This window comes from Nicotiana sylvestris, chromosome 11 (genome assembly GCF_000393655.2).
Source record: "Nicotiana sylvestris chromosome 11, ASM39365v2, whole genome shotgun sequence".
NCBI lineage: Eukaryota > Viridiplantae > Streptophyta > Magnoliopsida > Solanales > Solanaceae > Nicotiana > Nicotiana sylvestris.
The window spans coordinates 157,172,450-157,244,538 of NC_091067.1; the positions used below are offsets into that span (position 1 = coordinate 157,172,450).

The 72,089-nt window shown below is 36.7% G+C and overlaps 3 protein-coding genes and 1 long non-coding RNA gene across 5 annotated transcripts; 1 reads left to right on the forward strand and 3 right to left on the reverse strand.

Moving 5' to 3' along the window:
- Positions 1 to 9,348: 9,348 nt before the first annotated feature.
- LOC138881897 (uncharacterized) lies at positions 9,349 to 10,506 on the reverse strand. Its single transcript, XM_070162197.1, has one exon. It carries the CDS (start codon positions 10,504 to 10,506, stop codon positions 9,349 to 9,351), a length of 1,158 nt encoding a protein of 385 aa, XP_070018298.1.
- An 11,592-nt stretch (positions 10,507 to 22,098) lies between these two features.
- Positions 22,099 to 25,327, forward strand: LOC104226661 (scopoletin 8-hydroxylase). The gene is made up of 3 exons (XM_009778692.2): positions 22,099 to 22,616; positions 23,884 to 24,226; positions 24,938 to 25,327. Exons 1-3 carry the CDS (start codon positions 22,099 to 22,101, stop codon positions 25,187 to 25,189), a joined length of 1,113 nt encoding a protein of 370 aa, XP_009776994.1. The 3' UTR covers positions 25,190 to 25,327.
- A 662-nt stretch (positions 25,328 to 25,989) lies between these two features.
- Positions 25,990 to 38,815, reverse strand: LOC104226660 (uncharacterized). Of its 2 annotated transcripts, XM_009778690.2 has the most exons (18): positions 38,592 to 38,815; positions 38,413 to 38,509; positions 38,259 to 38,312; positions 37,746 to 37,801; positions 37,581 to 37,614; positions 35,996 to 36,068; positions 34,754 to 34,845; positions 33,987 to 34,061; positions 32,535 to 32,626; positions 31,198 to 31,327; positions 30,991 to 31,080; positions 30,595 to 30,660; positions 30,210 to 30,301; positions 29,205 to 29,270; positions 29,043 to 29,109; positions 27,967 to 28,055; positions 27,523 to 27,649; positions 25,990 to 26,669 (listed from the first exon to the last, which is right to left on the reverse strand). In XM_009778690.2, the coding sequence occupies exons 1-18, from the start codon at positions 38,648 to 38,650 to the stop codon at positions 26,571 to 26,573; spliced, it is 1,458 nt and encodes a 485-aa protein (XP_009776992.2). In that variant the 5' UTR covers positions 38,651 to 38,815; the 3' UTR covers positions 25,990 to 26,570. The 2 variants fall into 2 exon arrangements, with proteins under 2 accessions (XP_009776992.2, XP_009776993.2); XM_009778691.2 differs by lacking the exon at positions 38,259 to 38,312.
- A 30,496-nt stretch (positions 38,816 to 69,311) lies between these two features.
- Positions 69,312 to 71,900, reverse strand: LOC138882331 (uncharacterized). The gene is made up of 4 exons (XR_011403888.1): positions 71,755 to 71,900; positions 71,281 to 71,344; positions 70,455 to 70,515; positions 69,312 to 69,875 (listed from the first exon to the last, which is right to left on the reverse strand). It is a non-coding gene; the product is annotated as an uncharacterized lncRNA (long non-coding RNA).
- Positions 71,901 to 72,089: the final 189 nt, after the last annotated feature.

Genomic DNA, 72,089 nt, shown 5'->3' on the forward strand with positions numbered 1-72,089 from the left:
AATCCATAAAATCCCGTTTATGTCAGTTGTCTAAATTACATGTGATTTTGATACTGGGATTGTTTTCGCTTCTTATTATAATCCATCAATATATTCCACGATAACCTTTGATTGTGGCTTTTTAAATATGTTCTTGATGCAATAGACACATGCAGGTGATATTTGAAATGAATTTGGAGTGTGCCCATTTTCATTATTAAATGCTTTTTACTATGAGTCTTTCTGGAATATCACTGATACTAGTACTACATTTTCTTCTTTTGTAGTATTATTTTTTCTACAAGAAAAATGACATTTTATACTTGTGCATTTGTTGTTTAAGCTCTTGAATCCTTCAAATGTTCAAACAGAAATAGGAGGATTTAAATTTGATGAATTTTATTTTTAATACTTTTAGCACTTAAAAGACATTGTATTTGATTGGAATTATAGTAATTTTTCACATGTAAAAACTTACATATCGCGTATCCGAAATACTAAATTCAATTAAACATATAAAACGGGTCTTCCTTTGAGTTTATATGGTATTTTGATAGTTTAATTGCGTAGTAAATATTGGTTAATTAAACTCTTTAATTATATATAAGATGTCACTGTCAAGACTTAATTATCATATATAGTTCTTGGCGGTGAAGATCTTATATTTTATTAGTATTATTCATTTATTTATTCCATTAGTAAAATGATGCTCCTACTTGATGGGACTTCTAGGAAATTCTACATATCATGGGCCCTCGTTGTCTTAATTTTCGATTAAATCTTCTTATTATTAATCTCTTTTGTTTTGTAAATAAGCACACATGGCCAACAAAAGTAATAAGTTTTTTCTTGGCATGTGAAAAGTTGTCTACGGAAATTGATATGGAAAATGAGGCATGGGGTCATATCTTCTTCTTGTTGGTATTATAATAACATAATTTGGCATCATATGTTTGTTTGTTAGGGGAAATCTTTTACATTAACCTCATTAAACCAATTCTTAATTAAGAAGGTGGTGGCTTTGGTTCAAAGATAAAGTGATTATTTACGCGTTACAGTTAATTAATTAAAACTAATGGAATGACAATGTGGAGATGATTAATCATCTTTTATAACGATTATAGAAAGACTAGACAATGTCATCATAATATGAAGATTTTGAATGGAGTGATCGCCCAACTATACCTCCTAAAAGACAAAGCGGTCACTGCAAATATAATCCGGTTTTATTATCAACTCAACCAATTTCTAGATGCAAGATTTTTTTGATCAATAAAGATTGGGTTTTTGTTTAACTACTTCAAATACTATTAAAAACAACAATAAGCTAAAGCAAAGATAATTCAATGGTAAAAAGGTCTAGGGCAGTGATTTCCTCAATTGCTAGTTTAGGTCTTAACTCTTTCGCTATAATCTCGCCGTAATACTCTATGAGGATTAAGAGTTATGGGTTATTGTAATTATCTCTCGATCAACTACAATAATTTACTAGAGCATTCTCTCGAACTACTCTAGCTGACAATATGTGTGCAACTCTAAATTATCCCACCAAAGTTTTGTTATCTCTAAACCCACTTTTAAGTTCAAGTAATGAATCTCTTCAATTACCCAAAAGTGGTGTTGTTCAACAGCTGTCTAACCTAATATTCTTTCTCAAGCAATATAAGGTAATTAGACACGATTAATCAAGGGCTCATTCAATTAATCACCATACAAAACGTAGTTGAACAATCATATAATAATTCCGGCTCGATTATAACAAATTGAGTCAAAACTTCAACCAACAATTGGTTCTATTAACCCTAGATAATTGTTTAGCTACTCATAACAAAATAAGAAAAAACTACTAGATTGTTCATAATGTAAAATTGCAAGAATTAAAAGGAGATAGAAAAAAAACTCTAATGTTTGGTTGATCTTCTCACACTTGTTCTTCCTCCAAAAGTAGTCTAAAACAAGCTTAAAAACAATCTTGAGCGAGTTTCTAAAGCTTATAAGGGTTTTACAAAAATTTCTTCGAAATTACACTTTGGTCCCCAAACTTCCAGCAGCGTGAACAGTGCACCGCGGTCGCGGCAGACCGCAGTCGACCGCGGTGAGAGCTGACCTTTCTGCCTCACTTTTTTAATCTGTCGCGGTTCCACCTCGGTCACGGTGGACTTCTTGCCCAGGCCATTTTCTACTTCTTCGTGCTCGGGTACTTCTCGAGTGGGCGTTTTCTTCACATTATCTCCTCCAAAATACTCCATGTTGCTTCCTCACATATAATATTCCCTGCGAAACAAAAGAACACTATTTAGAGCATTTTGTTGGCAATTTACCTATAAAACAACAACAAAGCATGGTCATATTAAGGTGTAAATATTAACTATATAGCTTACTATCAACACCCCACACTTAAATCATTGCTAGTCCTCGAGCAATCCACCACACTCCATCAAAATTCCTTCCCTAAGCTTTTCCCTTAACGACTCACACCATGAATATTTTACAAAAGTTGCACCTAGTAGTGAACAACTTTTACCTCAAGAGTCAAACCTTTCGTGTCATGCAACATTCGCACTTACTCAAACCACTATATACAAGAGTCAAGACTTACCTTTCCTTTGTGAATCACATGCTCTCACATCACACAAGAGAGCAGTTCCACATATAATGATAATTAGAACAATTAGGAACTAAGATAGACAAAATTCATTCACTCTCAAAAAGAATATTCACATGCCACAAAGATGCACCATAGGCTTGCCCGTAGTGTAATACTCTACTAAGTGAGCCCACTCAATCTAAGATCAATAGGACTTACTTGGTTGTAATGTAGGCTAAGGGACGGGTAGGATATATTTAGATATAATGACTAACTTCCCTAAGCACTTTTAATACAAGTACATTAAACTTAAAGATCATAGTTGTACCAACCAAACACTCCACCACATTTATTTAAAACCTCCTCATCCATTAGGTGCAATTTGTACAAGCTACCACTTATCAACCACTATAATTATTTATAACTTCTTTCTTTTTTTCGTGGTACTTCTTCTTTTATGCTTCAAAATTCAGCACATTTTCTCTATATCAATGGTTCCACTCAAAAAATATATCACCACCCCACACTTTTGCTTTTGCATATTTTTAATACCATTCAAGTGCTTATTGGGAGGTAAAAGAGTTCAAACAGCAGACTATTCAAATAATTAGGTAAGGTTCGCAATGTGGTTGCCAAAGAAACAGGCTTATAAGCTCAACGGGGTTAACTAAGATGTATTGCATTCAGGTGGGTTTACTTTATATGTTTGGCTCAATAAAGAAATGCCTATATCACTTCTAAAACTGAATGAAACTGCAATTTCACTTTGCAAACACACAGGGCAAGTTCTAGGCATCAAATGTGAATCATGGAATACAGTAAAAACTCACACACACATGGCACATGACTCACTCCGGATTGGTTTATCAAGACATTCTCTTTTGAGTGTTCAAGTTAGATGCAAACATACAATTTTAAGGCACTTTAATAGGATTCAACCAATGAAGCTAAGTGTTACACTCTAGTGTTTATTGTGTTCAAGTGTATCAACGCTAAGGGTTTTTTTTTTCAAATTTAGCTTGTAGCCCATTAGTCCTAGTCTAAAAACAACAAAGAACAAAAATAAACAAAACCTACCTATAGTCGGTTCAAGCTAAACCCTTGGAAAAGAACCGTGGCCCAAAGAAAAATCAAGGGAGAGTTACTACACTACCTAAAAAAATAAATAAGTCTTTTTGGTCTTTTCTCTAGACTAACTTCCCTCAAGAAAATTGTCTAAAGGATCCGTCATCAGGAAAAGTCTCCATATTCCAAAAAAAAATATTTTTTTACTTTTTTTTTTCTCGACTTAGTCCCTCAAGAACCCCGCCGAAAGAGATCTGTCGTCGGGACAAGTCACTTACTATTTTAACTTTCCTAATGAACTATTACTCTAACATCAAAACAATCAAAGCAAGACAAAACAAACAAAATCAAATAGTCAATTGTTACAATTACAAACATACAATGAAGTATCCCCCACCCCATACTTAAAATGAAGACATGTCCCCATGGCTTAAAAATTTAAAGAACAGTAAGGTTGAGGAACTTCCCTGAAGCTTACTCCTGATCGGAGACGGTGTCTAGGTTCACATTGCAAGCACGTCCCAGAGCTCTCAACCATCCCAAGAATTTCTTCTCCGACTTTACCTGCCTCTCAGCCACCGCATCAACACGGGCACCCAAATCAGTGACTGAGGTATGCAACCCAGCCATCTCCTATTCCAAAGCTGTCATACGGGTGCTTCGGCGTGGCTGTGATGGGCCTGCCACATCAACTCTTGGAGGAGGAGGAACCTCAGCTATCTCATCATCATCATCATCATCATCATCATCATCATCTGAATCATCATCTGAGTCATCAATATTCACCATCGGCTCTCGTCCAATTTTAATTTTTTTCGCCCGGAACGGGGATTTCAGTGGCAATCGCCCATCAACCCGAGGGTCTTCAGGGACTCTAGCAATACGGCACAACCGGGTGATCAGCGAAGGGAAGTAGTGTCCCTTGATTAGCTCAAGTGATCTAATGAACATCTCTTCATGGATGAGCCGGGCCACATCAAAATTTCTGTGGGACATGAAACAGTGGTTTGCGGACGCCCGTGGTAGATTGACATCTGTCGTGTTGCTGGATGGCAACAATCGACTGTTGACAATGGTGAGCCAACACTTAGCCTCCCAATTCAGACAATGGGAGTTAAGTGTAATTTTGGGCGTGATCCATAGGCGTTCACATTCCGGCACACAGATAGTATCAAGAAGAATTCCCCACAAGACCCATGTATCGCTGAAAGTACGATAAGGATCAACTTCTCCCCTGAACATTGGCAGCCTGTATACCCTGCGGATGGTGTCGAGGATGCATTTACCGGGGTATTGCACACCGTCACAACCCCATTCTCATGTTCTGGTAAGTTTGCATAGAACTCCCTTACTAGCTGAACATTAGCCTCCTCCGGTACTTCAAAGAAGATGTCCAACTGACACCACCTTAGCTCATTAAAAATATTAGGGCATTCCACCTCCAAAGTCGTTCGATCAATGTGCACCTCATGTTGCAACTTATTAGATGCTTTCTGGTTGTACCTATCCTCCGCTGATTTGGATACAAATCGAGTGCTATTGAACTGAGGTGCACTGGCTTGGCTCCTAGCTCGTGAGGAGCCTCCCAGTCTACTAGCGGAGGGCCTGGTGTTTCGTCTCTTCCTGGAAGAACTCATTGTACCTTTCATACAACGAAACACCTATTAGTGAGTGCGTGAAGTGTGTGACTATGGGTGGTTACTCAGACTTCACCACAACCACATTAGCTCCTTATAACTCCATTGGGGTAATTCCCCAAACACCTTGTGGGCAAGACAAATTTCTTCATATACACTGCCCATGTGACTATAGCAAAACTTTTCCAAATCAAATATGCTACTACACCCACACACTTCACACTTTCTTTATTCAATCACCCACCAAAAACACCGTTCCATCACATTAAATAAATAGCCCTTTTACCCATCATGGTCAAAAACAAAATTTAAATAGAAAAACAAGAAGAAACTACAAAAATCTACCAACAATTACAACACCATATCAACATAAAACTACATAAGCTACAACACAATACAACACAAAACCAGAGAAAAGAGAGATGAGAGGTAAGTACATACCTTAGTTGAAGAATGGGTGAGAGGAACGGATGTGGGGGATGTTAGTATGAGTGAAGAAGAAGGAAAAGAAGAAGGGATTTGGGGGTTAGGGTTGTGAAGAGAGGGAGATGAAGAATTAGAATGGGGGGGGTGTCGGTTGTTTTGATATTTGGGAAAGGAGGGTTTTGTTAAAATAGGGGGTTATTAAATTAACAGAAGAGGAAAAGAATAAGAAAAACGGAAAAGAAAAAAAATTAAAAATACCTGGTACCCCCGCGGTCCACCGCGACCGCGGTGGGTTTAAAAATTTGAGGCAGAATGTTCACGCCTCACCGCAGTTTACCGCTGTCCACCGCGGTCGCGGTGGGATGTAAAATCTGAGGCAGAATGTTTGCCTTCCACCACGGTTTACCGCGGTCGCGGTGCTGGCAATTTTTTTTATGAAGTTACATGAACACACTAACAACAACACGCGTGGGTTGCCTCCCACGCAACACCTAATTTAACGTCACGACACGACGCAAGCATTTGATCATCACTCCTCATTCGCGTACTGGGGCTCTTCCAAAGTGATTACCACTCTATCCTCTTTTTCTTCAGCCATTCCAAGGTAATGTTTCAACCTTTGCCCATTTACTGTGAACTTATTTGTCCCATCTTCTGATTCAATCTCGACAACTTCACTTAAGAACATTTGCACCACTCTGAAGGGTCATGACCATCGGGACTTTAACTTACCCGGAAACAATCTCAATCTCAATTTGTATAACAACACTAGATCTCGGGTTTGAAGTTTCGATCCAAGACGTGCTTATCATGCATTAATTTCATCCTTTATTTGTATAATCTAGCACTCTCAAAAGCCTAGAACCTGAATTCCTCGAGCTCATGTAATCCAGTTACTCTGTTAGTACCTGCTGTCTCCATGTCTAAGTTCAACTGCCGCAATGCCTAAAGTGCTTTATGCTCTAGCTCAACTGGGAGATGGCATGCCTTTCCAAATACCAAGTTGTACGGTGACATACCAATTGGGGTTTTGAAGGCTGTGCGGTACGCCCACAATGCATCATCCAACTTCTTTGCCCAGTCAGTTCTTGTTGCATTCACTATTTTTGTGAGGACACTTTTAATCTCCCTGTTGGACACTTCAACTTGCCCGTTCAATTGTGGGTGGTACGGGGTGGTCACTTTATGATGAACTCCATATTTTTCCAACAGCCGTGTGAATGCTCTATTGTAGAAATGGGTTCCGCCATCACTGAGTATAGCTTTTGGGGTACCAAAACGTGTGAAAATGTTCTTTTTTAGAAAGCCTATTACCCCTTTAGCATCATTGGTCGGGAGAGCCACTACTTCGACCCACTTGGAGACGTAGTCAACTGCTACCAATATGTACTTGTTACCATACGAGCTGACAAATGGCCCCATGAAGTCAATCCCCCACATGTCAAAAATCTCCACCTCTTGAATTGTGGTCATTGGCATCTCGTGTCTACGAAATATGTTGCCAGTCTTTTGGCATTCATTGCAGTTTTTAACCCAAACATGGGCATCCTTAAACAGAGTAAGCCAGTACAAGCCCAACTCCAACACCTTAGATGTTGTCTGAATTCCTCCAAAGTGTCCAACATATGGTGAAGCATGGCAAGCCTGTAAAATAGAATATTGATCTTTCTCGGGGATACACCGCCGGATTATGTTATCTACACATATTTTAAACAATAGAGGTTCATCCCAATAATAATATCGACAATCATGAAAGAACTTTTTCTTTTGAATTGAGGAGAGTTCATAAGGTACAATACCACTTGCTAAATAATTAGCAATATCAGCATACCATGGTTCCTCCTCCATTGTCATTGCTAGTAACTGTTCATCCGGGAATGTCTCTGTTATATCCTCAACCTCTACCTTCTTTTCATCGCCTTCCAACCTTGAGAGATGGTCAGCTACTTGGTTCTTTGTCCCTTTTCTGTCATGTATCTACAGATCGAATTCTTGTAACAGAAGAACCCAGCGAATCAAGCATAGCTTTGACTCCTTCTTTTCAATCAGGTACCTAATTGTTGCATGGTCAGTGTAAACAATAACTTTCGAGCCAATCAAGTATGACCTGAATTTGTCGAATGTAAAAACAACAGCCAACATCTCCTTTTCAGTCGCGGTGTAATTGAGTTATGCACCGCTTAGCGTTCTGCTTGCATAGTAAATCGGGTGCATCAGCTTATCCTTTCGCTGCCCCAAGACTACTCCTATGGCATAGTCACTTGCGTCGCATATGAGCTCAAACGGTTTCTCCCAGTTGGGAGCAACAATGATGGGTGCAGTCACCAATCTCTTCTTCAACTCCTCAAATGCCAACCTGCAATCATTAGAAAATACAAAGGGGTGATCCTTTTCAAGGAGTTTGCATAATGGGCTAGCAATTTTGGATAAATCTTTTATGAATCGCTTGTAGAACCCGGCGTGCCCAAGGAAACTTCTTACTACCTTGACTGAAGTAGGCGGTGGTAGCTTTTCAATCACGTCAACCTTAGCATGGTCAACCTCAATTCCCTTACTAGACATTCGATGCCCTAGGACTATCCCTTCATGTACCATAAAATGGCACTTCTCCTAGTTTAGCACTAAATTTGTCTCCACACATCTTTTGAGCACTCTTCTTAAGTTGTGAAGACAGTCCTCGAATGAATCTCCCACCATGGAGAAATCATCCATAAAAACCTCCATAATATCCTCCGTCGTGTATGTGAAAATGGCTAACATGCACCGTTGAAATATTGTCGGTGCATTGCAAAGCCCAAAAGGCATTCTCCGAAAGGCGAAGATTCCATACGGACAAGTGAAGGATGTTTTCTCTCTATCTTCGGGGGCTATTGATATCTGATTGTACCCTGAATATCCATCTAAGAAACAGAAGTGCGATCGCCCGGCCAGCCTGTTCAACATTTGGTCAATGAATGGCAGGGGGAAGTGGTCCTTCCGGGTGGCTGTGTTCAATTTCCGGTAATCCATGCATACCCTCCATCTCGTGACTGTACGAGTTGAGATCAACTCATTGTTCTTATTTTGTACAACATTCATTCCCCTCTTTTTTGGCACACATTGGATAGGGCTAACCCAATTGCTATCAGAGATGGGGAAGATGATTCCCCCATCTAACCATTTGATCACTTCCTTCTTCACTTCCTCTTTCATGTTTGGGTTCAGCCTTCGTTGATATTCTCTAGAAGGTTTGTGCCCTTCTTCCAAGAGAATCTTGTGCATACATAAGGCTGGGCTGATACCCTTTATGTCTGCCATGGTCCAGCCAATGACAGTCTTACTTTCCTACAGTACCTGTAAGAGCAGTTCTACCTGCACATCTAGCAAACCGGATGATATAATGATAGGCAAAGTAGAATCAGGGCCTAAGAAAACGTACCTGAGGTGAGCTGGGAGTGGCTTCAGCTCCAGCTTGGGTGGTTTCTCTACTGATGGCTTTTATGGAGGTGTAGCTCTTTTTTCTAACTCAAGGGACTCGAAGTGAGTTTCCCTTTTCTATAATCCTTGGCCTTCAAGTGCCATGACCCACTCAGCTAACCCTTCACCATCCATTTTTTCTAAATTTTTCAGGCATGCCTCCAATGGATCTTTAGCAGTCAGGGTCACATCATCTTCTTACAGGATCATATCCACTGCCTCCACTAGGGAGCAATTAGCATATTCACTGGGTTTCACCATGGATTGCTGAACATTGAATATGACTTCTTCATCGTTCGGTCTCATTTTTAATTCTCCAGTCTCACAATCGATCAGTGCTCTCCCAATGGCCAAAAATGGCCTACCTAAAATGATAGGTATCTCCTCATCTACCTGACAGTCCAGAATAACAAAGTCTGCAGGGAACACGAACTTCCCCACTTGCACCAACACATCATCAAGAATCCTAGTTGGTCTTTTAACCGTGCGGTCAGCCAGCCACAGCAGCATCGAAGTCAGTCTAGCTCTACCAATGCCCAGTTTGGTATATACATCCAGAGGCATCAAATTTATGCTGGCTCCCAAATCACATAATGACTTTGCAAAGGCATAACTCCCAATCGTGCATGGAATAGTGAAGCTACCGGGGTCGGAGATCTTTTGGGCCATCGATCTTGTCACTACTACGCTGCAGGTCTGCGTCAGAGTCACTATGGATAAGTCCTGAAAATCAAACTTTCGTGACATGAGGTCCTTCATCATCTTCTCATAACCTGGCATCTCTCTCAAGGCATCCATCAAAGAAATATTCAACTGAATTTGACGCAGCATCTCCATGAATTTCTTGTATTGATCTTCCTTCTTTTGTTTTACCAGTCTTTGAGGGAATGGTGCCGGTATCACCCTTTGTGCACTGCTTGCTGGCTTCTCTCTGTTGGGGTTCAGTGGCATAAGAGGCACCACCTGTTCTGCAGCTTGTTCATTTACCTTAGTCTTACCCTTTTTATCTTGACCCTGTTCAACCACCACTTCAGTAAGGTCTGTTGGTTCATCTACCTCTAGTGGAATTAGAGTGGTTGGCATAGTCTCTTTGCTGGCTTGTGCAACTTCCTTCTCTTTGTCTAAATCTCTCCCATTCCGGAGACTTACTGCCATCAGCTGATTCGGGTTTTGCTCCTTGGGGTTAATATTTGTGTCTGCTGGCAATGTTCCCTGGGGACGGTTGTTTAAAGCCATAGACAGCTGCCCCAGCTGAGTTTCAATGTTCTTTATAGTTGAATCATAAACTGCCAACTTTTCCTGCATTTTACCATTTGTCCCAATGAGTTGTTGAAGCATACCCCTGATCTCCACCATGTTGTTGTCTTGCTGCTGAGGAGGTGGTTGATATGTTAATTGTTGCTGATTTTGCTGTGGATAGCCCAGTTGTCTCTAATATGGTACTGGCACCATTTGGCCTTGAGGTTGCATACCCCCAGGTTGTGGCATGTTTGGTCTGTATTGCTGATTTTGTGTCGGTCTCCACTGATGTACTCCTTGTCTCTGACCCTCAAAGTTGTTGACATAAATCATATCTTCTCTTGCCCTTTGATTTTCACCTTCTCCACTCCATGAACACACATAAGAGTCTTATGCGTTTTTGACTGTGTGACGCGAATTAATTATTCTATATGCAATTATGCGTTTTTGCATTATCCATTCCTCATCTATCCAATGACTTGTAACAGTTAGGTAATCACAATCATTACCACTTCTACCAATATCAGTAGTAATAGAAATCCGATTAGGTATATGAGTAAATAAATAACGCAAATATTGTTCATATTCATGTTTGAATTTATAAATATCACTCTTAACTGTTGCGCGAGGCCAACCTTTATAAGTAGGATTAAACACTCTTCTAATATAATGAACCCAATTAGGATTAGAAGCAAAAGTATAAGGTAAGCACATAACAGTAATCATCTTTGCTAATTCTTCACGATCTCTATTTGGATCGTAATATAAAATACCTCCAGTGACAGTGTTAATTCCTGGTTGAACTAGATTTGAACCTGTACTAGGGTTAATCGCAGAATCTACACTTGTCCCCTCTAGATGCGCTTTCATTTGAAAAAATCTAGCCTTATCTCTAGGGTGTGTTTTTATGTGCCTAGTCAAACTACCTGTGCCGCTACGGTCTCCTACATATTTATGCGACATTAATTTCCCACAAGTTTTACACTTAGCCTTATTTTTTTCTCTTACTTGAGTAAAAAAATTCCAAACTAATGATGTTTCTAAGCGTTTAGCAGGTTCTCTATTAAAAGTAGGAGTTTCTACAGGTGGGTCGACCGGTGCATCACTTGGGTTATTAAGAGGACTAGTAGGTGTATCATCTAAATCCGGTGCTTGAGTTTCATCATCATCCTCATTTTCCTCATTATTTTCTAAGATGGTTTCATTAGGATAAAGAGCATTCATAATTTCATCATCTAATCTATCACCTGGTGCAACATTATGATAAAATTCACTATCGGTAAATTGAAAACAAGGGTGATCACTATCAAGAATTACGGAAGGAGGAGGACGTCTAGGTTGGCGACTACTTTCAACTTGCTTATCTTTTCTAGGTCGGGGAGCCGGGGGAAGGGTAGTTGGTTGGCCACTACTTTCACCGGTTTTATCTTTTCCTTTACCAAACATTTTTTTCAAAGTAAATGCCATATTAATTATAATTATGCAAACTAAACCACACAAAAATATATTCTAAAAACGTAAGAGTTGAAACGAGTTTACCGGATTGCCGAACAACTTCTTGAAAATTGAAAATCGTTGAACACTTGAAAACTTCAATTCAACAACTTCACAATTTTTCACGAAATTTCAACAATAAATTAAGTAATTGTAGTAGAGAGATTGAGAGAGATTGAGAGATATTGAGAGATATTGATGAATTGGTGAATAAAAATGAAAGAATGAGGGGGTATTTATAGTTGAGAAATGGGGAAAAGTGTAATTATATAAAGTTTGGGGTTAAAATAAAGTTTGGGGACCAAATGGCCATTTTTTTAACTTAAAAACGGTCATATTTTCAGCCCAAACGGCTAGATTTTAAATATGGCCGTTGGAGATTTTTTTTTTTTTTTTTTTTGAAAAATAGCCGTTGGGCCCGCCAGGCCCGCCAGGACCGGCCCAGGCCCGCCTGCCGGTCCCGGGCTAAACGGTCCCGGGCTCGTGGGCTCACCCATGGAGACCAGCCCGTGACAGGCTCAGGAGGCCCACCAAGACCGGCCCACCCAGGACCGGCCCACCAGGCCCGTTAGGACCGCGGGCCCGGTCCGGTCCGGTTCAGGCCCGGCCCACCGAGCAGCATTACATAAGACTGATTAATACAAGGTGTACACGGTCCTCTATTTGTTGTGTCAACAATGTGCACCTATTTTGTACCCATCTCATCAATCTTCTTTATCAATATACTCATCTGAGTCATGAGTGTGGCCATGTTCTCTGCATGCAAATTATTTGGGTCAAGTGGAACTAAATGCACTATGGGTGCCAGTGTTGTACCTCTAGTCATCCACCCCGAATTCTATGACATCTTGTCAAGAAGGACTTTGCACTCGGTGAATGTCTTACACAAAAATGCACCTCTAGTTGAAGCATCCACATTTGCTTTTAGATTGTTAGCTAACCCCATGTAGAACCTATGGCCGAGCATCTGGTCTGGAATGCCATAGTGAGGACACTTCACTAGCATCCCTTTAAATCTTTTCCAAGTTTCCTGCAAGGTCTCAGTCGGCTGTTGCTTGTACTACAATATTTCATCAATCTGTCTTGCAGTCTTGTTGGGCGGGTAGAACTTATTCAGGAACTGCTTGACTAATTCCTCCCAGGTGACAATGGAATTTATAGGGAGCGAATTTAGCCAAGTCTGAGCTTCCCCTTCACAGAGAACGGGAACAGTAACAGTTTGATAGCTTCCGGGGTCACATTCGGCTGCCTTTGGGTCACATAAATCGACATAAATTTTTTTAAGTATTGCTGAAGGTCTTCAATATGTGCTCCGGAAAACAATCCTTTATTCTGCAGAAGATGCAGCATATTATTGGTTATCTGGAAGGTTTTCGCTTGAATTGCTGGCACAGCTATGGCAGTAGCCAGGTTGTCAGCTGTGGGTTGTGCCCAATCATAAAGTGCAGCTTCTGGCACAAGAGGTGCCACTACTCTGACGTTTGGGATAGCTGGCGGATACCCGACGTTTCCGTTGACGTTTTCTGCGTCACCCATGTCAAATTCGAACTGGTGTGGTTGTTGTGATTGTTGGATTCTCTTGTTGGCACGGTTCAATGCCCTGAATGTTTTCTCGGGGTCTGAGAGTCCTTCTAGCAATTCTCCAGTCCTCAAAGAATTTCTAGGCATACACCTGAATTCCACAAGAGTTCAAACGTGAGAATTTCAATGAAAAGATTGTTTAACACCTTCGAAAATTGATTTAAACTAATAATTCTAACACTACTTCTAAGTTGTAATAAATAACACTGCTAGTTCCCCTGTAACGGCGCCAAAATTTGATCACGCCCAACTATGTCTTCTAAAAGACAAAGTGATCGCTGCAAATATAATTCGATTTTAAGTCCGAAGTCGAATCCTCAGGGAACTAACCTATCTATTATACTCTTCGGCAATGTTATTATCAACTCAACAAATTTCTAGATGCAAGATTTTTTTGATCAATAAAGATTGGGTTTTTGTTTAACTACTTCAAATACTATTAAAAACAACAATAAGCTAAAGCAAAGATAATTCAATGGTAAAAAGATCTAGGGCAGTGATTTCCCCAATTGTTAGTTTAGGTCTTGACTCTTTCGCTATAATCTCGCTATAATACTCTATGAGGATTAAGAGTTATGGGTTATTGTAATTATCTCTCGATCAACTACAATAATTTACTAGAGCATTCTCTCGAACTACTCTAGCTGACAATATGTGTGCAACTCTAAATTATCCCACCAAAGTTTTGTTATCTCTAAACCTACTTTTAAGTTCAAGTAATGAATCTCTTTAATTACCCAAAAGTGATGTTGTTCAACAGCTGTCTAACATAATATTCTTTCTCCAGCAATATGAGGTAATTAGACATGATTAATCAAGGGCTCATTCAATTAATCACCATACAAAACGTAGTTGAACAATTATATAATAATTCCGGCTCGATTATAACAAATTGAGTCAAAACTTCAACCAACAATTGGTTCCATCAACCCTAGATAATTGTTTAGCTACTCATAACAAAATAAGAGAAAACTACTAGATTGTTCATAATGTAAAATTGCAAGAATTAAAAGGAGAGAGAAAAAAAACTCTAATGTTTGGTTGATCTTCTCACACTTGTTCTTCCTCCAAAAGTAGTCTAAAACAAGCTTAAAAACAATCTTGGGCGAGTTTCTAAAGCTTATATGAGTTTTACAAAAATTTCTTCGAAATTACACTTTGGTCCCCAAACTTCCAGCAGCGTGAACAGTGCACCGCGGTCGCGGCAGACCGTAGTCGACCGCGGTGAGAGCTGACCTTTCTGCCTCACTTTTTTAATCTGTCGCGGTTCCACCGCGGTCACGGTGGACTTCTTGCCCAGGCCATTTTCTACTTCTTCGTGCTCGGGTACTTCTCGAGTGGGCGTTTTCTTCACATTATCGCCTCCAAAACACTCCATGTTACTTCCTCACATAAAATATTCCCTGTGAAATAAAAGAACACTATTTAGAGCATTTTGTTGGCAATTTACCTATGAAACAACAACCAAACATTGTCATATTAAGGTGTAAATATCAACTATATAGCCTACTATCAGTAAGTCACCTAGTAATTTGCTTTGGTTGGCATGCTATTTGGTGAATTAAGAGGGTGTTTGGCTAAGCTTATAAGCTGGTCAAACTGGCTTATAAGCACTTTTTGGCTTATCTACGCGTTTGGTAAAATTAAAAGTGTTTATAAGTTAAGTGCTTATAAGCCAAAAGTCATAAGTTGGTCTCCCCCAACTTATCAAATTTCAGCTTATACGCACTTTAGGTTTGACCAAAATATTTACTATTCTATCCCTAAAATACTTCTTTTTAAAACAAAACTCTTCGTACACCCAGTTCTTCAGCTGCTTATTATTAATTTCAGCACTTTTATCCAAACACGTAACTGTTTATTTTTTAAATCAGTTTCAGTACTTAAAAGTGTTTTTCAGCACCTAATGCTTATCAGCTAATCTAAATCAGCTAAGCCAAACGGGCTCTAATTATAAATTTCTTTTTAAACTTAACTGAAAAAATTAAAAAATTAAAAAATATATATGGAGGTCCACAAAGATACCCTTATTACATTATTCCACTAGATAATTAACCAATTTACTCTAGTACATTATGGTTGTCATCAAATAGATTAGGATAAGATCTTGCTTATATATGTTAATTATGATGACTAACAGCTAATTAACAAGAAGAAAACGAGATTTGATCCTCAAATTAAAGCTAAATCACAAGCAAGATCTCCAAGTAAATGGTATGCATGTGACCATTTTTATTTAACTTTGGAGCCAAATATATTGGAATATTGAAATAAAAGAAATTGAGATATAGCATAGGATAGATTATCTTTATATATACTCAAAATTAAACCGGATTTATGTTTTTATTATCATATCATATCAAAAAGATGTTGTTATTTATTATTGTTGTTACAAAGATGGCCAATCATATAGCGATACGACAGAATAAATTTATAATCTTATTCATATCATAGGAATTTAGAGATGAACTCTAAGATTGGGGAATATTTCAGGTCAGAGAAGAATAATGACTCATTCTATTACGTTTGACATGTAGAGTGTTGACGACGGGTTCAATTGCACCCATAATTTTCCACGCGGAACAAAAATTTATATGTTAAAATTCGTTTAAATTATAAAATAGTAATTATAAACCCGTAATTTAAAAAATATAATGAGTTCAATGCTAAAATCTTAAAAATTAAACCCATAAAGTATAATCCTGAATCTCCTATGTTGACACGAGATATTGAATTGCATGCTAATCAAATGCAATGGATTTCTTTTGACTCAAACAAATACAAATCGAGAAGGTGATATCTAGCAAAATGGACAACTCAGAGGACCTTTAAGCAATATTCAATAACTTTCGGAATTCACCTTTAGAATTTAAAAAAAAGGGTCAAAAGTTAGAGATTAAAAAGTTCATAGATTATAATTAAAATACTTTTATGGCTCGGCAATTTCTTCCTTGAGATTTCATGTCAAGTTATATATGAATGGTGGATATGATTTTGTTTGGAGAGTGACATCATTGACGGCAAGTAGTTTTTTTCTTTTTATTTATTATTTATTTATTTTATTTTTCATTTGCAAAAAGGTGTTGATTTTACAGAAGTTTGAAAGCAATGATTATGTCATTACGGATTTGAATTATGATTATAAAAAGAGATTAAGACTTTGACACACAATTCCACCAAATTAAACTAATTTTCTTTTAGGGAGATTCAATATAATAAGTAATGATGTATTCTATTGGAATTCTTTACCCTAAAGCGTGTTCTACTACAGTAAAGATGGGATTCAATATTTAGTAGTTGTAATATTGAGGAGTGAAGTGATAAAAATTTATCTGAATCGGGTGTTTATACCGTAAAACTAATATATATTCTTACCTCATTAAACTACTTAACCGTTATAAATTAATTTAATTTGGTGTAAACATCAAGTGCAAGTAAATTTTTGCCGAGGTCAAACACCTACAATTGAACATTACTGACTACTTGAAGCCAAAACGGAGTTTTAAGAATTAAAAAAGAAAAATTAGACTATAAAGTTATACTAGCAAGTCATCTTGTAATTTTAGTGGACAAATAGTCTAAATAGTACATATTTTCTATATAAAAGATTCAAAAATACATACTTTAATTAATTAAAGTTTAATTGTACTTAATCATTTGATTTTTATCTTATATATACTGTTAATGATGGTTCAGAGCTCTTAGGAACGAATTCTTGGTATGAAAAAATCCTGATAGAAAGTGCTTCTCTTTTAATGGATCTTACGCAAGAATGTGTATCTGAATTTATCAGGACCTCAATATAATATGGATTTCAAGGAAAACAAAAGAAAATTCGTAAGATAATGGTCATCGTCTAGTAGAGAAGAAGGAAAACTCTGAGATTATGTATGATTTCAAGGAAAACAACCATCAAAGGATGTGATGAGATGGTTAAAACTTCTGTACTCTTACCCATAAGTTTGAAGTACGACTCATAGAATTCAATTACCCCTTGGTATACAATGTTTTACCCGTCTAAGTAGCCGATATGATGCAAATCCAAATTAACCGAGTCTAACGGATTTTAGATACAAAATACCATGAAAAAAAAGCCATGTTGATCATTGAACTCGTACGGAAAGCAAATGAAAGGACCAAAGGGCATAATAACCCTATTTCTGGTGGTGGTTGCTATGGCTATTTTTGCTGTCTAAATCCACCGAAAGGAAGTTTGAGTTCAGTAATTTTAACTAAAAAAATAAAAAAGAATTGACTTCATCTAGAATCTCTACTCTTTCATCAGTTCAAAATGATTATTAGATAATTTGAAATTTGAGATTTATTGACTCGATTAATTTAAATTTACATCAGGTAGACCACTAAAACGAATCCGCCATTTTGTGTTGTTTTAATCCACAAAAGGATGATTATCAACACATAACTACCCTTTCATCAATCTTTCTCTCTTACCCTCGTGTGATCTATAGGTCACGAATTCGAGCCGTGAAAGCAGTCAATGCTTGTGTTGGAATAGGCTGTCTATCATACCCTTGAGTGCAGAGGCGGATCCAAGATTTAAACCTTATGGATTCAACTTTAAGGTTTTTAGCATTGAACTCATTATATTTTTAAAGTTATGGGTTCATATCTATTAATTTTGTAATTTTAATACACTTTCACATATAAATTTTTACTCTGCATCGAAAGTTTTAGGTTCAATTGAACCCGCTATTAGAATTCTACGTACGCCCCTGCTTGGGTGCAACTCTTCTCGGATCCTGCGTGAACGGGGCTACCCTTTTAACTATCATATATTGATGGAGTACAATTTTTTTATATTATTAATATATCTTAACTTATTGTAACAGGCAACGTGTTATATTTTTTAGGTTACTGGTCTCAATTTTCATATATGATCATATATAATTATGTTTTAAAACATGTAAAAAATATTCTACTTTGTCTATATATAAGAAGTCAAGATTTATATCTACAAATGGAAATGAAAGCGTGAAAGAATGAACTTTAAGAGTTTGATTTGACCCAAGTATATTTAGGTTATTCCTTTGTTAACTTCTGTCTTTACTTTTTAATATCTTGAAGATCTAAGAAGAAGATCGTGTTTGAAATATCACATAAGGATTGATGTGATGCAATTGAGATTGATTGTTACCCTAAAAATAAGAATAAAAATAAAAATATAATTGGAGGAATAATAAATGGACTAGATTTAAAATAGAAAACCTATTTTATTTGCCGAAGCTTAATTTTTCTTCTCTTTTAATTGTAATTGGGAGAAGAGAGAAACTTGTCCCCGACCTAGTTAACACTTCAAACATTTTAACGAACGTTAAAACTAATTATGTAAAAGGTTTACTCTAAAAATTAAATCTTACTTTTGTTGTCCAATATAAAGTTACTATTAACTTCATATCACTATTCAGAAGTACTTAGACCTTATTGCCAATTCTTCTTTATAGTCAAATAATTTATTAAAATACTATCCAATTTGGTAATAGTGTCTTTAGTAAGTAATTTTTTTTTTTCAAATATCGAAAAAAAGTTAAAATAACTTATTTTCTGAAAATAGTCTTTGCAAAAATAAGTTAATTTATTCCATTGGTAACTCAAACTTAAAACCTTAAAATTAGAGGTGAAGGGTGTTTATCACTTGAACAACCCTAGCATGCCTGAATAATTAATTCAGATTTTGCAGATATTTGTATCAAAGTAAGCTGTCTGCATCACATCTTCTTGGGGTACGATCCTTTTTCAGATCCTGCATGAACGCGAGATATTTCGTATATCGGGTTACTCTTTTTAAAACCTGTCCAAGTAACAGATTGGGCCTCATTGCAGCAAATGGGCCTTTCTAGTAAATGTGGATTAGGAAGAACAAAAAGGCCATTTAGAGGCATGTGAGTAGTGTTGTAATGATGGTTTGAGATAATAAAAGATGTAGCATTAACTTTACTGTGTTGGTGAGAGTAAGTTTGATAAGTTGTTTTCTTTCAGAAAAGCATTCTCAATTTAAATAAACTTCAAATCTTGAATTCGTCTCTATCAATTTTAGCATGTCTTTCATGTTCCAAAGAACATTAATTACGTAAAGTAAAACTATGATCTCGTTACAAGATATTTAATTATGCATCAACGGTGTAAAAAAAAATATTTACACAACTGAATTATAATATAATTAGTTATAAATCTCTATTATAAATTATATATTAGTAGCCAACTGGTGAAAAACATGATAAAAAGGGTAGCCTGGTGCATAAAATATATCGCGTTCATGCAAGATTCAGAAAAAGATCGCATAGTATAATTTTTTTCCTTGTTCTAGATGTATATAAGTGACCATAGTCTTGGTATGGTGTTGTTTATATTTTTCAAAAATATTATCGGGTGTGTATTAGATCTCCAAAAATAGTATATATTTGAAGAATCAAACACAAGTGCGGTATTATTTGTTGAGAATCCGAACAACATTGGAAAATATGATGCCTCATAAGACTTTTTGGTTGTTAAGGGACTCTCAAGAAAGGTTTGTTAGATATTCTTCCTACCAACCAAACACATTGGTGCAAAGCCTCTAATTTGACCACCAAAAGGAATCATGGCTCATGCCACAATAGAAATTATGCTGCCTTTGAATCTTATTTTAGTTAGAAATCATTCTCTGATAAGGAGATATCAACAAATCTTATGCAGTTGACTAATAACAAAAACATAGTGATTATATCTCACCCTATGCAGTCAGTATCTACTCACATGAAATGAAACATATCTTGATCTGAAAGGGTAAAAAAAAATTCAACAATTTTCCTAACTAGAAGGGGAGCCTTGGCGTAACTGGTAAAGTTGTTGTCATCTAAATTGCTCCGTCACGGTAGTTTAGGTGCTACACTCGTGTCGATACGACACTAGTATGAGTGTGGGTATGGGATCCGCACCGAATTTGTTCAAACAATTTTGGGTATTTCGACCACGACGGACAAAAAAATTAGAGACGAGATACAATTTGATTCCCGAAATCAGAACCAAAACTAGGGTAAATTTGAAGAAAATAACATACCTTATCTAGGAAATCAATCATTTACTTATCTACAACTTGAGAATAAAAAAGAAATCTACACTTTACAAGCTATATGTAAGTATTCCACAAAATTTCTCATAATTTAGAGATATTTTTATATTTTTATTTTTTAATTATTTTTAGCCGGATCCCTGTACCCGTATCCGAACTAGTATCTGTATCCTCGAATCTTAGAATTTACATCTCCAAGGATCTGACCTCTAGATCCATACCCCTATTGGACACTCGCACCCGTGTACGAGTAACTTAGGTTGTCATGTGACCATGAGGTCACAGGTTCGAGCAGTGGAAACAGTTAATGCTGCGTACAATAAACTCTTGTCGTCCAGCCCTTCCGCTGACCCCGTGCATAGCTAAAGTTTAATGCACCAGGCTACTCTTTTTTCCTTTTTTTTAAAAATTTCCGTGACCAATAAATTGTTGAGTTTTGGTATAGTGTGTAAAATTGAGTGTGACTGTAGTGGCTTGCCAAACCTTCATCTAAGTGACTTAAGAATTAAATTTAATTCAATCTCAAAAGAGTCTTCTTTGTTATCACCTACTTAGAGGTACAGAATCATGCCTTTGTTAATCTATAGTTTAATCTCATAGAATTGTCATGCACAAACATATTACGTACATGTTTTTTTGGGGTGAAATTCAAAAATAACCAGATTTACAATTGGTCGTTCAAAAATAGCCCAGTTTCAAAAGTAATCGAAATTTAGCCACTTTTCATGTAAAGATAAATCTGAGCGAAAACATTGTTCAAAACCTGGAAAATACGTCAGTATATTATACTGGAGTTCCAGCAAGTAAAATTGTCCAGTATAATATACTGGAGTTTGGAGCACCGATGCTCCAGTCTCCAGTATATTATACTGGAGTCAGCAAAGTATACCGATCCAGCATAATATGTTGGAGTTCATACACAGGTGCACCAAACTCCAGTATATTATGCTAGATCGGTCTCTGTTGCAGCAAAATAGTGACTATTTTTCATTGACTTCGTCAACGCTGGCTATTTTTGAATGACCAGTCCGAAAACTGACTATACCGTGCTATTTTTACGTTTTTTTGACATTAAATTTAGATAATTACTTAGTGTTTGAACTAAGGATTTAAATAATATACATTGACAGTATAAAAAAAATTATTTAATTTAATTAGTTGTAGCACGTTATTACCCTATTTCCAAATTACCATATCATGCTAACGTGCTTTGAATAGTCACTTGTTATTGTATGTCAAATCAACCTGATGGTGTAAAAACTGTATATATAGACAAAGTCAAAATCTTATTTTTATCGGATAAAAAATCAAAGAGGAATGTTTATATATATATATATTATTTTTTATTTTTTTTATGCTCAACTAATAGTATCTCAAACAACTTCAAGTCCTAAATCTTGCCTTCTGAATATAAAATAAAACTTGACCTTATGATCTTATACATTTCAATATAACCAAAAACCTTTACTATAAATTGGTTCAAAATTCCTCATTGAAAATCACAAAATCTTCCAATTACAACCCAAAACACAAAAGCAAAATTTAAACTTTTTTTTTTCAAGAATATGGCCCCAAGTTTTGATGATGGGAATTTCTTATTTGATTTTGTGGTCCAAAAGGGTAATGGAGTAAAGGGACTTGTAGACAATGGCATTAAAATTGTACCAGAAAGATACATTCAACCACCAAATGAAAGAATTGATAAGAAAATTATCAATTCAAGAATCCAACAAAAATATCAAGAATTGGTTGCCATTGATTTATCAAAATTAAATGGACCTGAAAATGATCAAGTGGTTAGAGATATCTCAATTGCTGCTGAAACACTTGGTTTTTTTCAAGTGATAAATCATGGTATTAATTTGGAATTATTGGAATTACTTAAAAATGCAGCACATAAGTTTTTTTCTCAACCACCTGAAAAAAAGGCTCTTTATCTTAAAGGAGTTAGTCCAAGTCCTTTAGTAAAATATGGGACTAGTTTTGTACCTGAAATGGAAATGGCTTTGGAATGGAAAGATTATGTTAGTATGATGTATACTAATGATAATGAAGCACTTTCTCAATGGCCAAATGAATGCAAGTAAGAAGCTTCTTCACTTTCTCTTTTATTTATTTGTTTTTCAGTTGGTGTTCGGTATCTGTATTGAGCTAGCTCGACTAAATTTGAATTCATGTCGTAAGTTCGACATAGGGAGGAACACTTCCTCTTTTAGTTTCACTACTTCATGCACATAACTTTTTAGTGTAACGAAGAGAGTCTAACTCTTTTATATTAACAGTGATAAAGAACGTTATAATGTATCAGATCGATCGTGAAAGGAATAATTGTTAGGAATTATTTGTAATAGGTGGAATTAGTTACATAGAAAATAAGGTACGCAATCAACTACAACATATAAATTTCATAGACAATGTAAAAATTCTTTATACTGTCATTGAATATAAAATATTTGAGCGAAAAATTAGATCATGTCGTAAGTTCGACATAGGGAAGATCACTTCCTCTTTTAGTTTCACTACTTCATGCACATAACTTTTTAGTGTAACGAAGAGAGCCTAGCTCTTTTATATTGACAATGAAAAAGAACGTTATAATGTATCAGATCGATCATGAAAGGAATAATTGTTAGGAATTATTTGTAATGGGTAGAATTAGTTACATAGAAAATTAGGTACGCAATCAACTACAACATATAAATTTCATGGACAATGTAAAAATTCTTTATATTGTCATTGAATATAAAATGTTCGAGCGAAAAATTAGATCATGACACGAGGATTGTCCAAAACCATATAAAGAGCCAATAACCTCATACCAAATCTATATGGGAAACCAACAATATACAACCTGCTGCAACCTATAGAGTAAAAAAAAATATTGCCGGTGTATATAAGTTGAAGGAGAGCCTTAAAGCAACAATCAATTTGTTTCTGTGTAACCTATAATTCACGGGTTCGAGCAGTAGAAGCAACCACTAATGCATACATTAGGGTAGGTTGTCTATAGTGGCGGAGCCACATTCAACGAAGGGGTGTGACACCCCTTCGCCGGAAATGACACTGTACTGCGAGATAAATTTTATGTTTTATGTATATTTACTATACGTTGACTCTCTTAAATTTTTTGGTGTATTTTTTTTTTATGTTTGACACCCCTTGGTGAAAATACTAGTTCCGCCACTGCTAGCTGTCTACATCACACCTCTTTAGGTGTGATACTTCACGGACCCTGTATAAATATAGGATACCTTGTGCACCGAACAACCTTTTTCTAATGTATATAAGTTAAACCATATCAAATATATGTGTATACATGTTTTTTTTAAATCTTTTTCTCAAAATTACAGGGAAGTGGCTCTTGAATACTTGAAGTCATCAACAAAAATGGTGAGGAAACTATTGGAGATACTATTTGGAAACCTTGGAGCAACATTAGATGACACAAAATTTGAATCATTAACAGGACTTAAAATGGTTAACATGAATTTTTACCCAACTTGTCCTAGTCCAGAGCTAACAGTTGGAGTTGGACGCCATTCAGATATGGGAACTCTAACTGTTTTACTACAAGATGGAATTGGTGGTTTATATGTTAAACTTGAAGAAGCTGTAGAAGAAGGAAAAGATGAGTGGATAGAAATTCCTCCTATTCCTGGTGCTTTGGTTATCAATGTTGGAGATACCATGCAAGTAAGTACTCACCATCTATATATGTTACTCGAACTTTCCGAAAATATTGTTTGGTGTGTGTTGGGTCCTCCCAAAGTAATGTATCTTGGAAGAATCCGACACGAATATGGCAGCATTTTGGAGAATCGGTGCAACATAGCTCACAATCACTAAATATGTTAAATTAACTACGTCCGTCGGTAGTTATTTTTCAAGAAAAAGTCATTTTCTAGTGTACTTTGGTTGCCGCATTTTAATTTCCGTCAAACAATTTGACTTCCCTCGATCACTTATGACTATGAGCGGGAGTTATTTTCTTTACAACTATCTTGACTTTTGAACTTCATATTACTTGCTCTAATGCTTAGATATTATTATAAATCTTTAGTATTCAAATTAAAAGAGTCATCAAAATGCTATATGATCGGCTAATATAATGATTAATCTTTAATATATATTGTTCTGTAAGTTATTTTTTTGCTCACCAACTAACATTGGAAAACATTTCATAAAAAAATGACTTTTGTCATACCTAACACACTCTAAATCATGCTTCGAGAACCAATTATAGAATGTAAATAGTTTCTGGCACGGACTAAAAGTAAAAAAAAATTCATTATATAATGTACACTGGATTTTATGTGATCAAAGCAAATAGACCCTAATACTTTTACATTTTAAAAATTTTCCCTAACTATTTACTTATTTATTTATTTTTGGATTTGGATTTAGATCTTAAGCAATGGTAGATACAAAAGTGCTGAACATAGAGTTCGTACAACAAGTTCAGAATCAAGAGTTTCAGTTCCATTATTTACTACACCAAAGCCAAGTGAAAAGATAGGTCCATTGCCTCAGCTTGTGGAAATTGATGGTGTCGCTCATTACAAAGAAGTCTTGTTTGGTGATTACATGCAAAACTTTTTTGGAAAAGCTCATGAAGGAAAGAAATCTCTTGATTTTGCTAAGAATAATTCTGCTTAACTTGCATGTTTCTTGGGTTCAAAAAACGAAAATAAAAAAAAATAAAAAAGAAAAAAGAAAAATGAATAATTGTTGTTGTACAATAGACCGTTGTAACCCGGCCCTTCTCCCGACCCTGTGCATAGCAGGAGCTTAGTGCACCAGGCTGCCTTTTGTAATTGTAATCTTTTTGAGTTCATCTTGTCAAGTTGACATGTAATAAATTGCTTCTTGTCAAGTTGACATGTAATAAATTGCTATTTTCATTTCTGTTTTTTAGTGTAATGAGCTTTTTGAGCTCTAAAATGCAAATTGCCAATAAGTTGACTATCTTGTTTCTTTTGAATAACAAACAAAAGAAGTCATTATTTGTGTTCCTTTGTCTTTGCAAAAGAAACTTTTTTTCGATATTAAGATCTCCTTTCTTTTTTCTTTTATTTTTATTCAAGTCAAAAGCAAAGAATAACTATATCATAATCTTTTACAGATCCTAAATGCTAGACGATGACACCCTTCAGTAAGAAGTCAAAAAAAAAAAACTTACATGAAATAGACTAATATTGCTCGGGAATATAGTTCGACGATAACCAAGTTAGGTCTGCGGATAGGATGTACTCAAACCTTACCCCTACTCTTGTGAAGGTAGAGAGGTTGTTCCGATAAACCCACATGTCGAAGAAAAATAAAAAGGAGTAGAAACACAATAGTGCATGAATATGCATGCTATAAATACAAAGGAAAGAGTGCCAAGTATAGCATGAAAACTGAGAAGTGGAAAATGTCAAAGGCAATCCAAAATATTAAGTCAGTTAGTATAGATATTCGTAAAATATATTTTGATAAATCTGTTTAACTATATATATAGTTCAATCCTGCACCCACTGCTGACATACTACATTCATCTCTACAGTAATTGGTAAACAAATAAGAATAGGAGTAAACGTGCTAAAATTAACACTGTATCATATGCCCAAAGAATGATTTTTCATTTCAATGCCAGGTATGAAAAGAGTTAGACAAGATTGAACCATTGAAGGAAAGAGGATGGCGTACTTACGCCACCACAAGCATAAACTTGAAGGCTAGATTTCTTTCACCTCCTTCACTTGCTCAAGAATTGCAGAAATCCTTAAACTTCAGCAAATCATTTAGATCGGATAATTGTTCCAATAATAACTCTTCTATGTTGTTGTTCAGTCATAAAGAAACTGGAACAATCTTTGCCTGCCCCTCTAATCACTCCTTCATACACTTCCATAGTAGTCGGAGATCTTGCCTTTTAACACAAACTTCACACATTGTCTAAAGCTGATGCACCGTCAATTTTCCTGCTGCACTTGTTACAATGCACCGCAGAACAACTCTATTTTGGTAGATGTGCGTATGAGCATGAAAGCAAGATTTAGCTGGTGCTTCGGAGATTGCCTTCAAAGCTAGGAGAATCATATGCTCCTTGAAATGACTTGCCTCCTGTTTGTGAAATCACCAAAAGCGACGAATGCTGCATCCATAGGAGGAAATAATGACTTGTTAGAACAGAAAATTAGCATCAAATAGGTATTTATGCTCATATAATTACATTTTTTCCAGAGTGCTGTTTCAAAATATGCAATATCTTAACAGCACTCAAATTATATAGGAAACAAATAAGAGAATGACTATAAGAGTTTTCCAGAGACTACAAGCACTTCAATTCTATTTACTTCTTTTAAATATCAAAATCCCCTCCAAAATGAGTCTCCGAGTAACTTATATTCATGGCAGACAAAGCAGAGTTAAGGGCACGGCTGCCTCCAAAGCAACTACATCTAAAAGAAACCACAGGATGATCCAAAAGAGGTGGTAGGACTAGACTCTACAGCCGACTGCCCCTTACCTGCTGCATTGGGTGGTCAGTTGCACCCTTGTTGTCTTTAATATATTACTGTGACTTGTATATTTCATAAAGCAGTAGAAGAAAATATTAAAATAAAATTGAAGAAAGGTTGCTGATAGAGGAAACATAACATCAACTTTGAAAATGATTAATTATTTGAAGCTCTTGAAACTTGTGAAAGTGGTATATATAAATATAATACATGATAAATGGCATAACGTAAAACATTCTGTAACATTCCATAGAATCCATGTAATACAAATTGGGACAAAAGGAGTACTTTACTAAGACATGAGGTACAAAGGCACACACACACACACACACACACACACACACACACACACACACACACATATATATATATATATATATATATATATATATATATATATATATATATATATATATATATGGAAGTATTTTGAGCATAACCAGCAAATAAGGTCCATCAGGTAAGGTGAGTCCTCAGCATACAGACCTTGGTCCCGACCATAATGGTTCCAGTCAAGGGATGAGCAATACATGCAGTAACACCTTCAGATGTTGGAATGAACTGATTTTGCTTATGCTGGCTCTTTACTCCGTAAATCTCTTGCATCTCCTCACTATAAGAAGAATGTCCATATAAGCTTGTATTCTCAAAACAAAATGAAACACATTGAGTCCCCAAAATTTTGCCAAGTTTGCCAGTTAAGAATCTTAGCCGAAAAGGCAAACATATGTAAAAATCTGCATCAAGTACGTTGAAATTAAAAACATAAATCAAAACAGTCCACTATGGACATCAAAGCAATCATGTGTAAAGGTCTGCATCAAGTACGTTTAGAGTAAAAACAGAAAATCAAAACATTCCACACTATGGCCATCTAATGCAATTATGTCAAAGGAAAGAGATGATCCTGAAAAGAAAACTGAAACTTACTTGAAATCCACATGGCAAGGGGAGCTACGATCTGGATAGAAATCCAACAGATAGAGCCCGTTACTTGATAATGATCCAACCACATAAGTCTGCAGCAAAAGCAACTTCAGTAGAACATAAGAACTCACATTGGAGCAAAACATTATATTTGAAGCAAGCACACATGTAAATCAAACACTAAAGAAGTGAAAGCAGCATATAACAACCAGACCATCAATTTCACTTCAAATAAATTCTAAGAGGTTTACGTTCCATGCAAAAATGAACAGCATGTGACATCTCCAAACAGTCTTCATAAAGCACTCTCCCTTTTCCTCTATCCCCCATAGAGGCCACCCAAAAAGAAGCAAGAATAAAAGAAGTAAAAGGATGATCGACATCATTGTAAAACAGTGTCTGAAACAGGGCTTATAGACACATAGAAACAACTCGTTAAGCTATAAACCTACCCCAAATATCAGTATTTTCCCCCTAGTTTCGTCATGCACAATTCAACTAGCTACCAAGATTACTGGTTTCTAATGGTATCAATGTCGGTTTAATGCAGTCAAGTAAAACAGATCAATTTCTTTCATCTGCATTAGAGAAGCAATCAAGCTAGTTTTATCGTCATTCCGCCATTTCCTATCATGATTTTATCAACCGAGAGGTGATCAAGATATCAGCATGTTCGGGTAATCAAAAGAAAACAATCAGCCATTGAAGTTTTAAAAAACTAAACTGAAAAAGGCAACAAAAAAAAACAACTACTATATAAAAATACCGATGAGTACTCCACTAGAAAATAGAAAGGCCAACCGATTCCACTCATTCACTCAACTTTCAAAAGATAATAAACTAGAGACAGAACCGCTCTCCATACAAATATTTCGCATGGCCAAGTGTTCTATGAGATCAAAACATTGGTATATCATATAAGTTCTTTTCAGGTTGATATATCATATGTGTAGAGATAAAAGAAACCACTACTTTGGATGCATTAGCTTCTTAAAGAACCAGCTCAACAAAATGAATATCCTGTGCACAAATACAACACGAGCGGAACTGAGCATGTGCAGCAGAAGGATTAAGCCTACCGAATATGCTGGTAGCCATGAAGGTTTCCGTAAGCAATGTAAGTTAGTCAAATCATTGAAGTCATCCCTATGCTCAGGAAGAAGACAAGTAAATGTAAGTCAAAGGTTATTAACAAATCTCCAGTTAGAAATAGTGTAAACTAAGGAAGCCCTTGTACTCACAACCAAGGTGGAGGGGGGCAATGAATATGTGTGACTTTCAAACTATGGACATCCAAAACACCTGACCTGTAGAAACCCAAAAACAGTAACACTTATCTAACAAGTATAAGGAGTGATATGTATATTAATAGTAAAACAAGTAAGCGTGAAATTGCTGTAGTATGTTACATTTGGTTATTGATAGTAATAGCTAATAATGAGGACCAAGGAAAAAATGTTGCACCCAAGTATATGTTGAGACAGAAATTTTCATACTTTAGTGTATGGGATATTCATGGCTGCTTGATACGACAAGTACAAGGGTTTGTCCAGCAAAAATGATCTGGTAAAATTAGCAGAAGCATGCAGTATGGCAATCTAATCAGGTACAGGTCCTATGTTGGGTGTTTTATTCTGAGAAAACAGCCATGAGTCCGGCAGAACCTTTCTAGATGAGTTTCATGTGCATAGCAGAGGTGAAAACATAAAATTCGGCAAATGGTAAATGAGCTCAAGGTACATTAAAATTTCCATCAGTCCATTGTGCACCACATTTTTTGCATATAATCAGCTATCAGTTCTCACAGATGAGTTTTAGCATATCATCATTCATCACCAGAAACATACATAAATGAAAGCTGTATATTATCCGAAAATTTGCTAAAATGGCAATACTACAAGTTTATAAAATTCAATAACTAGACCAAGAAAGAAACTACATGTTCCCCCCTAGTAAGGAGTCACTGATTATATATGTCAGGCCTTCTATACAGTGGACGTAGTTTCATATAAATGTTTATCAATACGTTTTAGTTTGCTTCTTTTACAGTATGATTTCTCTTTCCAGCAATTTACTCATCTATTCTGATTATAGATACAGAAGAAAGAAAGAGAGGAGAACCAAGACAAAACTTCTAATCTACAGGGGGTACATCTGTAATAAACAACGTATAATTGAACACACTGGATTGACAAATACATCAAGAATAAACGAATAAAAGGCTATGCATTTTCTCTCCAACTTACCAACCATCGTCAAGATGAAATGCCAGTTGATATTGGCAAGATGGATTTATATCAATGGAGTGTATTTCCTTGGAAACAATATTTGACTGAGCCTGTAAAGTGATGTCGAGAATAAGATAGTAATAAAAAGTGTACGGGAATTATGGGAAAAGCTATAGATAAGAATCTCTGAAAAATAGATAATTAGGACTGTCTGCAACTGATCTATATCTGTGCTTTAGACATGCTACGTACTAGCTCAATGCCCTACTTGGCATGACCAAAAGTATACCAAGAACAAGAAGAATCACGAATTACAATATATTTGTGAAATTGGAGAGAGTAGATAATGCCACTTTAGTTGTGAAAAAAGTCAATGGCTAACATGACTTAAAAGTTAACATACCTTCAACGAAACAATTTTCTCTAGCTCAGATGCTATTTTCACGGCTGTAATAGGAGAATAACTTACCTGGAAAACCAGAAAGCTCTCTATCAGACACTATTAAGAAGTTACCCAAGTCATCGGAAACCCTAGATCATATAAATTCTTGTGTTGTACTATTTGATAGCATAAATATAACTCACATGACCCAGAGGTCCTTTTCTCTTTCGATCAACTAAAGTTAGTAACTACAAAGAGATGAGAACTTACAATGGAAGAAAAAAGGAGCATTGGATATTCTACTAGTCAACTATTTAAATCTACATGGACAAGAAAGCAATAAACTATTTTCCTACATGCTCTACCGTGAGCTAATTGGCAGCCTAGCATTAAGAAATATTTACAGAATACTACTACCACTTTGTTATTTTGGAAAGCTGTAGACGATCTTCCACCACGAATATCCCACATGTAGATGATCCCCTGCTTGCTAGCTCCAAAAATAACCTTTGAGAAGAGAAAACAATGAGATGATACAGTCTTGGGAAGAAGAAAAGAAGAATTACTTTCCCAAGGCTATAAAGTTATTGATGGCAAAAAATAAAATTCAAATTTAAGAGCAACCTGATTGTCAGCATTCAACTTGATACTGTTAAGAGGACTACTGGAATTGGTTGCTAGCTCAAGACATGGAAGATCACTAGCTCTTCTATCCCATATATTTATTACACCAGAAACATCAGAAGCAAGTAACCTGATGAAGCAAACATATTATTATTCAATAGGGCCTAGAAAAAATTCGGAAATTTTTTTGTTAGGAACTACAAACCTAAAAACTCTACTAAATAATTATACTCAAAATGAGAAAAGATAAAACATAAATTACATGTTACAAAAACATAGTTTAAGGTTGTACATCCTCAAAAATTATGTAAAATTAACAGAACATTGACGATTTACCCAACTTAGCCTTACTTTAAAGTAGATTAGAAGGGATAATGCATAAGTACCCCCTCAACTTATGACCGAAGTTCCAACTACACACCTTTTCTTTACGAGAATCCTATTACCCTCCTAAACTATTCTAAAATGGAATAAATATCTTCTTGAAATGTCATAACAAAATGTTTCTTGGGAGGTGAAACACACTCGCCTGCCAATGTATATTTTGTCACTCTTTTATTTTCTCTCTCATTATGTTCCATATTTTGATTTATTATTCTATTCTTTCATGACTAGTAGCTACATGACAACAATGAAATCCAAAATTTTAATTCTCCGATATCGATTCCGGTCAAAAAATAATATTCACGTAATGATAATTTCTTTGGTTGTCGTTGCTGCTGAATTTTTAAGAAAAGAATTGTATATTTTGGAAAAGAAAAGGAAAAAATATTTTTTAAGTTATTGTCATAATTAATTAAGTGTAATATCTAATAAAAAGATGACACGTGTACATATAATCAAATTTAAATTTATTTTCTTGCTAATGCAAAGATAGAATGAACTCATAAAAGTTTAAGGAAAAAATACCAATTTAAAATTAAAAATTAAATATTAAGTGTAATATCTAATAAAAAGATGACACGTGTACATATAATCAAATTTAAATTTATTTTCTTGCTAATGCAAAGATAAGAATGAACTCATAAAAGTTTAAGGAAAAAATACCAATTTAAAATTAAAAAATAAATTTTGGGAAAATGCATAAGTACCCCCAACAAAGGATCTTCGAAAAGGAAAGGTGTGTAGTTGGAACTTCGGTCATAGGTTGAGGGAGTACTTATGCATTTTCCCAACAAAGGTCTACAAGCCTCGATAAAGAAGTTCCATCATTATTTCCTAGCTTTAGTACTGGTTCTCCAAAGTTATGTTCATCTTTAGCATTGTCTCTTAAGTGTTAATTTAGAAACACATCTACTAGAGTGAAATAACTGCTAAAAGAAGGCTATTTAGCTAACCTTGAATCATCATTGGAACAAAATGCTATATCAGAGAAACCTTTATGAACATTATATCCATGAACAGAGATAGTCGGCCTTTTCCTTAACACCTACACAAATTATAACAAAGGCAAAAGAAAAAGAAAATTCTGGATGTTAACAAGGACAACTACTTTTTTTCTTTTTCTAACAAATTTTAGCATGAAAAAAAACTTTGAAGATCAAAAAGTACTATAAGCACAAGAAATAAGCCGGCCGCAACACTTGCTCCTTGGGCTTGCTGAAAAAATTAGGCACATGGAAGATATCTACATAATATGCATCTATAAGAACAGGGAATTCCGTGCAAACTTTTTAATAAAGTTTTCTGCATACTTGACATAGAATCTTCCGTTATTACATATCTGTGTCAGTTTAACCATCATAAACAAATAACTTTTCAGCTTTCACTCATCCTCAGCTTCTTCAGACTGGGCTATACTGAATTTCCTTGCAAACAATGGACCAACTTCAAAGACACACTAGTACTGATACGATATCTAGGTTCTTGAAGATCCTTTATCAACCTTATTTATAGTTGAAGTACTTAGTTGCAAATGACACGGTAAAAGTTTGAAAAGAATTGGTTGATCCAGCTCTAGATGACACAACTGATTATAAATGTCCAGGTTCATGTCCTAAGTAAAAGTTCAGTAACCTACAATTTTATCAGTTCACATCTTGATAGGAGAAAATTAGAAACATACTTCCAATTCTCAAACTACGGTTCTTAAAGTAAATTAATTTCTCCCGACAACGGGGATTCAGAGCCTTCTGAACTGATGAGCTTAGATAACAGAAATGCTCCTTTGTAAATTCAATTTGACTTAAACCTGGAACACAGGAAAAGGGTATCAAACTGAAATCCAGCCACTTCTTCTATTTTTCTCATAGATGTGCCAAGTTACTAAATTGACAGACAAATTCTTTTTTTTTTTTTTTTGAGAAGGTAACATACTGTATATTAATATAAGGACTACACAAAAACTGTGGAGTCACCCATAATTACATAGGAGAGGAAAAGAGACTCCTAATCCTTGGTCTTTTTACAAGGAATCTAAAACATCAAAAATAGACCCATGTTCTTCTAAAAGTTCTCCTTTACACCAAAAGTAGAACAACAGTAGACACGAGTTGTGTTGTCTGCTCGCATTACTACAAGTAACCAAAAAGGGGGGGAAAAGGAGGAAAAAAGGCAGCCACTCTTCACCAAATACAAAACCACAAAGTTATTGCCTTTTCAGTTTCACATTATTTGTGCAGTGAAACCCACTTTATGTTAATAAGCTTCAATGATTATGAGTTAACTACTTCATCAGCACTTTTGGGACCTGTGGCTAATCAAATGTAGATAACTATGAAGGAGGAAGCGACTTCACATTACAAAATGTAATTGTTTGAAACTCAAGTGAAACAGAAGATGGTACTTACTTCAACAGGTTCTGAGGATACATAGCCAATGTCAAATATACATACTTCAGAACTTTTCATAGATGTGCTTGCAACCTGATTATGAAAAAATAAAAAATATTAATTCTAAAGTCCAACTAGAAGTCATACATTCCAGCTAGAACAAGATGTAAAAGCTGATCAATTTGAAGAAAAAGAAAAACAGACCTTAAAGGGAAAGTTCCCTATCAGCTACAGAGAATTTATGTGGTCCAAAGCGGATAAAAAAAGACTCTGTTAAACCCAAATATCAAATGTGTTTTGAAATTTTAGGCGTTCTTTAACGCACTTCTACGCTAGATTTAGGTACATGAACTAGGTCGTAACAATCGCATTGGTGTATGAAACTAACACACGTATCTTTAGTTTTAGCAGGTCTTTGGTGTCATTTAAAGACCCATACGAATTACTAATAGCCACATCATGGCTGTGCAACTTACATCTGAAAAACAAAGAGTTCATGTAACATAGACTTAACTAAAGGGTATCCCTTGAAATTTAGCATTATTTTACTAAGGGCCTAAGGAATTATAATTTGGGGCTTTCTATTCACCTTTTGGGTTATCTTTTTCCTATGTTTTACTGAGACTGCTATTATGTTCTTAGCTTTCCTACCAAGAATCTTGGTAATCCGTCCACCGCTACTGTTCAAATATTAACATCAAATCATGATGTTTAAGCTATCAGAATCTGAAGAACGATTTAACTTTTCCGATGCATAAAATCTTGCAGTGGGAAAGTGCTCAAACCTCATCTTGATTGGAAACATTCCATCGAACAACATCAAGTTGTTGACCAGTAGAAATGTGCAGCAACTGCTTTGTTTCATCCTCTTTTGAACCTATATGAAGTGTTCAAATTCCACAACATTGTGTAAGAAGTAGCTCAACAATAAACTACATCAAAGGCAAAGCACTCAGTGGTTGTCTTGTTTGATCTATCAATATCCATGATCTTATCGTGGAAAGGGAAAGATATTCTCGACATCTGCACTTGTGGCAGATTGTTTAGGGAAAAAATTTATCCTGTTTCATTAGCCAACTCTAGATGTGGAGGCTGAATTAAGTTTCAAAAGATCTCTCATGCTTGGAATTCCAGTATTGAATAAATTTCTTAGGAACACCTACCCCACGGAAATATGCTTATGCATAATAATAAAGGTAAAAAGTTGGTTTTACTCATCAGTAAATGTGAGTATAAAATTATGAATTTGATAGCAAGTGAAAAGTATGATCTTGTGGATAATTGCAAGGGATTGTCTTGCTTCCAATTAACATTAATGTGCTACAAAAATTTTAGCAGGAAATGGGTGTAACTCAAAAGAAGAATATGTCCAAGACTTCAGTGCAGACACAAGTACATAAAAAGTATCTAGTCTTATAATAGCCCGTCCAAAGAAACTCTTTCCTAACTTACTTGTAGGATCCATAAAGATTGATAAAGTGATCTTCTTCTTCCTTCCTTTTTCTTTTACATATTGGAATACTGCAGATGAGTAAACACTAACTTTCCCCTTTCCATCTCTCTTCTTCATATATTTTTTCCTTGAGCCGAGGGTCTTCGGAAAAAACCTCTCTACCTTCACAAGGTAGCGGTAAGGTCTGCGTACACACTACCCTCACAGGCCCCACTTATGGGATTATACTAGGTATGTTGTTGTTGTATTTTTCATATATTCCAGAGTTAAACAACATTTACACATGAAAATGCATGTCTAATATCATAGATTAAAGCTTTTTCAGCTTAACCTATTCTAATCTAGCACTGTTTTTAATATGCATGTTCATACTGTATACCACTAAAACTGGCTAGTAGATAATGCCCAACTTAGTAAAAGACAGACAACTCCTACAGACTTATCAAACTAAAAGAGTCTTGTGTTCACTTAACCCCATTAAATATGATCAGAATGATTATACAATAAATTCTCCAGGGACACATATTTAAGAACAAATAGTCAAATACACATGATGAAGAAACTTGTATCTTACCATCACAATGGAGACTCTCGTAGTCATGCACAGTTAAGCAACCTGATTTAGTCACTGATGCTAGATATACGCCCTGCCAAAAATGAAGATGCAATAAAAAATGAGGAACTGAAGAACAGAAGGGGATACTTAATTTAAGAGAAGAGACTGACAGGCATAGAATAAGGTAATCCTAAACCATGCATAAATTATTAGTTTGTCTACGGTTATGAAAAAGAAACCTCTTCCCTTGATAGTTCCTTAAGAAAACAAGTATGCAACAGTAAAATAATTAAGGAGGTGGAGAAATCCATAAAGAAGTTTATGGTTCTCTAAGTCTCTCCTATTGAAAATACTGTGAACTTAATAACATCTAACAGTTTCTCATCATCTTTCACACACAACCTCCTTTCTTCTTTCTTATTTGGCTGTCCTACTCAGAAGCAGCTAACTGTCATGGTCTTCTCGTTTTCTCTTACCAATTCTGCCCGAGCCACAGCTCCCTATGTTTACTATCTTCCATTTATAAGAAATTCACAAGAACTTAAAACCGCCACCAATCACCATTAAATCCCAGTAATAGGCATCTTCCAGTACAAGAGGCATCTTGAAGGAAGAAAAGGCATGCTGAGTGTTGCTCAAGCAGCAAGGGAATAAAGTACAACAAGAACTCTAACTGTAAGTTTGTTAGGTTCCTGTTGCTTATTATTAGGGGAAGGGAAGACAGGTTAAGTAGAACTGTTTGAAGACAGCGAACAGATTCTATAATTGTAAAACAAAATTGTAATAGACAATGACTAGTCTTCAAGAAGCAAACAGATGATGTGTTGGCTTAGCAGTATGGATAATGGACCTTCAGGGGCACACACCAACACAACTAAGTGGCCGAATTATGTTGAATCCTGATCAGACTCAGCAATCAAGGTTGAGCTTGCCATGTAACTGAGACAGCTAAACAGTTTTATGTATTTCATTCTTATAGAATCAATAATACTGACTGAACTATTTAATAACTAGCATAAAACTATTCAGCTCTCTAACTTGTAGCAGGAATTGACAATTACGTTGATCTAACACCTGATTTGGATTCACAACGTATGATGAAGAACATTCTGAAACCATATCTTACTTCTCTTTAGCCAACACAATGTTCTAACTTTCATGCCTGCCATTTCTGCCTAAATCGGATTGATATGGGAAACACTGATTTACAGACCCAACTGCTTGAGAGGAGGTTATTCTATCTGGCATGATATAGACTAAGAAAAAAAATCTTGTTACTGTTTCAACTTTCAAACTCGTACAGCCTGTAGGAACAAGCTGTGTTCTCTCAGTTTTGTTGAGTATGCATGAGAATACAAGAAGCTTCTCTTTTGCCATTTTTTACAGTTAATCTGAATTCCCAAGTAATTAGATGGAAATGAGACTGAAATTGAAATTCTATGCAAGATAGCAGCATACTTAAAAAGCATCTACTGGAAGAATAAAACAAGGCCATGAGATAAAGCAAAAAATATAGCAGCCAAATAGTTTCAAAACAAGGAAGAACACAACAAACTTGAGGGACTTCAGATCAAGTTCAAGAGAGTAATAATCAAGTAATTACCTTTTTATCAAATTCCAAAGCTGAGATACCCTGTCTGGAAGCAAAGGGAAAATGAAATCAAGAGAAGAGCCATTAACAAGTCAAGACTCGGACACAAGTAATAATTTAATTGCTTCATCAATTAAACAACCAAATAAATGAAAACAAATCAAAAGAAGACAGTACCCGCCTGATGGATTTTGACTATAGTCAGAACCAGCACCACCAAGAAACCAGTTCACCTGGAAGCTCACATAAGAATAAATGACGAAGACCTTATTAGAGATTATTAACATTTAAAAAAAAAGGCTTCAAAGTCAACACTAATACTCCCTCCGACCCAATTTATGTGGTGCACTTTCATTTAAAAAAGAATGATGCTTTTCTGTATTGAGAAATAATTTAACTTTAATCTTTTAATTTTACCCTCAGTGAGATGATTCATAGCTACAAAATATCTATGACTTGTTTTAGACCACAAGTTTCAAAAATCCTTCTTTTTTTCTTAAACTCCGGGATATAAGGAGTAATTTGTGTAAAGTAGCTAGGTTCCTAATTAAAACTCATGAAATTTAGTTCGAACAAGAAAAATTTTGATCTTATCTTTCTCAAATATTATACATGACGATAAAATTACAACAATTTATCAACAAATTGAACAAGAAAAAAACTAATTAGGAAGGCATAGATTAACAGTACATGTGTTTGACAAGGTGCTCCATTGATGTGATAAGTATGAGGTAATGTCATAACCTTAAAACCAACCAAAAAAATTAACATTAATTGAGAAACTAAAATACAATAATCAAAATTGAAAGAAAAAAACACGCAGGCACACAGACGCATAACTGACCTCTGAATAAGATTGCATAAGTAATCCAGAAACATCATGCTGGTACTTTCGATCAAATTTTCCATTTAATTCTACTAGACTTCTCTTCCATTGTGACCTAAAATTAAGAAAAAGTATGCCTTTTTATTCTATTTTACAAATTTCACCAAATTTAAAATATATAAAAAAAAAGGAGTTACCTTTTACAGGTTTTAGGGTTTATGGAAGAGAGATCTGAAGGAGCCAAGTATTTCTCCATAATCTGTAAAATGAATGTTATTCAGTGGAGAAGAGAAGGGCAAGTGAGAGAGCAAAGTGCAGAGAAAAAATGGTGGATTTTCCCGCCATTTTCAAGGTCATATTATTTTCCCCTCGTGATTTTTACGACGGCTGTGATTGAGCCGTCATATTTATTACTATCATAACACGACTGCGCATTTGTTTTTCTGAGCAAATTACTCCTTATAATATAACTCAACTACAGATATTCTATGTATTTGTAAATCAAACCCTTAAATATCTCATATGATGGATATCTCTTAAAACAAACACTTAATGATCTTTATGTTATAAAATTTAGCATTTAAACCCCGTGAAAATAGCGTGGGATAGCCACTATTTAAGGTGGTATTTATTTTTTATCCAATAATTCTAATATTGAGCAAAAATAACCACTATCTATTAAAATTAATATGAAAATATATTTTTACCCTTTCTTCCGCAAGACAATCACCATTACTGGCGACCACCGGAACAACAACAGCAACAATAACCCTAACCCTAAACAACTCATCGGAATCCTCCTCCTCATCGTCGTCCGAACAGCAGCAGCGACATACAACTGAAACCCTAGCTTTGAAACTGAAACAGAAGAAGAAAAGCATTTCATGGAAGCCAGGTACAGTGGATAACGAGTTCCTCAACAAGAAGAGCTCTAAGATTTGTTGTATATTTCACAAGGAAAAGCCTTTTATGAGGATGACATCGATGATGATGAAATGTGAATCAATCAAATAAGAAGGATCGCCATTGTTGTAAATCGGAGGATCGTGGTGAAGCCAGTACCAGCAACTGTGAAGATAATTGATCGCCATTTTTGACATAGAACTTAGATTAACAAACTCAAAAGTTAAGACACTTGGACTTGAACTTACAGTTACAAGTTCAAAAGTTAAGGACATGTAGTCCTGAAGTTAGACTAACAAGAACAAAAGTTAAGGACAATATGTCCTAAACTTAGGCTAGAAGCCCAAAAGTTAAGGACAATAGGTCTTAAACTTAGATTAACAAGCTCAAAAGTTAAGGACACTTGGTCCTCACTTACAGTTACAAGTTCAAAAGTTAAGGACATGTAGTCATGAAGTCCTGAAGTTAAGTTCAAAAGTTAAGGACACGTAGTCCTCAAGTTAAGTTCAAAAGTTAAGGACATGTAATCCTGAAGTCGTGAACTTAGAGTTCCAAGTTCAAAAGTTAAGGACATGTAGTCCTGAAGTCCTGAACTTAGAGTTACAAGTTCAAAAGTCAAGGACATGAGCAGAAGAGTATTTTCGTCCGGGCAGTTAAAGTTTATTAAAGCAGTGGCTAAAGACTAAAAACATTTTAAATAGTGGCTTAAAAATAAATACGTGTGTTATTAGTGGCTAACCGTGTACTTCCCCCTTAAACCCCTTATATAACGAAAATCATACAAAAAATAATGTTCATGTAAGTAAATTTAAAGGAACGTCCATACAACATGTTATTAGATATTATTATATTTTTCAAATTATTATGTTAATATTGCTATAAAGAGCCACCTATTATTGTAAGTCAACTTAATGTCATTATATATTATCAGTTGCAAATTCCCAAATAAAGCATATTTTTTTTATATTGGAAATACTCAAGATGAGAATTTTGGAATCCCATCTCCCCTTGTATGCTCTAGAAGAGAAGAAATGCAACAACATGAAGGCCACACCAATAATTGGTAGGAAATTGGATGGGCCAAAGGCCCAAAGCTAAAAAAGAAGGGATTTTTACGTAAATATTAATTGTTTACTTTTTATAGTCATATACATAAATTATACATTTAGCATACATAATATCACATTTGTATTACATAAATTATGTATATATTATATATTCATTGATTATTTTTAGTTTAAGTGGTAAGGCGAGGGGCTATTTGGGTTAATTCTTCAAAAAAGAAAGGGGCAAGTGGACAAATAGTCATTCTCATAGATGCTATTTAGAGATTAACCATTACTTATTTTGTCTTGAAATTCTAAACTAAGTTGGCGTTTGGACATAAGAATTATAAAATTCCAAAAAAAGTGAAAAAAAAATTCAAATGAAAATGGCATTTGAAAATTAGAGTTGTGTTTGGACATGAATATAATTTTGGGTTGTTTTTGAAGTTTTGTGAGTGATCTGAGTGAAAATTTTGAAAAATAATTTTTTGGAGTTTTCTAAATTTTCGAAAAATTCCAAAATGCATCTTCAAGTGAAATTTGGAAATTTTATGACCAAATGGTGATTTCAAAAAAATGTGAAAATTTTTTGAAAAAAAAAACGATTTTTTTCTTATGTCCAAACGGGCTCTAAAAATCTTAACTTTACTACAACTCAAAAAAACTGAATTTTAGGACACATATGTAGTGAAGATATATATTAATTAACAATAATTAAGTTATAGAAATGTATATACAAACACGTTAAGCATCTATTCGCTTGATATAAACACCGAATATAAATAATTTCTATACTTCAGAGTGGCTACCCGGTGTCCTACAAAAAAAAATGTAAATATTTATTTGTACGTGGTGTTTATATCAAGCAAATAGATGCATAACACGTGTTTGTCTATGTATTTCTATAACTTAACCATTTGTTAATTAATGTATATCTTCACTACATAAGTCACTTAATCATGATAAGTTAGAGTTTGTTTGATGTAAACGCCCGGGTAAGTATTTACCGGAAGACATTTTCTTGCCGTGAAAAAAGTACTGAAATGAAAGCTTAAGGTGAAAGCACTTTTATTGTTGTCTATATAGGTTTCTAGCACACAAAAATTAGCAGCGTATTTGATACATGAATTGATGTTTGAATGTATCATTAAGTTGAATCGACGTCTTGCTTTACATATTGATTTCACTCTAATATATAAATAGAGAGGGAGGGAAGCTGGAAGTAAATTATGGAAATCTTCTCAAAATATAAAATTTAATCAAGTTATAAGCTATTGGTAAAGTTGAAATCTCAACAATTTTTAATGCAATTTGTGAAGTAAGAGTGTGTGGAAATAATAGTAACGCATTATATGTCAGTTTCATCTTTCTCAAAATGAATTGAACATATACATCGATCCTTATAACATCACAAACCAAATATATATGTCTGAGTTTATAAAAGGAAAACATCCAATTGGAGCCTAAACCTCAACTTAGCATGAGATCCTATGCATACGGGGTCGTTTGGTACGCGGACTAAATTATTCTGTGATTATAATTATAATCCCTAGACTAATTTATCCCACTTGGGAGGTGGGATAAAATAATCCCAAATTTGATGAGATAAGATGGTATATCCTGTATTAAATATGAGATTAACTTTACACCATGTTTAGTTGATGGTACAAATTAAATTTATCCTGGGATAAATTTGTACCATCAACCAACCATAGTATAAATTTAATCCCTTACCTTATCCCATTTTATCCCGCGTACCAAACGACCACACGGTACTAATAATACTGCATTAGAACTATGGCGGACATTATTTAGTTGGCTGAGTTAGTTGATGCAATAGATCTAGGCTAACAGACGCTAAAAATTGATTTTTCATGATATTACAAAGCTTGGGCTGATCCAAAATATGATTTTTATGGATTTTTATAGCGATATCAAGTTAATATTAAAAAATAATTGATTTTACAGTCAAATATTTATAGATAATTTAGCGAATTTCGTAATACATATACAAGGTCTGAGCAAAAACTACGAAATTCAGATGAAATAATATATGACAAGCTAGATCCTCCACTTTCACAAAAAAATTAATTATCCAAAGACCGTTTCTCTCACAAATATGAAATTAAATAGGTCATGAGTTCAATAGATAGGACAAATGGGAACAAGAGAGCGTCAATGATGTTTTTGCATCTACTACTAGTTCTTTTAACCTAATTCCTACGTCCCAAAAAAGCCATTCAAACACATGCAAACAAGAGGGTGCAACCAATAATAAGAAAAATAAAGCAAAAAATAAACCAGACAAGAAAATTGCTAAAGGATGAGATAAATCTATGGATTTTACAAGATTAAAAAGCCAGTTCGTAATGTTAGCACGAATGATTACAAAATTATTGGAGCATAAGCATAATCACCAAGCCGGTGATCAACTTAATTAATAAAATGGATTAATGGTGACATAAACAAAGTCGTAGGAATCCAGTTTTAATTAAATGGAACAAACAAAACAAGACAAATAGATAGCAAAAGACGAGGAAATCGAGCCAAAAAATGAAACATTACTTTGTTGAAAATGAAAAAGGGAAGAATCAGTGAAGTATATATATTTTTGAAAATTTTCTTCTTTTAATATAATCTTTACCACCAAAAATATTAATCCCTTCAACAGTACTAGAAATCTCGAATTCGAATTAGAATGAAAAGAATACCAATAGGCACATTTTCCTTTTAATGGACTACGAATATGGAATGTATTATTTTTTCTAGATTAACTTTACAGCGAGGAAGCTTGAAATAGTGAAATGCACGTGACTAACGGAAGCATATCACGTGCGCACATATTAAAGAGCCAAAGCTTGGAAGGGGGGCCCATGGAAGGTCGTGTAGACTGTAGAGGTCATATCAAAGCTGATGCAAGAAAGCTACAATAGAGGGAATTCCCCCACTGCCCTATAAAAATGCCGTGATGATTAGTGAAACCTCGTGGTGGGTCCACGTGGCAATTTTGGGGTATACATATATGGGCACTAGGGCGTGTACATCAATCGGGTTAGTTCGAATTTTAAGTTACCAAACAAATAGTATTGAATTTTTAAATCTATAAATCAAATCAAACTAATAAAGTCTAATTTTTCAATCTTGTGTTTATCGGATTTTTCAAATTTTTTCGGTAAAGTCTTCATACACAATATATGTAATTGTGCTCCAAGTATTTATTTAGTCATAGTAGGATACAACTATATAATGTATTTTCAAGAAAATAACACAATAATATGAGACGAGTCACAATATTGTACTAAATATTCAACAACTAAGTTAATAAAATCGCATAAAAGAAATATTGCTAATTAATAAACAATGGACATAATCTAAAGTGCTATTAATTACATGACTAAGCATTAGAGAAAAAGATAAATTAAGTTATGTATTTTCATTATAGATAAGTGCAAAACTTAAAATAGATACCCAACACAATTATCATTTCTAGTGTTGAATTGAATTTATTTTATTAGCATTAGTATTGATTTGGACTTTATCTGAGTTACTACATTTATGGGCTATAAAACTTATTAGACCATTCAAGAATGTTAAGTCTAAGTTTGAAATAAAACACTAAAAGATAAAGCTATGAAAAAGTTTAAGAAATATTTATAAATTACATTATAACAAATATTTATATGTATAAAACACTTTTAAAATTATATAAATGTATTGTCGTATTGGTTTGATTTCGGTTTGACTATTTTTAGTTAAAACCAAACCATCAATTATGGTCGGGTTTTTTTCCAATACCAAACTATATCAAACAAAACCATATCGATTCTTTTTTTCGGTTTGACTCGGATTATCGGTTTGGTACGGTTTAACGATTTTCTTTGTACATCCCTAATGGACACTTTTTTTTTTTAAAAAAAAATGGATTTTCCTTCATCCGAAGGGGCCAGAGTTTTGGAGCAATAGCAAAGCTATTTTCGTGTGTGACCTATTATGTGTTCGACTTGTGAAAATAGCCCTTTCCGAACCCTTTGTGAACGCGGAATGCTTTGTACACCGGACTGCCCTTTTTTTCTTTTTTTTTTCTTTTTTTTTTCTTTTTTGATCTAAATCTTTTACACTGTTAGTGCAGATGAATATGTAACTATAAGTTTGTTTTTTGTTTATTACTCGATATTCGATATTTATTTTGAAATCCGCATAACCTAGATTAGTGCCAAAATTTTCATTTTGAAGTTATATCAAAGCCAATCGATTTTATTCCTAAGACTCGAACTCATTGGATACCTTTTAACATTATCTTTAAACTCTTTTTTATACATAATGAATATATTATAAATCAAATTATTTCTTTAAAGATGTCACGACCCAATTTAGGATCGTGACCGGCTTTTAGGAGCAAGTGCTCCCAAGTAAGTCTCATCGAAAATTTTACAGAAAATCGGACAGAGTTTTTCCTGTTTTGGACCATCCCAATAAATTTTCATGTCTCAAATTCAGCAACCAAACTTTCTAATAGCAATTCAAATGACAATGACTTTATCAATTAACTAGAATAAATATCTACCTTTAATAGTACACCCACTAACAACTAGAAATACTACTTTATCTCCAAATTTGATAAGAATGAGCACTACTCAACAAAAGTCTATACGAGACACTAAAAGGATGACCATGGAGCGACTCTAAGAGTTAAAAAAAAAGACCATAACAATTGATAAATTTTCCGCCCACGCGAACCAGTGCGAGGCTCACCAAGAATTATCAACTTGTGCGCTCTAATTAACGAAATCCTCGCCCGCGTCAACTGCTGTCTCTATAAAAAAAAATTAGCGAAAAATGAGTCGCTAGCTCAGTGAGTAATAACATTTAATCACAATCGTTTTTATTGGGGACAAGCTAGAAAACATGCTAGTATATTAAACAAAAATTATCATAAAAATACCCCTTTCAGAAACAATAAACAATTTTCAGTCTAATCTCTTGAAGTATAATACGATTGACAATTCCGTAATAAGCTCGGTAACCACTATCTAATATCAATATTCATATTTTGGGAGGTTTCAATGAACGGATCATGTAATCGGTATAATTTTGGACTTCTTTGCAAGAAGTCAAATATAACGATAGTCCCTACTCGAGAAAAATCGGTAACGGTATGCTAGTTCTACCTTCCCACTAGCGAGGGCTATAACGATAATCTGTAATTACAAGGTGCACCAGGTCTAACGAACCCGCCGTTAGCTACAAGATCCTTCAATGTCTACTTCCATTTATACTTGTCTCTGTAATCCGTATATACTCGTAAAAAATATTTTAAATCAATATAGGGCATTTCGGTTCTTATCAAATCATATAATTTTATTTCGATAACAGTAAATCAAGTAACGGTAAAACAGATCTAGTGACAACGATAATATTTAAAACAACAGTAATCTTCTCAAATAATTATTTCGGTATCATATAGAGTAAAGACTTGTCCCACATGCAACTCAAATTAATCGGTAACATATTCATATTAAAAATTATATATAAATCATGCAAGTTATGAAAACACAAATTATAGTAAGATTACTACTCACATTACTCGTGCCGAAATACCAAATGCTTCACCTCGAACAATTCGTGCAAATTCCTCCAATCAATCTATAATTACTTAATATTTATCTCATGTTAATTTCCTTATTTAGGCTAATTCATAGTTATTTTAGAAAACCCAGTCATCGGGGTTCATGTTTGAGTCTTAATTTGTGGATTTATATTTACCCATGCTATGAGTAATTTAAATTGGTCCAAAAATCTTGTAAATAAAAAGGTATTTATATTTAATTATAGAACTAGTCCATAATTCTATCAATTTCAAACTATTTAGTATAATTTATTCCTCTAGAAGTAGACCTATCAGTGTTTACACCAAACCCTTATAGACTTGTTATCTCCATAGTAATTATATATTTCTTTTTATATAAAAGAAAGATGATATTGAATTCCTTTGTACCACATGAAATTGCATAAATACAGTGAAATAATTCAACAGATGAGGAGAAGAAGTTAATCTCTTGAGTCGAAAGATTCAATTTCAATCCCTAGTTCTTCTTAAAGTCTTTGTCCAAAGCTTTCTTCCTTCTTCTCTCTTTCTTTCCTTCTCTGTTTTTTTTGTTTCGTTTCTGAAGCTTCTGCTTTGTCCCATTCCCCTAACCCTTTTAAAAGTTGGACAGATGTTGTTTGTTATGAGCTTCGACCCCTTTTGTTTTAAATTCCTTATCCCTTTTTTTGATTTGTTTTATTTTTATTAGTTAGTTTCTTCTTCTTCTTCTTCTTCTTCTTCTTCTTCTTCTTATTATTATTATTATTATTATTATTATTATTATTATACTAATGACCAATATACCCTTATTAAAAAATATAGGGTATTACATCCTCCCCACCTTAAGAGATTCGGTCCCCGAATTTAACTCAAGTTCGGACCTGTAGACTGAAACAAATGGGGGTACTTGACTCGCATAGTATCCTCTATTTCCCAAGTAGCCTTTTCAACTATATGATTTCGTCATAATACTTTCACGAACTCAATTTCTTTTGACCGTAGCTTCCTTACTTGCCTATCAACAATAGCCATAGGTTCCTCTTCGTAAGACTACTTCTCATCAAGCAGTATAACAGGTGCTTCAAGCACCTGAGATGAGTCTGTTATATATTTCCTTAGCGTTGAGACATGAAAAAATGGATGAATAAAGGACAACTCAGGAGAAAGTACCAAACATAAGCCACTACTCCCACTCGGTATATTATATCATACGGTCCTATAAACCTGGGGCTCAACTTGCCTCTTTTCTCAAACCGCATCACACCTTTCATATGAGAGACTCGTAGGAGCACTTTGTCCCCAATTGTGAACACTAAATCTCTTCTTCTCTTATCCACATAAGATTTTTGTCTGCTTTGAGATGTAAGAAATCTCTGTCTGATCAACTGGACTTTGTCCATAGCTTCTTATACTAAATTGGGTCCCAATACGTTAGTCTCACCAGCTTCAAACCATCCGATAGGAGAACGACATCTTCTACCATACAATGCTTCGTACAGTGTCATTTGAATACTGGACTGAAAGCTATTGTTATATGCAAATTCAGCTATAGGCAGATAAGTGTCCCAACTACCTCTAAACTCAAGGATGCAAGCTCTCAACATATCCTCTAAGGTCTGTATAGTACGTTTAGACTGCCTGTCTGTCTATGGATGAAATGCAGTACTAAGATCTACGCGTGTACCTAATGCTTCTTGAAAATATTTCCAAAAGCGTGAAGTGAACTGTGATCCTCTATCAGAGATGATGGATACTGGAACTCCGTGAAGTCGGACAATTTCGTTCATAAATATCTGTGCATACCTCACTCCACCATAGGTAGTCTTCACTGGCAAAAAGTGTGCTGATTTCATTAGTCGATCTACAATCACCCATACCGAGTCATAACCTCTAAGGGTTCGTGGTAGCCCGGTGACAAAATCCATAATAATTCTTTCCCATTTCCACTTTGGAATCTCAATTTGTTGTAGTAGTCATGCGGGTCGCTGATGCTCAGCCTTGACCTGCTGACAAGTCAAACAACTAGAAACAAAGTTAGCAATATCTTTCTTCATACCTTCCCACCAATAAAATTGCTTTAGGTCATGGTACATTTTTTGTGGATCCAGGATGTATAGTGTATTCAGCGTTGTGAGCTTATTTAAGAATAGCATGTCTCAACCCATCTATGTTTTCTACACATAGCCTGTCACTCATTCGAAGAACACCATCACTTTCAACAATTATATCCTTGCTTTTACCAGCTAAGGCCACATCTCTGTATTTGCATAACCGTTCATCCTCATATTGGTGGCCTTAATACTCTCAATTAATGAAGACTTAGCATGAGCACAAGTCAACAATGCCTCTAAATTTCCAACACTAAATCTAATACTTGTATCTTCTAGTCTCTGAATATCTTTGGCAAAAAGTCTTTTTGTAGGAGCTATATGTGCCAAACTCCCCATAGATTTTCTACTCAATGCATCAGCCACCACATTGACTTTTCCAGGAAGATACAAAATAGAACAATCATAGTCTTTGAGTAGTTCCATCCAACGATGATGCCGAAGATTTAGATCTCTCTGCTGAAAGATATACTTCAGACTTTTATGGTCAGTATAAATCTAAAAAGTTTCGCCGTATAGATAATGTCTCCAAATTTTTAGAGCAAATACCACTGCAGCCATCTCCAGATCATGTGCAAGATAGTTTTCCTCGTGCTTTTTCAATTGTCTCAAAGCATAAGCAATAACACGATCATTTTGCATGAGAACACATCCTAATCCTAACCTCGAGGCATCACAGAATACTGAAAATCCTCCAGAACCTGATGGTAAGGCTAATATTGGTGCAGTTGTCCAACACGTTTTGAGTTTCGGAAAGCTTTGCTCACATTCCTCCGTCCACTGAAACTTTGCATTTTTCTGTGTTAGCTTGGTCAGTGGCGCTACTATTCTGGAGAAATCTTGCACAAAACGCTTGTAATAGCCTGCTAAGCCTAAAAAACTGCGAATCTCTGTAGGAGGAGTAGGTCTGGGCTATTTCTGCACAACTTCTATCTTCTTAGGATCCACTATAATTCCATATTTGGAAATAACTTGCCCCAGAAATAATACCGAGTCTAGCCAAAATTCACACTTCGAGAACTTAGCATAAAGTCGATATTCTCGCAATGTCTGCAATACAGTCCTGAGATGATCCTTGTATTCTCCTTGTCTACGAGAATATATCAGGATATCATCAATAAATACTATTACAAATCTATCCAGAAACGGCTTGAACACCCTATTCATTAAATCCATGAATGCCGCTGGAGCATTAATCAGTCCGAAAGGTATCACAAGTAAAAGTAAATTATGCATTCCGAGGCTTTAAAACCCTCTTTCTGTCTCACCTCGATTTGCGTGTGCAGTCCGGACGCGTAGCCGGAAAGCCAATATGTGAAAATCTGTGAAAAATGAGGAATTTTGATTTTAAAATGAATTAAGTTAACTTTGGTCAACATTTTGGGTAAACGGACCCGGACCCGTGATTTGACGATCCCGAAGGGTCCGTAGGAAAATATGGGACTTGTGCGTATGCCCGAAATCGAATTCCGAGGTCCCAAGCCCGAGAAATGAGTTTTTTAAGAAAATTATTTTCTGAAATTATTTATGAGGTTTGGAAATGAAATGTGTTCAAAACCTGATGGTATTGGGCTTGTATTTTGTTCTAGCGCCTGGTCCAGATCTTATATGTGATTTAAGATAAGTCTATGAAATTTGGTAAGAAACAGACTTGAAACAACGTAAATCGGATCGTAATTGAGAAAATTGGAGAATTTGAAGCTCTTGAGAAATTTCATGATTTTGATGTTAAATTCATAGTTGTTGATGTTATTTTAGTGATTTGAATGCACGAGCGAGTCTGTATGATGTTTTTAGGTTGGTGTGCATATTTGGTTTGGAGCCCCGAGGGCTCGGGTGAGTTTTGGATAGGCCACAGGGTGGATTTGGGACTTGAAAAATTGCAGACTTCTGCTGTTGCATTGCAGCCTGCAAATGCGAAGGCCTTGTCGCAAATGTGAATAATGGCCCAGGCCAGCTACCTGGCAATTGCGAGGAATCTATCGCAAATGCGATGCTTCCCCCTCTTAGCGAGTCGTCGTAAATGCAACACAGTGTTCGCAATTCCCAACTCGCAAATGCAAGAACTCCTTCGCAAATGCGAACATAATTGCGAACCCTGGTCGCAATTGCGACATCTGCAACCTGCAGTTTTATAACAACCAAAAATCTTTCATTTTCACACTCTTTCAAAACCAAAACACTCTTGGGCGATTTTTCAAAGACAACTCTTCTTTCAAATCGATTGTAAGTCAATTTTAACTCGTTTTCTTCAATCATTAACATCTTTTCACATAATTTCAACTCAAATCAATGATTTTTATGAGGGAAATTGGGTGTTTTGGGTAGAACCTAGGTTTTTCAAAAAATTGGGGATTTGGACCTCGATTTGAGGTCCGATTTCAAAATAAATTATATATTTGGGTTCGTGGAGGAATGGGTAATCGGGTTTTGGTTCGAACCTTGGGTTTTGACCATGTGGCCCCGGGGACAATTTTTGACATTTTGGGTAAAACTTTGGAAAACTCATTTTTATGCATTGAAATTGATTCATTTAGCGTTTATTGATGTAATTAAGTAACTTGTGGCTAGATACGAGCGAATTGGTGGTGGAATCAAGAGGTAAAGTGATAGTAGAGACTTGAATTGTATTCGTGGCATCGAGGTAAGTCTTTGGTCTAACTTTTGCTTGAGGGATTAGGAGTCGAGTCCTATGTGCTATGTGGTAATTGTTGAGTACGACGTATAGGCATGGTGACGAGTATCTATACGTTGGTGTCAAACATGCCCGTGAGTCTTATATTGTGATTATCATGTCTTCGCTGTATTATTCATGCTTTAGTGATGATTTCTATTTGTTGGACAAAGTTTGTGCAAGTAATTGTGACGTTTGAACATTGAGGAGCGTTGGCTCAAGTTGTATAATGAAATGTGAAAGTATAAGTGGTAATTGAACCCTTTAGAGCATTGACTCAAGTTGTAAAGTGAGTTGTGAAGTAAAAGTGAAAAAGAGAAAAGAATCACTATATTGACTCCCTTGTCGGGATATTGTTGTTGTTTTGATGTTGTCCCTTGCTGGGACTTGATTGTCGAACTATTGTTCCCTTGCTGGGATTCTTATTGTAATTTCATTCATTTCCTTGCCCTATTATTTGTGATTGTTGTTTGGGTGAGGAAGAGAGTTAAAGCACAAAGGGTGATGCCATGTTTTGTTTTGGTAAGAGAGTGTTAAAGCACGAAGGGTGATGCCGTGTATGATTTGTGAGGAAAGAGTGTAAAGCACGAAGGGTAATGCCAAGCCGCACGATGTACCATTCCATGCCGATTATATTGATTATATGGTGAGGACGAGAGTAAAAGCACGAAGGGTGATGCCGTGCACATTTTCATTATTAGATTACTTTGGTGAGGTCGAGAGTAAAAGCACGAAGGGTGATGTTGTTCACTTATTGATTTCTGGTTCTTTGTTGATATCTGAGATATGTTGTTTCTTTCAATTACCTGTTGTCTTTCTATTCTAAATTTATAGCTCCCCCCGCAGCATGTTACCCCTCCCATACTTGACTGTATGTTACTGTTCTTCTTTTCCGCTGTATATAGCTGAATTGCATGAGTTTATTTGGTAGTCTAGTCCTAGCCTTGTCACTACTTCGCCGAGGTTAGGCTAGGCATTTACCAGCTGATACTACACTCTGCACTATGTGCAGATCCTGGAGCAGCTGCATTTGGACCGTAGATTGGGTGGCTGCCTTCAGTCCACGCGAAGATCCAAGGTAGACCTACAGACGTCTGCAGGCCCTGGCGTTTCCCTCTATCCCTTTATTCCTGTTTTATTTCCTTAATTTAAAAATAGTGTATTGTTTATTTTCAGACTTGTACGTAGTATTCTTATATCGTCTGTGGTACTGTGACACCAGTTTTGGGTGGTCGAGGTTCAAACAGTTATATTAGATATATATTAAGATAATTTACTGTTTTTCTTCCGCTTATTGTAATTTCCGTTGTCTACACGCTTTGGCTTTATAATTGTTAAATGGTATAAAATGGATAAAGAAACGGGTCGTGACAACAAGAAACGCATAGTGTCTGTATCGAGTTCTAAAAGCAGTCTTAGAAATATCTTCATCTTTGATTCTAAGTTGATGATAACCAGAACAGAGGCCAATCTTTGAAAAGTGGGCAGCTCCTTGTAACTGATCAAACATCTCATCTATACGAGGCAAATGATATTTATTGCATATTTTTATCTTGTTCAACTACCGGTAGTCAATGCACATTCTCAGGGATCCGTTTTTCTTCTTTACGAACAGTACTAGTGCACCCCATGGTAATACACTAGGTCTAATAAAACCCTTATCTAAAAAATCCTGTAACTGTTGCTTTAGCTCCCTCAACTTTGCTGGTGCCATTCGATATGGGTTATGTGTCAGGTAGCAAATCAATACCAAAGTCTATTTCTCATACTAGAGGCAATCCTGGTAAATCCTCAGGAAATACATTAGAAAATTCTCTCACTATTGGTACATTTTCTATACTAACCGTTTCCTTTCTTGTATCATGTACAATAGCTAAGAGACCCAAGCAACCCTTATTTAGTTGAGCTTTCATAAAAGATACAATTTTGCAAGTCTCTGGAACCTCACTACCTCTTAGAATAAAACTGGGTTCATTTGGTATCTCAAACTTAACTATCTTTGCATGACAATCGACTATAGTATAGCAAGAAGATAACAAATCCATTCCCATTAGAATGTCAAAGTCAATCATATCAAGTACAATAAGATCAACTAGAGTATCTCTACCCTCAACTCGAATCTGACAAGCACGATACACGTATTCAACTAATAGAGACTCTCCAACAGGAGTAGCAACTAGAAAAGGATCGTTCAATAGCTCAGGTTGTCTACTAAACTTCTGTTGGCCCAAGAACAAGTGAAGTTTTGAAGAATGTCAAAAAGAACTCAGTCATAGACCAGGTCTATCTTGTGAAGCACAGTCATGATCAACATATACATGTGAGATGCACGTGAAGGAGATAAGTCCTACTGATCAAGCAACAATATCTCCTAATCTGATCGAAAAGGTTGCATATTGGATAAGGGGAGAAAGTCTCCTTATACGAAGAGAACACAATCTAGGATGAAGATAGTGATAGAGTTTGAGATCATCATGAACTCTTCTACGATAGGAGAGCAGCAATTGAGTTCCAATCAAACTCTGATTACTAACCTATTAAATGTCAATGTTGTTCTCTTTTACAGGTAATGCACATACGCAGAAGTTAACTAAATTGAGAGCAAAAGAGCAAGGCAATTTTGCAAGCAATTTATGTATGATTTGGGTGTGCACTCCTGAAGCTGCTTGAACGAGACAGAAGAACCAGTTCCATTGTGTCTATCTTTTATTCTAGTTCAATTGTAGTAGGTGGTTTAAAGTTGTACCTTTTAGCTTTCATAGAAACAATTGTATTAGGTACCTAGAGTGTTCAAGTTATAGCTAACTTGAAGTTGTCGCAACAGTTGAGGCTCTGTGCCGCAACGGGATTAGAGTTAATCCTTAGTTTTACAAAGAGTTTTTGTAAATGTTGTTTTGGCTCAGTGATTTTAGTGGAAGTTTGGGAAAATCCTACTAAGCAGTAGGTCGTGGTTTTTTCACCTTTTGAGCCAGGTGTTTTCCACGTAAAAATCTTTGTGTTCTTATTTTCTGTATTTATTATTCCGCAAACAGTAGTAGTTGGAACACCTAGAAGAACCAAGTTCTTTTATAGCTCAATTAAGCGAAAATTGGGTACTACACAAATCACCCCCCCCCCTCTTGTGTAGTATTGATGCTTAAAACATCAATTGGTATCAGAGCGGGTTATCCTTGAAGAGGCTAACACCTTAGGAAAAGATCAAAATGAGTGCCCCACCTGAGAACTGGGAAGGGCAATCCACTTCTAGGCCTCCACTCTTTAATGGTCAGTACTATTCTTGGTGGAAGAACAGGATGAGAGATCACATCATAGGAGAAGACTATGAACTCTGGGACATAGTCACAGATGGTCCTCTGACAACTACAAAGAAGAATGCTGAAGGAGTGGATGTGCCAAAGACAAGAGCTGACTGCACTGCTAAAGATTTGAAGAAATAGGAGAAGAATGCCAAGGCCAAGAAATGGTTGTGTGTGTGGACTAGGTCCAGACGAGTACAATAGGATTCAAAGTTGTACTACTACAAAGGAAATATGGGACACTTTACAAGCGGCTCATGAAGGAACTCCTCAAGTAAAGAGATCAAGAGGAACACTGCTATATTCTCAATATGAGAATTTCAGTATGAAGGAAGGAGAATCTATCCAGGAGATGTACACAAGGTTCACAACACTAACAAATGAACTTAAATCTCTTGGGAGAATTATCCTTGAAGAATACAAGGTTGAGAAAATCTTGACAAGGGTTTTACTAGTGACTTAGGAAAGCAAAATTACTGTTATTCAGGAATCAAAGAATATTGCTACCCTCAAGCTGGATGAATTGATTGGAAACCTTAGTGCCTATGAACTGAGAAGGAAAACCATGAAAATAGATGCACCCAAGAAGGAAAGAAGTCTGGCTCTCAGAATAGCTGAAGGTTCTGATCTGGAGGATGATGAAATGGCCATGATCACAAGAGATTTCAAAAAGTACCTGATGAGAGGAAAGGGTTCTTCAAGAGGTACAACCTTCAACAAACCAAGGGTTCCTAAGAAATAGACCAACGAGGGTTGTTACAAATGTGGTAAGACTGACCACATGATCAAGAACTGTCCTCAATGGGAAATTGAGTGGAAGAAGGAAAGGGCAGAACGAAGGAATAGGAAGAAGGAACGGGTTCAACCAAAAAGGAATAAAGGATCAACAAAGTCTATGGTTGCTGCTTGGGGAGAAACATCAGATGAGGACTTAGAAGATGAAGCTGGAGACGAACAAACACTTATGGCCATCGGAGAATCAGATGATGAACAAGGGGTAAGTATCCTTCATCTCAAAGATAATATTAAATTCCTCTGTAAAGAAAGGTTGTCCGAGCTATTGCTAGACTTCATTGATGAGTCCAAGATAATTAACAATGAGAAAGAAGATCTGTCTAGGGAATGTGTGATCCTAAAAGCCAAGTGCAAAAATCTAGAGTCTAGGGCTAATGAGAGTGATAGGAAAAATGCTGAGTTGAAGAACGAGGCTCTTAAACTTGACACCAGTGTCCTAGAACTTAGGTTTGAGAACTTAAAACTGAAACTAGGAATAGGTAAGGAGAAAGCTGACCACACACATCTCACCCTAGAAGAAAACTTAGGAAAAATGAAGGATGAGTTGTATAGGAAGGATGAGCAGATAAAAGTCTTAAAAGAAGATCTAGGGAAGGTAAAACATAAAGTAGACAGAACTTGCAAATGGAACAAGGCTTCTAATGCACTTTCCTGGCTACAAGAACATCACGGTAGCAATAAAAGAAGACTTGGCTATGGAACTCAAGCACCTAAGTGGGATCCTAAAAACAAGTACCTCAATCTACCTAAGAACAAAATCTACACACACTGTGGCAAGACTGGCCGTTACAAAAATGAATGTAATGCAAAAGAAAAGGCTAGTCTAAAGAACAAAGTTATTGTACAAGAGAAAAATAGGTTGCCTGGGTGGGCTAAAAGGAATTTGATTTATCCCTTTGCCTATAGAAAGGGACCCAAACTAGTTTGGGTTACTAAGACTAACCATTGATTTCTTTTTGCAGGTCCAAGTGAAGGGAAGTAGCCAAATATGGTACATGGATAGTGGCTGCTCAAAACATATAACTGGAAGTAAGAACCAATTCCTTTCACTTGAGGACTTAAAGGGAGGTAATGTCTCCTTTGGAAATTAGTCTACTAACAAAGGTAATGTCTCCTTTGGAAAAGAACCAGTTCCTCACCTCTACTAAATGCTTTGTGATTAACCTTACCACTAATAAGATTGTTTTGCAGGGAAAAAGAGTTAACAATATTTACATTGTAGATTTGTCTACTCTTTCAGAAAATGAACTCACCTGCCTAAGTATGTTGGATAACGATCCCCTCCTGTGACACAAAAGACTTGATCATGCTAGTCTGAATCAGCTAACAAATTAGTCTCTAAGGACTTGGTGATAGGGTTGCCTAATATCAAGTTCAAGGAAGACAAAGTTTGTGAGGCATGTGCAGGGGGAAGAAGGTAAGATCATTCTTCAAAAGCAAGAAAATGGTAAGCACAACCAAGACGTTGGAACTGGTCCATATGGATCTCTGTGGTCCAATGAGAACCATGAGCAGAGGTGGAAAGAAATATGTAATGGTACTTGTTGGTGATTATTCTAGATTTACATGGGTACTATTTTTAACATCTAAAGATGAAGCATTTGACATGTTTACTGGTTTTGTTAGAAAAACTCAGAAACAACTAGGTAATCAACTTGCATCCATTAGGTATGATCATGGAACTAAATTTGAAAATGCTAAGTTTGATGAATTATGTGATGAGCATGATATAAATCATAACTTCTCTGCCCCCAGGACTCCTCAACAAAATGGAGTAGTTGAAAGAAAGAACAGGACTCTTGAACAGGTGAAGTTTTGAAGAATGACAAAAAGAACTCAGTCATGGACCAGGTCCATCTTGTGAAGCACAGTCATGATCAACATATACATGTGAGATGCATGTGAAGGAGATAAGTTCTACTGATCAAGCAGCAATATCTCCTTATCTGGTCGAAAAGGTTGCATATTGGATAAGGGGAGAAAGTCTCCTTATATGAAGAGAACACAATCTAGGATGAAGATAGTGATAGAGTTTGAGATCATCATGAACTCTTCTACGATTGAGTTCCAATCAAACTCTGATTACTAACCTATTAAATGTCAATGTTGTTCTCTTTTACAGGTAATGCACATATGCAGAAGTTAACTAAATTGAGAGCAAAAGAGCAAGGTGATTTTGCAAGCAATTTATGTGTGATTTGGGTGTGCACTCTAAAGCTACTTGAACGAGATAGAAGAACCAGTTCCATTGTGTCTATCTTTTATTCTAGCTCAATTGTAGTAGGTGGTTTAAAGTTGTACCTTTTAGCTTTCATAGAAACAATTGTATTAGGTACCTAGAGTGTTCAAGTTATAGCTAACTTGAAGTTGTCGCAACAGTTGAGGCTGTGTACCACAACGGGATTAAAGTTAATCCTTAGGTTTACAAAGAGTTTTTGTAAATGCTATTTTGGCTCAATGATTTTAGTGGAAGTTTGGGAAAATCCTATTGAGTAGTAGGTCGTGGTTTTTTCACCTTTTGAGCCAGGTGTTTTCCACGTAAAAATCTATGTGTTATTTATTTTCTGTATTTATTATTCCGCAAACAATAGTAGTTGGAACACCTAGAAGAACCAGGTTCTTCTATAGTTCAGTTAAGCCAAAATTGGGTACTACACAAATCACCCCCTATCTTGTGTAGTATTGACGCTTAAAACATCAACCTCAAACAAAAGTACGAGGACACATAGGAGTGAGTAGATCTCGGATCAATCAACGCAAGTACATCAAATGAACAGATAGAAAGAATACCTGTAACCACAACATTCGAGGCATGAGCATCATGTCTAGTAAATGCAAAAACTCTCGCCTGACCTTTACTAGCATTCCCTTGTCCTTGATTCATAGTAGCACGATCTCTAGCACCTCGACCTCTATTTCCTGTACCTGTATCACCTGAAGTATTGCGAGTAGTCTGAGTCGGTGCAACTGACTGAATAGAAGCCTCGTTGAAATTTCTTGGAGGCTAAGAGCAATCCCTCAAGTGATGTCCCAACTGGTCACACCGAAAGCACTCTCCAATTAGAACACGACATTAACCCAACTGTGATATACCACAGGTCTGGCAGATTGGAGTAGTGGTATATATTAATTATGATGTCCACATGCTGACGATGCCCTAGTATCCTGTCTATAATGTGGCCTATATGTGGACTGTGAAGACAAATGTGTCCCTTTCTGAGAACCCTGTTGTTATTATCCCCGATTTCTTGCTCTTCGATTTTCACTAAAACCGCCACTGAAAGACCCTCCTGTCTTGGCCTTCTTACGTAAATCACTAGCTGCCCGCTCATCACGTCCCTTGTTTTCAATCATTTTAGCATGGTCGACTACATCAGAGTAGGATAAAGTCTCCATCTGTGGGGCTACTGCAATGTATAGACAACCAGCCAATCCATTTGCAAACCTCTGAACTCAAGCTTCTTCGGTAGGCACTAAGTAAGGAGCATATATAGCCAGCTTATAAAACTTAGTGTTTCTGAACCATTCTCTCAAAGTCTCTAGTATATTTTTGCATCAGGATGTCTGGAAGAAAATGATTCTTGAACAACTTAGTGAACTCGTCCCATGTCAGTGGTACTACTCCTGCTAGCTTTCCTATCTGTCACGACCCGGATTTCCCACCCTCGAGAGTCGTGATGACGCCTACTAGTGAAAGCTAGGCAAGCCAACCATTTGAACAATTAAATTTTTTTTTCATTTTTAACCCTTTAATAATTATGAACAAACAGTTTATAAACGACAGAATTTAAACAAGCGGAAGAAACAAATAAAACCATTTAAATAATTCCAATATGATTTCTTAAACAAAAACTACCCAGAACTGGTGTCACAACTTCACAGACGGTTTAAGAATACTAAAACAAGGTCCAAAAAATAAATGCGACACTATTTCTGAAATACATAAATGAAACAGGATGAAAGGATAGAGGGAGACGCTAGGGCCTGCGGAAGCCTGCAGGACTACCTTGGATCTCCGAATGGACTGAAGGCAGCCACCCCAAGCTAAGGTCCAAAAGCTGCTACACCGGGATCCGCACACAGTGTAGAGTGTAGTATCAGCACAACCAACCCCATATGCTGGTAAGTGCCCAGCCTAACCTTATCGAAGTAGTGACGAGGCTAGGATCAGACTACCAAATAAACATGTGCAGTTAAATCATATTCAACGAAAAATAAAAGCAGGGATATGCAGTTAAGAATGGGAGGGGGAAACATGATGCGGGAAACATCAAAGGGTAATAAAAGGACATCAGGTAAATACAAGGAACATCATAACTCAATTATCAACAAGAATCAGAAATCAAACAAGTGCACGACATCACCCATCGTGTTTTTACTCTTGTTCTCGCCATAAGAATCAATATAATCTGCACGACATCACCCTTCATGCTTTTACTCTCGTCCTCACCATAAAATCAATATAATCGGCACGGAATTGTACATCGTGCGACATGGCATCACCCTTCGTGCTTTTACACTCTTCCTCACAAAATCATACACGGCATCACCCTTCGCGCTTTAACACTCTCTCACCAAAACAATGCACGGCATCACCCTTCGTGCTTTAACACTCTTCCTCACCCAAACAACAATCACAAGAAATAAGATCAAGGAAATAAATGAAATCACAATAAAATCCCAACAAGGGAACAATATCAAAAACATCAACATCCCGGCAAGGGAGATAGCATTGAAAGGAACAACATCCCGCCAAGGGAGACAATATAATAATCCTCTTCTCTTTTTCACATTTACTTCACAACTTGAGCCAATGCTCTATAAGGTTCAATTGCCAATTATACTTCTACAATTCATTATATAACTTGAGCGAACGCTCTCCAATACTCAAATACCACTATTAATTCCACAAACTTTGCTCAACAATAGAAATCATCACAAAAGACATGAACAATACAAACAGAGTCACAATAATCATAATATAAGACTCACGGGCATGCTGGAAACCAATGTATAGATACTCGTCACCATGCCTATACGTCGTACTCAACAAATAACACGTAGAAAATAGGACACAACTCCTAATCCCTCAAGCTAAGGTTAGACCAAATACTTACCTCAAACTTCCACGGCCAACTCAAGCCTCAAACACCGCTTTTCCTTTAGAATCTGCCTCCAAATTACTTATATCTAGTCCAAATTGATTTAACAACATCAATAAATGCTAAAGAATTCACACCCAATGCTAAATTATAGGTTTTCTATCATTTTCCCCCAAAAGTCAAAAATCGATCTCGGGCCCGCTTGGTCAAAACATAAGGTTTAGACCAAAACCCGATCACCTATTCACCCACGAGCCCGAATATGTAATTAGTTTTGGAATCCGACCCCAAAACGAGGTTTAAATTCCAATTATTCAAAAAGCCCTAACTCTACCCAGATCCCCAATTTTCTACCCTTAAGAACATGATTTATGGCTAGAAACCTAATGGGTGTTAATCGAAATTGAAGAAAATAAGTCTAAGAATACATACCTAAGGTTTTGTGGTGAAATCTCTCTTAAAAATTGCCCAAGTTCGAGTTTAAATGAAAAAGTTATGAAGTTTTGAAGAAATCCCGTTTTGCTACTGTTTTAAAATAACTGGACAACGAACCTATGCGTTCGCACACAATTGAATGCATTCACATATTGTAAAGGGGATGTGAATTGCGATCGCGAGGCAGAGAGTGCGATCACATAGAGGAAAATAGGTTTCCCTTCCCCCAGGCCTAGTTAACTTATGGCGATAGTGTGTGAAGCCTTGCATTCGCATAGAACAAATGGTGACCCCAAGAATTAAATCTATACGATCGCGGAAGTTGCTATGCGATCATATAGCACAAAAAAGGGCCCCTTGAGACTACACTATGCGATCGCAAACCTACCTATGCGATCACATAGCACAAAAACCTGGACACAAGCAAAAAAGCAAAAACATCAGATTTTCTAAGTTCGAATCACCCCGACACCTATCCGAAAATCACCCGAGCCCTTGGGGCTCCAAACCAAACATGTACACAACCTCAAAAGCATCCTACGGACTTACTCGTGCGATCAAATCACCAAAATAACATCTTAAACAACGAATTTAGCATAGAAATCTAAGAAAAATCTCAAAACTTTCAAAATATTAAAATTTCACAACTACGGGTCCGAATCACATCAAACGACTTCCGTTTCTTACCAAATTTCAAAGACGCATCTTAAATGTTATCTTGAACCTGTACCGGGTTCCATAACTAAAATACGAGTCTGATACCAAAAATTTCAAATATAATCAAATTTTTAAGCTCTTATATTTTCAGTAAAACAATTTCTTTCAAAAATTTATTTCTCGGGCTTGGGACCTCGGAATTCGATTCCGGGCATACGCCCAAGTCCCATATTTTCCTACGGACCTTCCGGGACCGTCAAATCACAGGTCCGGGTCCGTTTACCCAAAATGTTGACCGAAGTCAACTTAAATTTAATTTTAAAAGCCAAATTAACATTTTCATCACATTTCCACATAAAAGCATTCCGGATATACACTCGGACTATGCACGCAAATCGAGGTGAGGAAAAAGAAGGCTTCAAAGGCCTCAAGATACAGAATTTACTCGTAAATCAAGTGATGACCTTTTGGGTCATCACATCCTTCACCTCTAAAACAACCGTTCGTCTTCGAACGGACATAAGAAGGAAGTACCTGAGTCGGAGAAAAGATGAGGATAATGGCTCCGCATATCGGACTCGGACTCCCTAATCGATGCCTTAACAGGCTGACCTCTCCACTGAACAAGAACAGAAGGGAAACTCTTCAATCTCAACTGACAAACCTGCCGGTCTAGAATAGCTACCAGCTCCTCCTCATATGACAAGTCCTTGTCCAACTGGACAGTGCTGAAGTCTAACACGTGGGATGGATTGTCATGATACTTCCGAAGCATGGACACATGAAATACTAGATGCACGACTGATAAACTCGGTGGCAATGCAAGTCTGTAAGCCACATCTTCCACTCGATCAAGAATCTCAAATGGGCCAATGAACCTAGGGCTAAGCTTGCCCTTTTTTCCAAATCTCATCACGCCCTTCATAGACGACACTCGAAGCAACACCCGCTCGCCAACCATGAATGCTATATCACGAAGCTTACTTTCGGCATAACTCTTTTGCCTGAACTGAGTTGTACGAATCCTATCCTGAATGCTCCTGACCTTGTCCAAGGCATCCTGTACTAGATCTGTACCCAACAACCGAGCCTCTCCCAGCTCAAACCATCTGACCGACACCGTCTACCATATAAAGCCTCATAAGGAGCCATCTGGATACTCGATTGTTGTAGGTAAACTTTGCTAAAGGCAAAAACTGATCCCACGAGCCTCCAAAGTCAATGACACAAGCTCAGAGCATATCCTCCAAAATCTGAATAGTCTGCACGGACTGCCTGTCCGTCTAAGGATGAAATGATGTGCTCAACTTAACCCGTGTGCCCAACTCACGCTGAACTACTCTCTAGAAGTGCGAGGTAAACTATGTACCTCGATCCAAAATGATAGACATGGGCACACCATGAAGACGAACAATCTACCAGATATAGATCTCAACTAACCTCTCAGAAGAATAGAAGACTGCCATATGAATGAAATGTGTTGACTTAGTCAGCCTATCAACACTAACCCATACTGCATCGAACTTCCTCTGTGTCCGTGGGATTCCAACAATAAAGTCCATAGTGATACGCTCCTACTCCCACTCGGGAAGCTCAATCCTCTGAAACAAACCACCATATCTCTGATGCTCGTAATTTACCTCCATACAATTCAAACACCGCACCACATACACAACAATATACTTCTTCATCCTCCTCCACCAATAGTACTGTCGCAAATCCTGATACATCTTAGCGGCGCCCGAATGAATAGAGTACCGAGAACTATGGGCTTCCTCTAAAATCAACTCTCGGAGTCCATCCACATTAGGCATACAGACTCGACCTTAAAGCCTCAAAACTCCATCATCTCCTAATGTAATATGTTTGGCACCTTTGTGCTGCACCTTGTCTCTAAGGACACACAAATGAGGATCATCATACTTCCGATCTCGGATACGCTCCAATAATGAAAAAGGAGCGACTGTACAAGCTAATACACGGCTGGGCTCAGAAACGTCCAACCTCACGAATTGATTGGCCAAAGCCTGAACATCCAAAGCAAGCGGTCTCTTACCGACCGGAATATACGCAAGACTACCCATACTGGCTGACTTCCTACTCAAAGCATCGACCACCACATTGGCCTTTCCCGGATGATATAAGATGGTGATATCATAGTCTTTCAATAGCTCCAACCACCGTCTCTACCTCAAAGTTAGCTCCTTCTGCTTGAATAAGTACCGCAGACTCTTGTGATCCGTGAACACCTCACATGACACGCCATACAGATAATGCCTCCATATCTTCAACGTATGAACAATGCCTACTAACTCCAATTCATGAACTAGATAATTCTTCTCATGAATCTTCAACTGACGCGAAGTATAAGCAATGACCTTGCCATCCTGCATCAACACCGCACCAAGTCTAATATGAGATGCATCACAATTAACTGTATATGGCCATGAACCTTTGGGCAAAACCAACACCGACACTGTAGTCAAATTGTCTTGAGCTTTTGAAAGCTCACCTCACACTCGTCCGACCACCTGAACAGGGCACCCTTCTGGGTCAACCTGGTCATCGGGGCTGCAATAGATGAAAACCCCTCTACAAACCGACGATAATAGCATGCCAATCCTAAGAAACTCCGGATCTCTAAAGCTAATGCTAGTCTAGGCTAGTTTTTGACTGCCTCTATTTTCTTCGGATCTACCTGAATACCCTCTGCCGATACAACATGACCCAAGAATGCAACCAAACCCAACCAGAACTCACACTTCGAAAACTTCACATACAACTAACTATCTCTCAAAGTCTACAGGACCACTCTCAGATGCTGCTCATGCTCCTCCTGGCTGCGGGAATAGATCAAAATATCATCAATGAAGACTATCACGAACGAATCCAATTAAGGCCTGAACACTTGGTTCATCAAATCCATAAAAGTTGTTGGGGCATTTGTCAACCGAATGATATCACCAAGAACTCATAATGCTCGTACCGAGTGCAGAAAGCTGTCTTAGGGACATCAGATGCCCTAATCCTCAACTGATGGTAGCTAGATCTCAAGTCAATCTTCGAAAATACCTTGGCACCCCGAAGTTGATCAAACAAATCATCAATCCTCGGCAATGGATACTTATTCTTGATTGTTACCTTGTTCAACTGCCGGTAATCTATACACATTCTCATCGATCCGTCCTTCTTTTTAACAAACAACACCGGCGCACCCCGTGACGAGACACTAGGTTTGATGAAGCCTTTTTCAAGCAAGTCTTGCAACTGCTCTTTCAACCCAGGCGGGGCTATACGACATGGCGGAATAGAAATTGGTTGAGTGACCGGAGCCAAATCAATGCAGAAGTTAATATCCCTATCGGGTGGCATACCCGGCAGGTCTGAAAGAAATACCTCAGGAAACTCACGAATAACAGACACAAAATCAATAAAAGGAACCTCGGCACTAGAATTACGAACATATGCCAAATAAGCCAAATATCCCTTCTGGACCATACGCTGAGCCTTCATATATGAGATAACACTACGGGTAGAATGACCAGGAGTCCTTCTCCATTCTAAACGAGGCAAACCCAGCATGGCTAAGGTCACAGTCTTGGCATGACAGTCCAAGATAGTGTGGTATGGTGATAACCAGTCCATCCCCAATATGGCATCAAAATCAACCATGTCTAAAAGTAACAAATCTACACGAGTCTCCAGACCCCCAATCACAACTATACATGAACGATGGACACGATCTACCACAATAGAATCGCCCACTGGTGTAGACACATATACATGAGCACTCAAGAAATCACTAGGCATGACCAGAGATGGTGCAAAATAAGATGACACATAGGAGTACGTAGATCCTAGATCAAATAGAACTGAAGCATCTCTACTACAAACCAAAATAGTACCTGTGATAACTGCATCGGAAGCCTCAGCCTCAGGTCTGGATGGAAGAGCATAACATCATGGTTGGGCCCCACCACTCTGAACTACATCTCTAGGATGGCCTCCACCTCTAGCGACCTGACCTCCACCTATATCACCTCTACCTCCACCTCTAGCTGGATGAGCGTGTTGTGGAACACTCTAAGCCTGAACCATGGCACGGGAACCCTAATGCTGAGAACTGCTCGATGCTCGAGGGCAAAATCTAGCAATGCGAACCGTGTCACCACAAGTATAACAAGCCCTCGGCTGCTGATCTTGACGACCTGAATGACCACCCCAAAAACTCTAGAGCGGCGGTGCACTGATAGGAGCTAGTGGTGCACTGTAGGACTGCTGATCAGGATATTGCATATGAGAACCACGACCACCTGAAGTGCCGTCAAAAACCTGAAGTGCTAACTGAAAAAGGCTAAAAGGATAGCCTCTACCATACGAATTCCTACCTCCAAACGAGGTACCACTGAATTTGCCTGAAAGACGAGGCCTCTTGTCAGACCCTTGATTACCTCCCTACGATAGAACCATCTCAACTCTCCTAGCCACATTGGCTTCCACCTAAAAAGAAATCCCACTCCCCATCTCCTTAGCCATCTGAAGTCGAATATGCTGGATGAGCCCCTCAATGAACCTCCTCCTCTCTCTCTCTCTCTCTCTCTCTCTCTCTCTCTCTCTCTCTCAGTAGGGAGTATAAGTAGAGCATGACGAGCCAAATCGATAAACCTGGTCTCGTACTGAGTAACAGTCATAAAACCCTGTTGGAGATGCTCAAACTGCTTCTGATAGATCTCTCTGAGTGACAGGAAGAAACTTCTCCAGGAATAGATGAGAAAACTGCTCCCAAGTCAAAGCTGGTGACCCGACTGGTCTAGCCAAACAATAATCCCTCCACCAAGTCTAGGCGGATCCAGATAAGCGAAAAGTAGCAAAGTTGACCCCATTGGTCTCCACTATCCCCATGTTCCTGAGAACCTCATGACAGCTGTCTAAATAATCCTAGGGATCCTCAGAAGATGCACCGCTGAAAGTGGTAGTGAAGAGCTTGGTAAAACCTATCCAACCTCCACAAAGCCTCCAAAAACGTAGTTGATCTATCACCGGTATGTGTTGTTGTTCGACTGAAGAAGCGATACGTAACCTAGCCATTCGTGAAAGGACAAGAGTAGAAGTTTCAATTTAGCATTGAGAGAATAAAATTGCACAACAGGAAAGAATAGATGTGAAGTTTTTCCTAACTTTGTAGCCTCTAGGGATAAATATAGACATCTCCGTACCGATCCCTTAGACTCTACTAAGCTTGTCCATGAATTGTGAGACCTAAGTAACCTATAGCTCTGATACCAACTTTTCACGACCCGAATTTTTCACCCTCGGGAGTCGTGATGGCGCCTACTAGTAAAAGTTTGGCAAGCCAATCGTTTGAACAATTTACTTTACCCCCCCCCCCCATTTTTAATCCTTTAATAATTATGAACTAACTGTTTATATATAACGGAATTTAAACAAGCGGAAGAAACAAATAAAACCATTTAAATAATTTCAATACAATTTCTTAAACAAAGACTACCCAGAACTAGTGTCAGAACTTAACATACGGTCTAGGAATACTACAAACAAGGTTCGAAAAATAAATGTGACACTATTTCTGAAATACATAAATGAAACAAGATGAAAGGATAGAGGGAGATGTCAGGGCCTGAGGACACCTGTAGGACTACCTTGGATCTCTGAATGGATTGAAGGCAGCCACCCCAAACTAAGGTCCAAAAGCTGCTGTACCCGGGATCTGCACATAGTGCAGAGCGTAGTATCAGCATAACCGACCCCATATGCTGGTAAGTGCCCAGCCTAACCTTGGCGAAGTAGTGACTTAGCTAGGACCAGACTACCAAATAAACCTGTGCAGTTAAATCATATTCAACGGAAAATAAAACCAGGGATATGCAGTTAAGAATGGGAGGGGGAAACATGCTGCTGGAAACATCAAAGGGTAATAAAGGGACAACATGTAAATACAAGGAACACCATAACTCAATTATCGACTAGAATTAGAAATAAAACAAGCGCACGACATCACCCTTCATGCTTTTACTCTCGTCATCGCCATAAGAATCAATATAATCTGCACGGCATCACCCTTCGTGCTTTTACTCTCGTCCTCACCATAAAATCAATATAATCGGCATAGAATTGTACATCGTGCAGCACGACATCACCCTTCGTGCTTTTACTCTAGTTCTCGCCATAAAATCAATATAATCGGCACAGAATTGTACATCGTGCGGCACGACATCACCCTTTGTGCTTTTACACTCTTCCTCATAAAATCATACACGGCATCACCCTTCGTGCTTTAACACTCTTCCTCACCCAAACAATAGTCACAAGAAATAGGGGCAAGGAAATAAATGAAATCACAATAAAATCCCGGGAAGGAAACAATATCAGAAATGTCAACATCCCGACAATGGAGATAGCATTGAAAACAACAACATCCCGGCAAGGGAGACAATGTAATAATCCTCTTCTCTTTCTCACATTTACTTCACAACTCACTACACAACTTGAGCCAATGCTCTATAAGGTTCAATTGTCAATTATACTTCCACAATTCATTATACAACTTGAACCAACGCTCTCCAATACTCAAATACTACTATTAATTCCACAAACTTTGCTCAACAATAGAAATCATCACAAAAGGCATGAACAATACAAACGAAGTCATAATAATCATAATATAAGACTCGCGGGCATGCTTGACACCAACGTATAGATAATCGTCACTATGAATATACGTCGTACTCAACAAATAACATATAGCAAATAGGACACAACTCCTAATCCCTCAAGCTAAGGTTAGACCAAGCACTTACCTCAAACTTCCACAGCCAACTCAAGCCTCAAACATCGCTTTTCCTTTAGAATCCGCCTCCAAATTACTTGTATCTAGTCCAAATTGATTTAACAACATCAATAAATGCTAAAGAATTCATACCCAATGCTAATTTATAGGTTTTCTATCATTTTCCCAAAAAGTCAAAAATGACCCCGGGCCCCCTTGGTCAAAACACAATTTTCGGACCAAAACCCGATCACCCATTCACCCACGAGCCCGAATATGTAATTAGTTTCGGAATCCGACCCCAAAACAAGGTCTAAATTCTACTTATTCAAAAAGCCCTAACTCTACCTAAATCCCCAATTTTCTACCCTTAAGAACATGATTTAGGCCTAGAAATCTAATGGGTGTTAATGGAAATTGAAGAAAACAAGTCTAAGAACACATACCTATGGTTTTGTGGTGAAATCCCTCTTCAAAAATCGCCCAAGTTCGAGTTTAAGTGAAAAAGTTATGAAGTTTTGAAGAAATCCTGTTTTGCTACTGTTTTAAAATAACTGGACAGGGAACCTATCGTTCGCACATAATTGAATGCGCTCGCATAGGGTAAAGGGGGATGGGCATTGCGATCGCGGGGCATGAAGTGCGATCGCATAGAGGAAAATAGGTTTCCCTTCCCCCAGGCCTAGTTAACTCAGTGTGATAACGTGAGAAGCTTTGCGTTCGCATAGAACAAATGGTGACCCCTAGAATAAACTCTATGCGATCGCGGAAGTTTCTATACAATCACATAGCACAAAATAGGTCCCCCTGAGACTACATTATTCGATCGCGAACCTACCTATGCGATCGCATACCACAAAAAACTGGACACCAGCAAACAACAGAAATACCAGATTTTCTAAGTTCGAATCAGTCCGACGCCTATCTGAAACTCACTCGAGCCCCTGGGGCTCCAAGCAAAACATGTACACAACCTCAAAAGCATCCTACGGACTTACTAGTGCGATCAAATCGCCAAACAACGAATTTAGCATAGAAATCTAAGAAAAATCTCAAAACTTTCAAAGTATCAAATTTCACAACTACTTGTCCGAATCACATCGACTTCTGTTTCTTACCAAATTTCACAGACGCATCTTAAATGTCATCTTGAACATGTACCGGGATCCAGAACTAAAATACGGGCCCGATACCATAAATTTCAAATATAATCAAATTTCCAAAAACTCTTATATTTTCAGTAAAATAATTTCTTTCAAAAATTCATTTCTCGGGCTTGGGACCACGGAATTCGATTCCGGGCATACGCCCAAGTCTCATATTTTCCTACGGACCCTCCGGGACTGTCAAATCATAGGTCCGAGTCTGTTTACCCAAAATATTGATCGAAGTCAACTTAAATTCAATTTTAAAGGCCAAATTAACATTTTTATCACATTTCCACATAAAAACGTTCCAGATATACGTCCGGATCGCGCACGCAAATCGAGGTAAGTAAAAAGGAGGCTTCTAAGGCCTCAGGACACAGAATTTACTCGTAAATGGTCATCACACTAGCAATACAGTTTCATATCATATGTTGGCCATATCCTCTAGTTTATATGCTATGAGCTCCACGGCTCTCTCACTAGAACATCCAAGAGCACGTAATGCCTTAAGTGTCCCATCCAAGAAACTTTGAGGATCTGCTGAATTATCGGAACATGTGAATTTTGGTAATTTCAATTTCAGAAATTCTTGTAGATATACTTTCTTATTCCCGAAAGTCTGAGTCTGTGCAGGTGCTTGTGTCTGTAAAGTAGCCTGACGAGCTGAACTTCCATCCTGAGCAGGCACCAATGCCTCTAACACATTCAATAACCTTGCCACTGCGTCTGCAGGTAAGGAAACAGTAGGCACAACAGTTGGCACTAGTGGTGGAGCGTCGTGAACTCCTTACCCTTGCACTTGATTTGGCATAACAGCTTGGGGTTGACCCATGTTCCCAACTTTAGGTTGAGGAGCAGTCTTTCTTCTAGTTTGATGAACCCCAACTTGACCGCCACCCCGGGTAGTACCACGTCCAGCAGATGAGGGTGTGCGTGTCCTGACCATCTGTGAAAGAAATATTCCAAAGTCAATCTCAAGTTATCTCAACGCACGATCAAAGAATGAAAGAAGGGAAAACATTCCTAGATGTTCAGAAGCTTCAAGATCATAAGTAATCGACTAAACATTGCTTCATGGCTCGGGACTTAAAGCCTAATCTCTGATACCAACTTTGTCACGACCCATTTTAGGATCGTGACCGGCACTTAGGAGCAAGTGCTCCCAAGTAAGCCTCATCGGAAATTTTTACAGAAAATCGGACAGAGTTTCCCCTGTTTTGGACCATCCCAAAAAATTTTCCTGTCTCATATTCAGCAACCAAACATTCTAATAGCAATTCAAATGACAATGACTTAATTAATTAACCAAAATAAATATCTACCTTTAACATTCCACCCACTAACAACTAGAAATACTAATTTATCTCCAAATTTGATAAGAATGAGCGTTACTCAACATAAGTCTATTATAACAAAGACTACTCAAGACACTAAAAGGATGACCATGGAGCGACTCTAAGAGTTCAAAGAAAAGACCATAACAATTGATAAAATTTTCGCTCACGCGAACCAGTGCGAAGCTCACCAAGAATTATCAACTTGTGCGCTCTAATTAACGAAATCCTCGCCCGCGTCAACTGCTGTCTCTGTAAAAAAAATTAACAGAGAATGAGTCGCTAGCTCAGTGAGTAATAACACTTAATCATAACCGTTTTTATTGGGGACAAGTCAGAAAACATGCTAGTATATTAAACATAAATTATCATAAAAATGCCCCTTTCAGAAACAATAAATAATTTTCAGTCTCATCATGTTTTCTTGTAGTATAATACGATTGACAATTCTGTAATAAGCTCGGTAACCATTGTATATCAATATTCATATTTTGGGAGGTTTCAATGAGCGGATCATGTAATCGGTATAGCTGTGGACTTCTTCGCAAGAAGTCAAATATAACGGTAGTCCCTACTCAAGGAAAATCGGTAACGGTATGCTAGTTCTACCTTCCCACTAGCGAGGGCTATAACGTTAATCTGTAATTACAAGGTGCACCAGGTTTAACGAACCGTCGTTAGCTACGAGATCCTTCAATGTCTACTCCCATTTATACTTGTCTTTATAATCTGTATATACTCGTAGAAAATATTTTAAATCAATATAGGGTATTTTGGTTCTTATCAAATCATATAATTTCATTTCGGTAACAGTAAATCAAGTAACGGTAAAACAGTTTGACAACGGAAATATTTAAAAACAACGGTAATCTTCTCAAATAACTATTTCGGTATCATATCGAGTAAAAGACTTGTCCCACATGCAACTCAAAATAATCAGTAACATATTCATATTAAAAATCATGTGTAAATCATGCAAATTATGAAAACACAAATTGCAGTAAGATTTCTACTTACAGTACTCGTGCCGAAATACCAAATGCTTCACCTCGAACAATTCGTACAAATTCCTCCAATCAATCTATAATTACATAATATCGATCTCATGTTAATTTTCTTATTTAGGCTAATTCATAGTTATTTTAGAAAACCCAATCATCGGAGTTCATGTTTGAGTCTTAATTTGTGGATTTATATTTATTTATGCTATGAATAATTTAAATTAGTCCAAAAATCTCATAAATAAAAAGGTATTTATATTTAATCATAGAACTAGTCCATAATTCTATCAATTTCAAATTATTTAGTATAATTTATTCCTCTAGAAGTAGACCTATAGGTTCTTAAACCAAACCCTCATAGTCTTGTTATCTCCATAGTAATTGTATATTTCTTTTTATATAAAAGAAAGTTGATATTGAATTCCTTTGTACCACATAAAATTGCATAAATACAGTGAAATAATTCAACAGATGAGGAGAAGAAGTTAACCTCTTGAGTCGAAGGATTCAATTTCAACCCCTAGTTCTTCTTAAAGTCTTTGTCCAAAGCTTTCTTCTTCCTCTCTTTTCTTGTTCTCTCTTTCTTTCCTTCTCTGTGTTTTTTTTGTTTCGTTTCTGAAGCTTCTGCTTCGTACCCTTCCCCAACCCTTTTAAAAGTTGGGCAAATGTTGTTTGTTATGGGCTTCGGCCCCTTTTGTTTTAAATTCCTTATCCCTTTTTTTTGATTTGTTATATTTTTATTAGTTAGTTTTTTCTTCTTCTTCTTATTCTTATTCTTATTCTTATTATTATTTTGCTAATGACCAATACACCTTTATTAAAAAA

What these genes read in the sequence shown, in the direction of transcription:
- LOC138881897 (XM_070162197.1), bottom strand. Translation starts at nt 10,506, where the DNA reads ATGGTGGAGATCAGGGGTATGCTTCAACAACTCATTGGGACAAATGGT.
- LOC104226661 (XM_009778692.2), top strand. Translation starts at nt 22,099, where the DNA reads ATGGCCCCAAGTTTTGATGATGGGAATTTCTTATTTGATTTTGTGGTC. An exon ending in CAATGGCCAAATGAATGCAA is followed by an intron (nt 22,617 to 23,883) that starts GTAAGAAGCTTC and finishes TCAAAATTACAG; the next exon opens with GGAAGTGGCTCTTGAATACT. An exon ending in ATGTTGGAGATACCATGCAA is followed by an intron (nt 24,227 to 24,937) that starts GTAAGTACTCAC and finishes ATTTGGATTTAG; the next exon opens with ATCTTAAGCAATGGTAGATA.
- LOC104226660 (XM_009778690.2), bottom strand. Translation starts at nt 38,650, where the DNA reads ATGGAGAAATACTTGGCTCCTTCAGATCTCTCTTCCATAAACCCTAAA. An exon ending in CGAGAGTCTCCATTGTGATG is followed by an intron (nt 34,846 to 35,995) that starts GTAAGATACAAG and finishes CACTTCATATAG; the next exon opens with GTTCAAAAGAGGATGAAACA. An exon ending in CCTTGCCATGTGGATTTCAA is followed by an intron (nt 27,650 to 27,966) that starts GTAAGTTTCAGT and finishes TTCTTCTTATAG; the next exon opens with TGAGGAGATGCAAGAGATTT.